Source organism: Azolla caroliniana, unplaced genomic scaffold, assembly GCF_043228905.1.
Source record: "Azolla caroliniana isolate FFs.n. ecotype wild unplaced genomic scaffold, voAzoCaro1.0.p SCAF_1, whole genome shotgun sequence".
NCBI lineage: Eukaryota > Viridiplantae > Streptophyta > Polypodiopsida > Salviniales > Salviniaceae > Azolla > Azolla caroliniana.
In genome coordinates, this window is record NW_028230436.1 from 28,807,325 (window position 1) to 28,859,997 (window position 52,673).

A 52,673-nucleotide genomic window follows, 5' to 3' on the forward strand; every position below is an offset into this window, starting at 1 on the left:
GAGGCCTAAATTTCCGATAAGGTAGGCTAAGAGAATGAACAACAAACGAGAGAGGTTATTCTCTTCTCATCTTTAGTTGATTGGTTCCCAATTTCATGAAAGAAGAATACCCCTTTACTTTTTTTCTTCTTCTTCTTTCGTAACAAGAAGGGCCCGCGACGTCGCTACCTGAGCCTATTTCCATTTCTATATTTCAATAGCAGAGAATTAAACCTATTATCAGCATTTACTTCTCTCTTTTCGAAGCGTAATTATTATTATTGTTTAAATAAATAAATAAAGCACAAAATGAGATTTTATATAACGGGAGCAGCACGCGTGCCCTGGCTGACGTCAGCAAAACCCAAGCGGGCGCCTCCCATTGGCCCAACGCTGGCCCTATGACGTCACAACCAACACCTTCTATCACCTCATGACGTCATTGTCGCAACCCCCCCCTTCTCTCCTTTTTCTTCATCATCTTCCATCTTCATTCTTGCTATTCGTTCTTTCCCTCTGATTCTTCTTCTGAGGAGAGCTGGATCTTGCAGAGAGAGCGATGGAGATGAAATATCGCAGGTCTGTCTGTCTGTCTTTACTTTCTTTACATTTCTATACGCATGCCAAAGACTCTTCAGCGTTCTGCGTAATTATCTCCTGGAGGTAGTTCTTTCCCTCATCGTTGTATTGATCACGATCCGTCAGCTTCTGGTACAACATCCCTGCATGCTGTAAAAGCTTCTCACCTTCTGTCTCATTTTCCCTGTAACAGCGATATAATTAGAGCACAATAAGTAGCCACAGTCTTATCATCAGAAAGGTCACGATTTCATCTCTGCTTATTATCGATGTTTTGTTCCAAAAGACAAGCCCAACATGTGCATAATAAGCTGCAACAGAACTTGAATCAGGTAGGTCTTATGTACTGATCGGAAAATTCTGAGCTGTAAGTCCGATCTCTCCGTCCTGCTGTCTGTCTCTGGTTTCAAGTTTCGTCTTCATTCCGTGGCAGCTCACATCATGACGTTTTACAAGTTCAAAGGACTCGATACAGGACGTATTACTTGTCACTTGGAATCTCATTCTGATTCCGAAATCCAAGCTCTCAATGGCAATACCACTAACTGCCGTCAAACAGGATTCAAGATCAAAGAGACCACCACGGCCGCCATCACTGATCATCGTGAACATGATAACCTTCGCTTGGACTCTCTTTCTGATAATTCAGGTTTTAAAATCTTTCGTTACTAGTTAGAACTGAAAGTATCTGTGATAGATCGGTCATGGATTAATATCCACGTAGTTCCTTATTGATTTTGAGATGTGGCCAGGACTGTTTGGTGTCGATGGATGTATAGCCACCGATACTATGACGACAAAAAGAATACGTTCACTCGGGAGGACTAGCTGTATTCCTCCTGCAATGTCCAGCACTAGCTGTCTTGATTCTTCTAGATCTGATCAGACATATCATAATCTGAAACTTTGCACGGCATCAGGTGCACGTTTAACCATCAGATACAAAAAACATCGGCCAGAGCCTACTCATGACCACAATCTCAAAACGCCTGCAGATTATTTCTGCATGAGCGCAGCTGACAACTCCACATTTAGCACAGCAGCAGCTATAATAAGTTGTCACAACACAGCTAACAGTCAGTTATCGAGTGAGTTTAACGAAAGCTCAATATACAATACCTGCACTGATCCTGTTGAAACCTCTGGTCATATCAATCCTGTTGCTGCGGTCTCTGAGGCCAAATCATCCTCACAGGATTTCGGAAATCTGTCAAAAAGCCAATGCGTTGCTATACTACCAGAGGCGTCTGCTTGCACTGACGATCCGCTGGCCAGCATGATGATGGATGGCGAAGCTGCGCCACACCTCATTAACATTGATCATGAGCAGGAATATTGTCAACATTTAATTAGTTGGCCATTGACTATTGCAGATGATGTGAGCAGTTGTAGTTCAGCCTGCGGCTCAAATAGAGATCTAATTCCACAGTTTAATGGTTTAGAAGCTTGCACAGACCTTCCACAACATCATGTACCCGCTGAATATAGTGGCAGCTGGAAGAACCTCTGTGACAATCTAGGAGAGTCTATAGAAGATAAAAACATAATTGATCCCCGTTCTTCTCCGTATATTTATGTTGATCCTGCTGGGAACTATGACATTAATTATATGGAGCAGATAAACTGTTTCCATGACCTGGTTGATCATGACATATTCAGCCACGACGCAGATGGGGATGTTCCAGGAGTTTCATTTCTACGCTCTGATGGGATGTTTATTGAGAAGCAGGCGGACATCTGGTCAATTTACAGGCCTGAATTGGATGCACAGATTGAGATGTTAAACCGGAACCTCCCAGATACTCTAGCACGTCTTCAAGAACTACCAGGCACCGCTTCTGCTGATGCCACTGTTGATGTATCTGCTGATGAAGCCACAGTTTCTAACTACTTTCATGAAGACCAATATCTGTGCTTGGAGGTTGATCAGACATACCCGGAGCAGAATATGCGAGATGTGCCCGACATGAGTTCCTTCGCTCAGAGTTCATGGACTGCTTTCTTTGAATTAGATCATCCAGCAGCACCTCCTTGCTGCCAATTAGAACAAACACATGACAATGGAGATCAACCACCATTGAAGAAGTTGCAGGAAGTTTTACAATATAGCACTAGGCAAGACTCCTTCAGTGATAATTTATCACTAGTCACGTGCTCCGCCAATATCCAGTCAGATAGTACTGCATCTGGCCGTGCTATAGCCATAACGAATAAATGCAAGAAGTTGAGAAAGAAAAGGAAACGAAGAATTAGTCCATTGCCTAGTAACATAGTACAATGCCTGTTGTCAAGTGGAGATCATCAATGTATTCATGTGAGCCAAGCGGTCACGACTGATCGTGATCCCCCAACCCCTGTTGATAATCATCAATATGGCGGCCAGCCACCTCTGGATGCAGCGCGGGTGCTCCTGCGCTCTAGTCCAAGAAAGATAAGGTGCGCCAGCAAGGGCTTGATGAGGACTAATACGAATACAAATCATTATAAGGAGCAGAATGGTGTGGGCATCAGCCATAGTATATTAAGCACGACATCGAATGATCCCGCTGACTCCAGCTGCTTCTGCTGCCTACAGACGGTTCAGCAGCTGCCAGTAGCTCATGTGGACGAGGCCCACACTCTATTAGACGGTATACCAATGTCTAGTAATTCCGACAGTGGACGCTCTATTCACGCAGATACTTCCTGTAGTAGGGCCAAGAGATCTTCTACCCAGCAACATGGCACTTACCGCAAAAATGTTCACGAGATGATTGCCGGCGATAATATTTACAGTCATGGAGATGCTTTAACGTCGGCAGGACAGCCAGCTGATAACCTGAAACATCGAAGAAGAAGCAGGAGCTCAGGATTGAAAAGAAAGAAGGCGATCAGCTGTACTAGTACAGTAGCTGATAATCGATGTGAGTCATATAACAACATTAAAATGGCACCACCCCGAGCTTCTTCATCTTCGTTGCTTCCAGAGGCCGCAGTGACTGCCATGCGCAATTGGTTTGAAGAGCACATGGATTTCCCATTTGCAGATAAGGACCAAAAGCGCGACCTGGTTTCGGTTACTGGATTGACACTTTCGCAGGTCTGCCCTACCTGTGGTATTCTCATAGAGGATCTATTAATCCGATATATGGTGTTTAGTTGTAAGTTCGGATCCACCATGAATTTCTAGTTAAGTTACTGCTTATTAATTTCCTTGTGACCTCCCGTTATAGGTGGAGAATTGGCTGTCGAACTACAGACACAGACTAAAGATCAAGAAAACGGATTTCCTGCAAGGAAGAGTGGTCGGTAGTTTTAATATGTATGCGAAACTGACAAATTGACAAGGATTTAAAGTAGTGCGACACAGAGTTAAATCTGCAGTAATATAGTCCCTGCCGTTTCATTCATCATGATCTCCACCACAATAAAGTCGATGGCTCAGTCCATACTTTTCACCGATGATCATTCTTTCATTCTCTTTGAACAGAAGTATTGAAGACAAAATGCAGCGTATTTTCTAGTTTACTAAAACCTGGTTGTACTTAACCTCCATTTTGTCCCCCCCCAAAAAAAAAAAAAAAAAACAAAACACACACACAATTCTTCTTCTTTTTTCATGATGATATATACATATAATGACAGCTGTTCTTCTTCTTCATTGGTCATATAATCATCTGAGAAATGTGAAGTGTGTGTGTTCTTCTTCTTTGTATTCTTGGTCATGTGAAGCTGCCACCCATTAATGTTCTCCGAGAGACAAAATATGGCATCTTTTAAATTGTGAGGGTATACACTCCATTTTCTGTTTGAAAAATAACGAAGAGAACGTTGACGCCCACATTATAAATAGATGGATATGCATATAAAGTTTGAACAATATACCCTTTGAGTTGGCCACCGAATCACTTCCAATATCACATATAATGCTGCTTCTTCAGATGTAACCCGACACATGCGTTGCCTCGTTCGAACTTCCAAATGTACTTGTATGCTGAGGGAAGATAGACGATTGGAAATTTGACCAGTATTCCAGCTGTAGGTTACACCGTGGTGGGTAAAAGAATGAAATTACAGGGAATCTCATCGATTAAAGCTAGATCAACCTGAGCTCTAGATTAAGAACGCGTTGAGTCCAGACTCCAGACTATAGAAATTATGCACTCTCTGAGTTTAGAAAGAAAAATCTTCAGACCTATCGGATATGCAGAAAACTAACTTATCTTATTGGGGCCGAAATGAAGATTCCACTAAAGTGTTATGGAAAAGTTGATAAAAAAGCACGTGCGAATTACTAATGAGTGTGAAACTTCATGGATTTAATAAAACGAAAAACGAATGGTAGATGATTCAGGAAGTTACTGTGGTTGTGAATGATGTGTTGGGTAAGCAAAAGGCTCCCAATGCTCATGATCAACAGAAGGGTATTAAGGGCACAAAGAACATTTCAAATTTCTTTACTAGAAGCTCAAGGACGAACGATTTGCCTTTGAATAACGAATCACTAACTACTAAGAGGAATCATTACATGTTAGAAAAAGAAGTAGAGTAAAGGAAAATTGCTAACTTACGAAGCTATGAAACGTGAGACCTCTTTCCCCCCTTTACAAAAAACAAACAAGGCAATTGAAATACACTTCCTATCCCCCATATGTTTCATCTACACTTTTGGTTCATTTAATCAATGATACATTGAACCGATGTGCTTTGGGAATGACATTCAAAACGTCTAAAAATATCAACAATATATTCATCCGAATGTCCCATCGAATATGGTGGGGGGTTGGCCGCTTGTTGCAATTTTGCTAGGTGCAAGGCTCAATCAAGTGGGGAAATATATGTTGGCTATCATGGCAGGCCGCAATTGGCAGATACGAGCATCAGGAGGGGATGACTTTGGTGATAAAAGCACAAGAGGTCATTTTCTCCTCTAGCGGCAATGTCCACTCCACTCCTCTTAATGACAAATCACAAGAGGTGTTGGAATTGGTCAACCCAATAACCCTTTGGATTCTATGGAGACAACGATGTAGGCGAGTCTTCTCCAACCAAACCGCGCATCCAACAAGGTTACTGCAAGAGATATGGAGTGAAATTGTAGCCACTCTGAAGAGACAACGAATAGCCTTCATCCAACAATGGTCGTCCTCTCCCTTTCTTGAGTCAGTGGGCATCCACATAAGATGGAACTATTGCGTCCCTTCAGGGATTTGTGCATAATCGTCTCATTTGTAAAAATTATAACGAATGGAAGGAGTTTTTTTTTTGGAAAAAAGAAAAGAAAAACATTGTCGAGGATTAGAGAAGACGTATTCATTTTGTCTTGCAAACATGATATATGAAGTTGTTGATAAGGAAATTGACTTTGCTACTCTTTGGAATCTAGTCATCATGGGTGTGGATTAGTCTTATGAGACTCGAGTCGTTGGCTTTGTGGCAAGTTTAAGGATTGACCATTGTGGAACACTTTCCTACGTTAGATTTCACTATTTCGTACAACTACTTATATTAGGAATTTGAAAGTTCGTGTTAATGTCATGTGGCATGCATAGATGCATGTATTTTTCTTGATATTTGTGTTAACATAATCACATTCTTTTCTATGGAAAATATATATTATGTCTTTGGTAGATAGGAACCGAATTGTCTCACGGCATTTTGAAAGGTAGAACATTTGTCAACATATATATGAATTAAATAATATCAATAGTTCGACCTCGACTTTACATCTTAATACATCATGTATATTGCAATAATAAGTGATTATTTATTTTGTGTGAAGAGGTTAGCCATCTTCGTAAGTAGCATTTGATAAACTCAAAAACTTACAAATGTTTCGTACAAACTCGTTTTCAGGCTTGATATCCTTGTTAAAATTTTAATTCTGTTGTTTGAGGAAAATATTTGATTTGTATACGACACGTAAAGTTTTTACAATATAATTGAGAATGATACCAATAGCCCCTTTGTCCGACATGGTATGAGTTGACGTTTGGCAAATTGCCCCAAAACAACTATGCGTAGCACCATTTTTGACAAATTTATGGAACATTCATTCTAGACGTAATCATAGACCTCACGCAAGCTTTTCAATTCCGTTTTCATTTCTCGGCTTCAATGTCTCCAAATCTTGTTATGAAAAAAATGTGGCTTTTCAATTCCATTTTCCTTTCTCGGCTTCGATGTCTCTGAATCTTGTTATGAAAAAAAACTAGGTGGTCTAGTTGGCCATACTTCTCTCGACTTCTTTGCACCAAGCTTTTTCTCTTTCTAAACTCACATCTACATGGCATCACACACACACATACTCTCCTTCAAAAAGGTGTTCGTGAAACCCCCAACACTTGCTTGCATATCTTCTCCTCATGTATAAACATACTCTCTCTCTCTACACAAAATATTTATATTCAATGTTATTCTCAAAGTGTTTTCATACTGACGCATTAATAGTGGTGGATGAGGTGTGCATACAAGAACCAAGCTTCAAAAGTTGGGGAAAGAATATCTATCGAGTGGGATGTCATCAAAATTTTTAATATCCAAAAGCTAGAGGCAGATAAAAATCTCTCTACGACGAGAGTGGGCTCCATAAAGAATCTCGTTCTCCTTTTTCTTCACTTCCTTTAAAATCACAAATATGTGGCATCCTCTCATCCTATGTGTATCTGTGCATATTTGTTACTAGTCATTATTTGTTTAGATCATCTTATATTATTTATACCTAGATATTATTGTGAGGTTACAATGGCCTATATATTGCATCATGTTGTGTGGATGACGAGATTATGATATTTTTGGACTTGCTCATCGATTCGTGGTTTGCATTAAAAAAATATAATCAAAAAGTGAAGATCAATGTGATCACCACATTCGGCGCTCATAGGTTTCGACTTTTTCATTCTCGTAAATCCACGAAACCAAGGCACTCAATGTTTCTCAATAGGACCCCAGACGATAACATGGGTTGACTGAGAGCCTCACATGTAACAAATACCGCAAAGCATGGGTTATGATCATGTGGGGAGTGAACATCCAACGGTCCACGTATGCACCATCGAGCGAGCGCTTCCAAGCGAGGAGGGGTGGTTTAAGGCAGTGGGTATGACGTGTAGTAGGCTCTCTCAAACGATCGAGTCAAGGGGGCGATCAAAGTATATCTCTATATACATACATATATTATGAGCGAAACGAAAAAACGAAAGGAAAGGGGAGGAGGAGTGCACAACACACACACAAAGAGAAATCAACAAGCAATATAAATAAACACATATGTAGTATAATAATAATGTTGGTTCAAAATAAATATCTGGACGAAGGGATGGGTGGTGGTGGATGGATTTCCAAAGGTTTTTAAAATTGAGATATGTACAAAAAAAGAAAAAGGAGACCCCAACACACCTCCGCTAAAAAAAACAAAAAAATCTAAGCCACATCCCCAACCTAACAACTTTCTCTCTCTCTCTCTCTCTCTAGTGCCCACACACACACACATACACGTGGACGGGTGGGGACCACCAACACAACAGACACAGGCACACAGATACAGAGAAGAGAGTGATGAGGAGGAGGATCGCTCATAGCCTTGCTTTTGATTCTCCCTCCTCTCCCAGCCTCCCATATCATGCCTACGTGGCATCCATCCATCCTACGTGGCATCCATCCCCCCATCCCCCCCCCCCTCTCTCTCTCTCTTTCTTTTCTTTCTATCTTTCTGAGGAACCCTAACCCTAACTCGTGCTTATCCATCTCTCTCTCTCTCTCTCCCCCGTTTCTTTCTTTCTGTAGAAACCTAACCCTAACCCTAACCCTAACTCGTGCTTATCCATCTCTCTCTCTCTCTCTCCCCCGTTTCTTTCTTTCTGTAGAAACCTAACCCTAACCCTAGCCCTAACCCTAACCCTAACTCGTGCTTCTCCATCGCCATACCCATCTCCATCGCTGTCTTCACTCCCTCCACCCCCATCCCCCATCCCTCTCTGCAACATTAAGCGTAACTCGTGATTCTCCATCCCCCTCTCTCTCAGCCTTTCTCTTCCTTCCTTCCTTTTCTCTGTCGTGTTAACCCCAATCCTCACGCCTTCCTTCATTCCATCCTTCTCTCTCAGCTCTTCTTCTTCTTCCTCCTCCTCCTTTTTCTCTGTGTCAAACCACCCTCACTCCTCTGTCAAATCTTGACTCTTGCCCCACACAAACGACCTTCCGTCCTCCTTCTAGTTTTCCTCTCTCTCCATCTCTCTCCTGTATATCTTGCACATGCCATGGCCACCTTGCTTTCTGATCTCCTACTACTATAATTAAAGATACAATCTATGGAGACTATGAACGCGCGTAGTGCTCAATCTAGTCGCAGTACGAGTAATTCGAGCAGTGATCAAGCTTCCAATTCTTCTGCGGGCTGGGAGAGATTCCTTCCTCCTCGACCTCTCAGAGTCCTTCTTGTTGAAGAGGACATCGCCACTCGCCAGATTGTCTGTGCTTTGCTTTCTAAATGTGGCTATGAAGGTAAACCGATTTTTCCTTTCCCTTCCTTTCCCTTCTCTTTGTATTTCTCTCTCTTTCTTTCTGCAGAACTCTAATTGGGGCTACGAACCTAACATTCTTGCTTTTGTTCCTTCTCTACCCTTATAGTTTCTGGATCTTTCTTTGTTTTTGCCGTTCTGCAAGCCGTTGCAAAACTCGTTTCTTTGTTCTCTTTCCTTTCACAGTATCTATGCATTAGAAAAGAGCATATTTTCAAGACTTTTTCCGATCTATCACCATATCCATCGTGTACATGGATCTCCTTATTTCTTTCCACATAAATTTTTATCGGTCAGGAAGAGAGCTTTTTCCCAGTGCTTCTCTATTTTTTCTTTTTATTCCGCCAATTTTTCCACATGTGAAAGGTCTAAATGTTTTTGTTACTGTAATAATGCAGTGCGACCATCTACTGACAGTGTGACGGCATGGAATCTTCTGGAGAATTCTCCCACCAAGTTTGATCTAATATTAGCTGATGCATTTCTGCCAGATACATCGGGAAATGATCTTCTCTCCAAAATCATGTCACATGAGTCTCACAAGAACATACCAGTCATAAGTAAGTGTTGAAGACAGTTGAGCAAATGTGGTTATTTTCGCGTTGAATTTCTTATTAACGCGAAATGCTATCCCTCAATATCTTATGTCCAAGACGTTTCCTATTTACAAGCCATTTCCGGCTCAAATGTGCTGTTTTTCAGTGATGTCTTCTCAAGACTCCTTAGACGTGGTCTTCAAATGCCTCCTAAGAGGAGCTAAGGATTTCCTTGTGAAGCCTCTCAGGAAAAATGAGCTCCGAAACCTTTGGCAACATGTTTGGAGGAAAAATCGCGAGGTGAGCTCTCATTTTTCTGTCATAAATAAGCATGTTAGTAAAATATCTGATTATTTTTTGTAATTAAGTTTTCATACATGCGTAAATGTTACATTTTCAGTCATGAATAGGTTGATGTGTAGGTAAATATCTCATTTTTTGGTCACAAATAAGTGTTGCATAATATTGGAAGAATTGTCACATTTTGGGGGAGAATAAGCTTGAAATTTGTGTATCAGTAAATATCTCCCTTTCCATCTTGAATAAGTTCATAATATTGACACATATTTCCAATAAATAAGTATCGACATATAGTTCCAACCATATACAAGTTTGTGCATAGGTAAATGAAGACAGTTTACCTCTCAGGCTATATTTTCTTTCAGAACTCCATCTGCCCTTTCTGATCTTCGTCGTTTAACTTTCAGTCTAGCAGAATTGAAAATGGAGAATCTGCTCGAGGTCATAAGAGAAAAGCAACAAGGATATCCATGTCGAGTTCAGGGGGTAATTCTAGTGATGGATTCTCCATTAGTGGTGGAACTGCCACTCAGGTACTCGCCTGATTGTCATGCTTTCGTCTTCCATATCTGTGGTTTCTATTTTTGTTTTCTTGAAACAATGTTGGGTTGCAATATGTTTAATAGAACTCAAATATACAATTTCATCTGGACTTGTGTGCTTGCTAGAGAAAGAAGCTTAATTTGGTTACATTTTCAACATGCTAAACCAGTTTTCGTTCATTACCAGTCATTAATAATCTGACAACCATTGAATAATTCCATAAAATTTAGAATGGCCTAAGTTTATTTGCACATGTAATTGTACATGCTGTACATACTCAAATCGACATTTCCAACATAGCTATTTGAATTGAGGCAGGTTGTAAATTCAGAGGCAGTTCAGTCACAAAAAGAGGAAAAGACTTCACACAGAGAAGTGATAATTGATCAAGATACTTTGAAATGCGAATTTGGTAAGTGAATACACGCTAGCTTTAATGTCATGTAAATTTGTTATATAATGATGACATTTTCACTTACATAATTCAGTCTCATATTATAATCAAGGTTCACGCACATTGGAGGAAAAAGAGGATTACTCGAGCAATTCGGATGATAAGGAGGATTCGGAAAGGTCAGCTAAAGCAATTGACTTAATTGGAACCATGACAGAACATCCCATTTTCGACAGAAGCCAGCCAAATTCTGAGAGTGAGAAGTCTGTACTAACAAGATCTCATCAATCTCTCCCCGTATTGGAGCTCACTTTAAGAACATGCTCAAAACAACAGACACAAACTGATCATAATGGACAAACAAGTGTACAACAATCATATTGCTCAGCTTTTTCAAAGTATGTTAGTCTATCCAAGTTTCCTCTCAAAGATATCTGAGATCAGGACAAAATTTCAGTATACTAGAAACTACGTAGTGTCCCGTGTCTAGTTAATTGGCTACCATGAAGAAGTTAGCATAGATGGGATGTACATGTACTCTCTAAATTTTCTATTGGCATTTGGTGAAAAATGATATATCCTGCTATGAAACTCTAGTATTAATTTTCCTTTTCCTTTTTCTACGTTTTTAATAGATATATTAGCAATGTAACCTCGCCACAACATCAATCCATTTTCAGAAGTGTAGTCAGTCTTCCGAGTGATCATAGCTCACACAGAGGTGGTATTGATGGAAGTTGTGGTGCATCAACATTACATTTTCCCCAAGCCATCCACTTCAGCCATGCTGGAAAACAAGGGGCTTCTGCTTTATCTTTAATCGCATCCTCAAGCGACGAGAATATGAGGCAGCCCCCCATCCACGAGAACTCCCTATCAAGTTTCAGAACCCCCTCGATGAATTCAACGACGATGAATGGGTCTAATCATCCCTCCAATAATAAGACTCCTTTGAATGGATCTGAGAATGGAGATTGTGGTCCTGGTGATGCTCAATCCATGGATCAACCTAGTGCTCACCCATGTCCTTCAGTAAACACTGATAATGTAGAATTGAATCAGCGAAACATTCATTTGCATCAATCAGCTACAGTCGTCGATGGTGCTTCTAATATAGAAAACAATGCATCAGTGCATGAGATGCCAAGTCATATGATGGCTAGTAGTGGAGGAAGCAATTTATGTGAGGATTATCGGACAGGAAAATCAGTTAATTATGGTGGGAGTGGTAATTGGGGGGGTAACTTTGGTGGAGGTAGTGAGGAGAATAGTATGGCTGATTGCTCCAGACCCACTACTAATACTATTGCTGAAGATTTAGAGCAGCTGAAAGCCAATGATTACCGGACAGCTTTTCGGCAAGCAGCTCTCAACAAGTTCCGGCAGAAACGAAAAGTCCGATGCTTTGAGAAGAAGGTCAGTCCAATTTATACATATTTAATTTGTGAAAGCTTTTGGACCTGATACCTTTGTATGTTTGTCACCAATATTTTGTAGCATTAAGAAATTGAAATACCAAATGTCCCTAGCTTCTAGTCTTGCATATATCATACCATAAAGTGTAGGAAAATGGAGTTGTTCAAAAGCTCTGAATTTCACCTTAGAAAACGAAAATCTTGATTGGTTAAATTTCTTAAATTTCTTAGTATTCATGGTTTGCATCTAGATATCTGGTAGCTTTTGAGAGAATCCATTGATAAAAAAATGAGAAATTTTATTTGTTAAAATTTCTTAAAATCCTTAATATTTGTGGTTTTGTTCATAACTTTAAAGAGAAGAAATCTGACAAACTGATCGAAAGTATGAAAACTTGTAAAGATATATTGTAATAAGACTTAAAGAAAAACTTGTGAAAGACTATATGTAATAGACAGTGGAAAAATTATGATAAACCAACCATATTGTAGTGCTCTGATTGGGTTAGCCACATTGCTGTGTTTTTCACGTAATTAAAAGTTCATGTCCTACGGTGTGAAAGCTCAAAAATAAATTAGGCTTGGGCAATTTTCAGGTTCGATACCAAACCAGAAAAAAGCTTGCTGAACAACGCCCCCGAGTTAAAGGTCAGTTTGTACGCCAAACTGCGTACAATGCAGTGACTCTATTACAACCTGATGCTTGAAGATGCACGACTTCAACAAGATACATATCGTCTATGGTGATACATCGCTTTTGGTCATGAAGGCTTTGTAAATTTGTATTTGTTGTATACATGAGGTTCATGTGTTCCAATGGGGATGCAGTTGGATAGGCTATATCTAAGGTTTTTTCAAGAGATAGAAAACTAAGGTTGGGCTTATAGTGATTTGGACCTGTTTTTTTAGTTCTAACAATGCTGTTACAGGGGCTAGTAATAACCCCATATAAAGGTTCCAATCTCCATCTCTGATGATGTAGGTTGGTGGTTAGAAAATAACACTGGAAATAGAACATTGTGATATAATTTTGGGCTTCAGTTAGAATTTGGGCTAATTCGTGATATTGATGTGAAACATTTAATGGCAAAACAGTGCATTGAACATAATACGTTAGCCAAATCATATATGCAATTCTTATTCTTATGTTTTGTAAGTGAAGTTCATGTGTTGAGGTCCGTCATTTGAATGCTTGTGGATTGTGCTTTGATATTGACTTTTTTACCCTCATAATGTAACAACATTAATCGTAGGTCAGCAAAGTATGTATGATGGTGCATCACTGTGAGAGGATGTTTTGGACAAAAGCTTTCAAATATTGTTTGAATCTCTCAGATTTGAGAATGCAACATGTGATCGTTGGAAATTTTCCCGTCTTACTGAGCAAGAGGCCAGCTTGACAGTGAGGATAAAGTCCCCTTAGAGTGTCATGAAACACTATGGTACAACTAAGGTTTGTGATGGTCCCAGCAAATTGAACATGATCTTTCTTTTTTCATGTTCAATAGCAATGGACTATGTCTTTAAGCAAGGACTCTAAATTGAGTTAGATACTCTGTAAGTTCTGTGGATCATGCAATCCATTAGCTAAATTAGAGAATGTTCACAGTCTCCATTTTGTTCTCTTAAACGAGGAGCAAAATTGACATCTTGTGGATCAATGAAATACATTCTCCATATCTTTGAAAAGGTTTTAGAAGCAAATAATTGTTACAGTTCACCAAATTGTGCTTATCTTAATGGGGCCAGCCAAGTGTAGGAGTGGGAGTGGATTCCCAGCCAGGGTCCAGAGGCTTATACATGACAAAGATTCAACCCACAAATTTTAAATTTTAACTTATTGCCCTACAATCATGACCTATTGTTCAATTCTGTTGAAAAGTTTGGAATATATTCACATCCTGCAAATAAATACAATGTCTCCTCTTCAAATTCCTTGGAAGGATACCAACAGACCTCAGGTACATTTTCCTCTTGTAAAGAGCTTCCACAATAATTTGAAGTGAGCATATGCAAAGTGGGAGGAGTTACTTGACGATCAAAGCAATACAAGCCAAGCTCCTCCTCATCATATAGCTTGCAAACATGTAACAAAGCCCTCCAGACAACAATATCTGGAGGCATAGGCATTGTTTGAAGCAAATAACAGGCCTCTTTCAAAGCTCCTGTTCTCCCAAGAAGATCAACAATGCACCCGTAATGCTCAAGGCTTGCATCAATGCCATGTTCGCCTTTCATTGATTTGAAGTAGCAAATAGCTTCTTCAACAAGACCCTCATGGCAACAAGCAATCATCATGTTTGTGAATACCAACTCATTTGGCTTTATCCCTTGAATTTGCATGTCTATAAAACACCTTCTTGCAGGATTGATACTTCCACATCTGGCATACCCGGCAATCAAAGCGCCCCATGATGAAATTTCTCTATAATGCTGTAAAACATCGAAGAGCACCTGCGCTTCTTCTAGATGCCCACATTTTGCGTACATGTCAACCAAAGCACTCGTAGAAATTCCAGTATCCGATTCGTCGCCTTGAAGTAGTAGACAATAATGAATCAATTTTCCTTGCCGTATTGCTCCAATATTGCCACATGTTCTCAAGATGGTAAGGAAAGATATATTGCTGGGCTTCAAACCCTTCGTTTGCATTTCCTCAAAGAGTTCAACGACGACCAAATCATTCCCACATTGAGCTTGTGCTATGAGCATTATACTCCATGAGACCATATCCCTATCATTCAAACTCTCAAAGATTTTTTGTGCATCTTCAATATGCCCACAATTTGCATACATGTCCATGAGAGCATTTCCGACCACTACTACGTCACATTCTGACCCACACCTTAGAATCTTGTCATGTGCTAGCCTACCTTTATTTATAACTTGGATATTTCTGCATGCTTTCAAGATGCATAAGAAAGTGATTTTGTTGGCTTTAATGTTTGCTTGTTTCATTTCGTCGAACAATTTTAAGGCATGATATGGAAGATTTTCTGCATATCCACCAATCATCGCTGTCCAAGCTGTCACATCTGCATTACTTAGTCTTTCAAATATTTTGTGGCCTTCGATTAAACTTCCATGTTTCACATATAAATCAATAAGGATGCTTCCAAGGACATCTTCAAACCTCTCTTTAACTATCTTATGATGTACCAGTCTTAAATTATGAATGGTTTCACAAGCTTTCAAAACGCACATGAATATAAATGCATCTGGATTTTCACCCTTCAATTCCATATGTTCGAATAGCTTGTAGATTGAACCCTCGTGTCTATGTCTCATATAACCATTAAATAGAGCACCCCATGCCATCTTATCACAATTTAGCAATTTATCAAACATGAACTGTGCTTCCGTAAAACATCCACACTGTGCATAGAGCCCCACAATGAGACTCCCAATGGCACCATCTGACTCTAGTTGATTTCTTATGATTTGATCATGTATTGTCCTCCCTTGTATTAATGCCCCGATGTTGCTACATCCTTGTAACAGATATACATAAGCAGCCTTGTTTGGATGAAATTTTTTATGTTGCATCTTTTCGTAGAGAAGAAGAGCAAAATCCTCAGCTCCGTGCTGAATATATCCCTTGATCAATACAACCCATGATATGTCATTTAGTTCAGGAAGCTGATCAAAAACCTTTTGTGCACATTCGAGGTTAGCACATTGAGAATACATATCAATCAATGAAGTGCCCACCACAAGATCTTCATGAAACCCTTTCTTTACAACTTGATCATGTATGATGAAACCCAACATTGTAGACTCGACTTTCACACTAGCTTTCAAGATGGAAGAATATATGGATTTGTCAGCTTTCAGTCCTTCTCCTTGCATCAACTCATACATTTTGAGTGCACGGAAACCATCACCTTCAGTGGCATAGCCAGATATTATTGTACCCCACGCAACTAGATCTTTCTTTGGAAGAATATCAAACAATTGTTGAGCCTCTTCCATGCATCCATGCTTTGAATACATGTCAAGAATAACGCTACCGAGCTCCTCATCGATAACACACCCAGTTTCTATTATATGTGCATGCATAATCTTCCCTTCGTGTACAAACCCACCATTAATGCAAGCCTTCAATGTAGCCATGAATGTGGCTTTGTTTGGCTGGATGCCACTTTGAAGCATGCCATCATGGAGATGAAGCGCAAATGCAGCATCATGATCCTCATTACATCGAGAGAATGAAGCTATGATGATGGTCCATGAGACCACATTAGGACGACATATTTTTATAAACATACGATATGCTTCCGTTAAGCTAGCACATTTGGCATACATATCAACAAGTGTATTAGCAAGCTTGGAATCACACTCCAGGCTACTTGATATTATCTGATAATGAACCATCCGTCCTTGATCAAGCTCCTTTAAGGCTCCACATGATTTCACGGCAGCCAAGAGGGTGACAACATCTGGTTGTAGTCCACGTTCTTGCATCTCCCAGTAGAGCTGGAGAGCTCTCTGTTCTGACCCGAGGCGGACATGGGCGTAAATGATGGAGTTCCAGGTGAGGATTGTGGGTCGAGGATGGTGGGAGAAGGCATAGTCGCATTCGTTTAAGCTGCCACACGAGGCGAAGAGGCGGATAAGATGGTCAGAGAAGCTGGGGATGGATGAATCCATTCCAGCGAACGTTAAGAGAGAAAGCACATCCCTCGCACACATCAGATCCCTCTTCTGTGCACATTCCTGGAGGTGCAGGTAGAGAGATTCCCTTGAGAAGAAGCCATTGGGACAGCCACTGGGCCATCTCATCTCAAACTTGTAAGTAAATCCTCCATTCCTGCACAGGTCACAAAATCTACACTTCCGCACCTAAAAAAAACACATAAAAGGATTCATTTTAAAAAACTGTGGATTCCCCAATTTCCATGAGGCCTCTTCTTCTTCTATATCTTGGGTGAGCATTGCTGTAATAATCCAGGGTGAATGTCAAAGCAAGTCTCACTCAAAACTTGGCAGTCGGGACTTTATGATGCCGCAAAACTTGGCATTCCAGAGGTATTGCTTGAGATATGGGAAACATTGTTGACAGTAGTTCATGGCCAGTATGATAACATGGCTGGTTCTCCAGAAAATATCCATAAAAGAAGGATGAAGCTTCTTCACTTATGGAGGAAGGTGCCTCTCTTTGTAATGACAAAGCAAAGACCTCAATGGAATTATCATCTTCCATGGATCTTTTCTTGATATAAAACCAACATGTTAATGTATCGTTTAAGGCTCAACAACCCTATATAAGCTGTTTTTGTATGTACAAGTTTAGGTGTACATACATTACGTTGTAAACCTACGGGCAGATAACTTTCACTTGTACTTTCTCGATGTTTTAATACTATTGAAGAAAATCTTTTAGGGAAGAAAAAAAAGTCTCACTCAAAGGGGACGCTCGATTCTTCCAGTGCCCAAGCAAGCCACCAACGATGCATATTTCTTAGGTCTTGACATTTGCAAGTCAACTTGGAGAACCAATATACCCTCTCAAGTGAAATTCTCCCAACTCATGTTGCATAACCATGGACCTCGTGTTAGAATCAGTCCCAAGACAACTTGATGAGCCCCACATCTCGCTTAAGAGGTACAATGACGATGACAACATTCCATGTGGGGTATTGGGTTCTCAATGTTTGAATTGGGACGAATCCTCGAGTGGGGATTTTCGTTCTCCCACTCAAGTTGGCACCAGTCTATGCATGTGTAGGAAGTGTTACCTAAATAGTCACAAGTTGCAACTCTTATCATCAATAGAGAGCAAGTCTATTGATTGAGAAGCCAAGTTTGATCATTTGTGCAATATTTAGGAATGATCACTTCCTTACCTTGGTGAATGAAATCTCATAGTGTAAACATCGTCACAAATGCAAAGGCCTATAAAAACCATATTCAACAAGACCTACTCAATATAGCAATTTGCCAACTTTCCAAATGCTTGTTAATAAAAGATAGCACCTAAACAACAGTCCTATTCTCCAATGTCTGAATACCTTGCTTTTAGCCAATTTTCAAAGAGTTTTATGGGTTGGTGATATTTCATATTTATGACTATGTAGAAAATGATCTCGCAAATCCAAGTCTATATGTGTAGGATTTGGCATAGATTAAGAGACAACGGAATTAATATAGGTAGATCATTATTCTGAAATGTTTATGCTCTAAATAGGTAAATTTTTTGGAAAACTACAGTTCCAAAACCATTGACCATTACCTTATTGAGCTCCAAAGTTTTATAATTCTAATGGTATGTTTTTAGATTTAGTAATCTGGGACTTATGTATGGATTCTATGGAACGCACATCTCTATGGCTTGAACCAACCATATCAATGAAACTTTCTGCATCCTATTATTAAATTTTATGTATGATATGTACTGATAATCAGGAAAGTTCTATTTTTAGAACAAAATCTACATATTAACATTTGATCTCTAGAGGATGAACAATCATATCAATGAAACTGTTGGCATTCTATATTATTTGTATTGTTATGATTATCGGTTGATAATCAGGAGCTGTGAGTCCTATTTTATGAACAAATTGACATTCTCCATATTAACATTTGATCTCTAGAGGATGAACAAATTGGCACAATGTCCACATAAGCATTGAATTTCTGAAAACGCTTACTTTTCCTGACATTTACTATAAATTTTAGTAAAGATGACAATAATTACATGCAATTTAATCTCAACCACAAAACTGGAAGGAAATCATATGTTCCCTGCATGGAAAAGATAGATTAATGCAGTGTGACCATGAAAAGAATTAATAGCTTTTGTGAGATATACGACTCGAAAATACAAAGTCAGATGTTGCCGTGAAGAAACCTGATAACAACCATAACTAATATCCCAGTCCCAAGCCCAATAAATAGCAATATAGCTGTTGGAGTAGACCAATGTTTAGTAACCTTATGCACAAGTTCAATGAAACTAACTTTGTTTTGAGGAAGGAAAACCTTAGTACTATTGGTATCTTCCGGTTGATCTCCAGATGGAGCATCATTCCCAGATTCTAAACCCTTATTTTGTGAAGTAACTCCATTGTTGTATTCTTTGTCACTCTCAACCAAAATGGTGGGAATATCATCTTGAGTAGAAGTCAATTCTCCATCTGACATGAGTGAGTCTTCGGCTTCATCTTCAACATACGCAGTGTAAGTGAGCCGCAACAGTACTTCACCGACAATGCGTCGTCGGAAAGGACCCCAAACCCCTCTCAACCTAACTACTTTATCCACAGGAATAGTGTCTTTCAGGGACATGAGGTCCACCTGCCAGCAAAATTCACACAATTGGCAACAAATCAAGGCTATTGTTTGAAATTATTTTTTACCCAAATGGTAATACACCTTTTCATGTAGTTAGTGGAAATGATTTATTACTAAATATCCCACTATTTTACAAAACTTTGGAGGTGTCTATACCTTCAATTTCAGAATTTAACAGCACTTTTCTAATATTGCGAGCATGTTGAGTCAACTTGTTCCTCAAAGTAACCATTCTGATGAGTTGTCATCAAGAATAGTTTTCGGAATGACTCTATTGAGTCTATCCGAAGTGCATTTTCAAAAACGAACCTATCAATTAGGCAAAATCTAATCTTCCTATATGGGTGCCATGTAACGAGGAACTATATCGCTTGTAATAGAGAAATTTGTCTGAGATTTAAGAGTAACAATATTTGAGTTATATGCTATAACACAAATCAGCTATACAACTAGCTGAAAAGATGCCTACATCGTGCCCATCAAGATTGAGCTAGCTCTGAAGATTCTTAACTCACTCTCTAAGCTCTGTGTTCGTGAATCGCAAGTGTCCAGTTTGTCCATCATTCAGTTAAAAAAAGAAAATCGATTAAGCAATGTTTCCTACATAAGAAATCAAACATGACGGCAGCTTGATAGCTTTGTGTACCGTCCATCGCATATATCATCGTGGAATAAAAAAGGTGAGCATTCAAATCCAATGAGAGCTCTACTGACATGAAAAACTTAAAAAAGCTCCATTAAAATTTAGTCCTAGATGAAAAAGCAATCTCACAGGAAATATCACTCTGAAATTTCAGTTATAGAGACACATGTGATGTTTGTGCAAAGAGGTTTCTACATCTTGACTAGGTTAGAGAATGTGGCCTTAAATTTTGGATCTTAACAGCAAAAATGAACTTATGATATCCTAGAATGGGCCAACTTTAGAAAGGGAAGTGCTACAGCATTTTGATTACTCAGTAATAAGCCAAAGGAAGCTAAAAATCCTCTGCTTTTCTAAATTATGAGTTTGGACCACAAAATGCTTTGAAGAATAATTGAAGAGATAGCCTTACCTCACCAGCCCCTACTGTCACTGCTGTAATTCCAAAGTAATCCCGTACTCGCACATCCAACCGCTGTGTTTTGCGATCAACCACGAGCAACTGAAAGTCCTGAGAGGGAAATAATCATCTTATAACTCACAGGAACATATTAGCGCACTTACACTCAGAACAGTGAGTGATAGTACAGATGAAAGAAAAATAAGAACTCCACACAATATGCTAGAAAAGGTATGATACTAGGAAGAAAAACAAACATTAAATAGCAAACTCAAATCTCAAGAAATGGAAATTTCCGTACTATGATAAAAAGGTAGAACTGAGTAAGAAATAAGCATACTTGATTCCAAATTGGACCACCAGGAGGTCCAATAACCGTGGTTTGACTATTCTTCTTGCTTCGTATGACCTGATCACCCAATGTTAGAATGACATATGGGTCGGTATTACCTGTTCATGAGATAGGAAAGATGTTGGCCATGTTTTATAGATGATACGAAACTGAAACCCCAAGAGAGTAACGCTACTTCTATCAGAAGAACTTTCTTAGAAAAACAAATGACAATGTTTACAACTTACATATAGGAACAAGGCAAGGAACTAATCTAGAGACTCCATGTACAAACTCCATTTTGGTTCTTTTTAGCTAAAGACTTAATTGCCTTTTTGTTCGTTTTGGCTGGTGTACAAGCTAAAGAGTTTGAAGCATTTCTAAGTAGTTTCGAAGGTTTGTAACAATAACAACTGCTATGAGCTTCTGCATTACTTTTTAATGCATTACAATGTTTGTTACTTTGCATATATTGTAGAGCCTACATTAAGTTTCTCGATGACATTATAATATAGGTTGCATTATCCTACTATTCTAAAGGTAAGACATATTTGGTCAAAAAAAAAAGTTTGATTCCATATCTTAAATTCCTTTGCTGAAGAGGCACAGATTTCTTAAAGGACTTACAAGAATATATTCTGATTAATTGTTTAAAACAGCAAACTCCTGGTAATTGTGGCTATTTCAGACTATAGTTCTGTTTTAGGAAATGGCATGCATGAATTATTTAGTGTAATCTTGACAGGTGCTTCACAAATATGAAAAACGTAATTAAAGTATTTTTAGTTTCGGAGGTAATTAAGTGTGCGTGATACTTGTATCATACTTAATGGACATGAACACCATGGTTTGTACATAGTAAGACCAGCTGGATTCATGTAAACCCTTTGAACACTTTTGCTCAGTAGCATGGCCAGCAGTTTTTGTTTTTCATTTCAGTTGGGGTTCTAGAGGAGTCACAAATGATAATTCAGAAGCTTTTCATTCATGTTCTATAGGACCCCTGGTTTTAGTCCAGAAACTTCACATAGCCCACACCTAAAATCTACTTGTTCATCCATAATCAAAGAGACAAAACTTACCATACGGATCGTATTTCAGCTTTCTCGCATGCACAAGAGTCACCGAAAGCTCTCCAGAGAAGTTTGTATTGCGGTCCATAGTTGCACCTTTAAAGTCATTTGGGACAGAAGCAACAACTCTGCCTTTCAAGAAGTCAATGACATTCTTGTTAGGCCGTACAAAGAGTTGGGGAAGATCCTCAGTGAGGAGCTGTGTCAAAAATCTAATCAAAAGAACATGAAAACTTGTGAGTTTTCATATATCTAGAACAAGTTCAAAAGATGTAATTCAGAGAGTTTAGATAGTTACACTGAAACGAAAGGGGTGGCTGTTCCCGTCGCAATTCCAAGCAAGAAATACATAACGAAACATTTCAGTTCAACACCAAAGGAAATGGTAAATTTTTAAACACTATTTATTGAGATGCCCTTATTTTTCCAAACACTGTCACAATACCCCCTTAGAATAGTAAATTTTGGTACTATTGAAGAATATGCTGGTAAATATTTAGAAATAGGTCTACTGGGTGTTTTCTCCGTAATTTGGAAACCATTGAAACAGTTTCCACCAAAACACTTACCCATAAGATTGAAGAGACGAAAAGGAGATAGATCAAGTTTGATCTTGGGTAATGACACAAAAGCCCATGTTGCAGTTCCGACCCAAGGCTCAGATGGTACAAGCCGCAACTTTACCCATATCTCCCCATCTACATCAAACTCTCGTACACCGACTGGAATGGTTACAGGGATAAATCCACCTTTCAACTTCAGAAGCAGAAGCATGTGTGCGCCACCAGTATATCTAAGGCCAATATGATACCTGCCAAAAACCCTCATTTTTTTCTCTCTTCTTTTAAAAACAAAGCAAAGTCCCAAAAGGGATGCTGCCAAATATTATAATTTGTTTCTAGCAAAAACAGTTTTTTGTCCTTAATGAAAACCGAATAGCTCCAGACTCAATAAAGAGATGGATTTGGCCTCTCTCAAAAGCATTGTTTCTCCATATACATTCACTTATGGATTCAGTTTTTTGCTCCCCAACACTTGCATAAATTGCAGCATATAATTTTTGCATTTATAGGGACATTATGCTAGTAAATGTAGTTTTTGTGTTCATTAGACACATTGCATGACATTGCACTTCCAATATCATTCCCTATATCTTTTTAATTCTTGATAATATACAATTTTTTCCACTTCTCAATTTTCAAGAGATTCTATCTTCCTATGACTTGGATGCAATCCAGAGGTTGCTTTTTGCCAAGAGCTAATGATTTACTTGCAATCAATTGTGTATATAAATAGGTAATTAAATTTTGACACTAAAATGGGAGATTTTGATGACAATGACAAGAATATACTGCCTATATGACTAAAAAACTCTATACTGCTTGCTGTACTCTTTTTCCTCCCAACACCTCAAATCATAACTCTGAAAATGTTTCTGCAATGTCGCCCTTAAAAAAAACTATGCTACTCCTTATATATCAATAAAGCTTCAAAATATATGTGATAGATATCATTGCAAACAAAAACATGAGATTACACTCACTGAAGATCGTCAGCACGGCGCGATGTTCTCCTCTCGACACTTCTGATGGAAAGAGGCTCATCGCCAAGATCGAACCTCTTGATTTCAACCCTTTTTACATAATCTGGCTTCTTCAAATTATCAATAAGGGGTTGCAAAAGATTAACAAGCCAACTCTCAAGCCCAAGCCTATAGATTTTCCATAGTTTCCCAAGAACCATATTTACCCACTCTACAGACTCTTTCTTCTTCAGATCCCCCTCTAAGAACACTGATATTCCTGTAGGAGCTTTAGCTTCGCTTGACCTGCTTTTTCTTCCCAGATCAATGGCACTAGAAAAGGGAACTTCAATCATGGACGACCGCCCAATTCTCTGACCAATTGCAATCCCAAAAATGAAGACAAATCCAAAAAGAGCTGCAAGAGCACCTTTGGATGCCAGCAAGGGAACTGTAGATGATGATGATTCCAAGTTTATCAATCCATTTCCTACTACGTCAGAGTAAATCTTGTTGAAAGCAGAGGAAGAAGACCGAGAAATAGCATTGGCGCTTGAACCCGGTTTAGGATGGCTTGATCCTGAGATGGGTTTGAGGTATTTCTTCCCAAACCTTTCTTCTTCTTCTTCTTTCCATTGTTTCCATGGCTGAGGACCTCTGTCGCTGAACAAGCTCCCATGAGAGCTGTATTTCGAAGGAGGGAGGAGTCTGACTCGTTCGTTCCTAGCAAGGTCGAAGAGGTCATGAGCAGAGGCTGGAGAGGGAGGTTCTTCTTCACTCTTCACAGAAAAAAGAACGATCTGATGCTTAACACAACGTGATCTGTGGGGTAGAAATCTATGTCTGAGCGGAAAGAATTCAGTGCTAGGGTTGGGGTTTTGTGCGAGTAAAGTGCGAGAGCCTCTAGTGTCCCATGAGGAGGAAGAAACCATTTACACAGTTTGAATGTGGAGAAAACCATCGCCTAATCACAAGGAGAGATGGCTATGGGACCTTCCTCTCCCGGGGCACCTCTGCACGTGTGTTTCCATGGAAGGTTCCTCCTGGGTCATTTGGTCCATCAGGATTCCTCCACGTGTAGGGACGCGTGCCATGAGGCACCTATCATCTTCTTCTTCTTCTTCTTCTTCATCGTCATCATCTTCATCTTCATCTTCATCATCATCACTATCATCATCACCATCACCATCACCATCACCATCACCATCAGAAGTGATCGAGTTAGCGGCTACCGTCTTTTCATACTACCGCCACATATAGATAGACATCGAGTTTACCTCGCCATGTACAAGCTCATTACAATCGATCTCATGTGGACCGTTCGGTTTGGTAATTGGGACAAGCTCTGTGATCAAACCCATGTGGACCATGAGGTTCTTAGGACAAGTTCGTCTTCATCAAGTTGTGTGGAGCATGAAATTCAGTTGGCTCTCTCTTCTCGTGAGGTTAGCCCATTTGTGACACAAGTGCCACCAAACACATAGTTCAAAATATAGAAGACAAAAGTCCTACTTGGTCATGTGTGAGGTTTTCATACTCGAGCTCATACAAGTAATGCAATTAATTGGATGTCGTAGACCTATGTCAACCATGAGGTCATTGGTTTTCTCTACTTTTGAGGATGATGAGGTTATTGGGATTTGTTGGTATTGATTGACTTACGCGGATGTTGTGCTAACATAATGAGTTGGTTCTAGGATTATTGATCATGGGGTGGATGACCTGCTTTTCATAGACTTGTGGGAATATGAAATTAATAGGATGAGTTGTTCTTGCCAACTTGTGGTTGGGTAGGTCAAACTCATGGATACTTTGGAGTCATTAAATCAATATGCAACATTGCTCGTCTTTTTTACAACATGGAAACCGTTAGGTTTCTAATTTGATCAATTGATACGCCACTTAATTTATGAGGGCTCATTCACCCATGTTGAGGCGGTCATGATCGAACTCACTAAGGAACAAAAAAGTGTACTAAGGGTTTTTGAGGATAATGTGGTTGTCAACTCAATACATTGATATGCTTGTACTCCAATGATTGAAGTCATGAAGACCTCGAAATGACTAGGATGAGGCATTGAGGCTTCAATCAATTATTTCCTCTCTTGAGGATTCAAGGTCTTTTGTCAAATCCTTGTCATCCACTATTGGTGTTTAGAGTTGGGAACATAGTTTAAGTGTTTTGTCATGAAGATGAGGTACGGTATTTATTCATTGAGTTATGAAGATAGTACATGTGATTTCAAGCTAAAAAACATGAAGACTATTTATAATGAATGTTTAAACTTGTTGCTTTAGACTCAAATCTTTGCATTTCTATAAATGGTTAGTTCAAAAGTCACTTATATAATGTATCAAGCCGAGATGTTTACACATTGTAATGTCTTCTTTCGCTGTCTTCTTTCGCTTGAACTGAGACCAAAAATCATTAAATGAAATGTTTTCTTTTTTATGTGCCAATTTCAACACATATTTACACAAAAATAAATTCTTCCCTTGTGTGAAACATGTTTTTTCTCGTTTGGGTACATTGATGCGAATCAAAGGCCACATCTTTTTAAAGTTGTGCATACCATGATTCCTGGCTTTATCAGATGGTGACCCCTTATTAATACAAGCTTTGCAAGTCTTCTTACCGGTGTTTCAATTGGTTGAAAATCATCAACCAAATGAGCAGAACAACATGGTCATGACAATATGGATTGATGCTGCAAGCATGCTACAAACAGAAGTTTAGTGGTCAGTCAACTGTACAGGAAAACATATATTTTGCCCCACTTGTTACCTTATCTCTATCGTTCCATCTAAATTTGCTACATAGCCTTCAGCATTCATGAGTCGTCGCAACCTACATTGTTTTGGATCCAAGCTGTAATTCTCCATCATCACGGTCATATTCTCACACACAACAAATTCATACACTTTGTGTCCAATTTCAATCCAAGCCTGCCCAGGTTTCTTCCATGCTATTGCACATTTTCTCATCTCCTGGATTTCATTGTACTCCTTCCACATTTGAGCATTAGCATATATACTTGACATGAGCATATAGGCAGAACCATCGGTAGGATCTAAATGCTTGATTTTAGTGAAACATTCCCTCCCAACTTCCACATTCCCGAATTTCCTACACGCTGTGAGAAGAGACATCCATCCAGTTGCATCCTTTTTAGGACCTGGAATTGAGCTTAGCACCTCATTTGCTTCATGTAATCGTCCAGATCGGCTTAGAAGATCCACAACACAAAAGAGATGGTCTGTAGTAGGTGCAATGGCATGCGTTTTTGTCATGGCTTCGAAATGCATGTACCCATCTTGGATATATCCTGTGTGACTACATGCTGTGAGGATTGATGTATAAGTTGAACCGGTCGGATGCAACCCCTCTTTTAACATGTTTTCCAGACACTGCATTGCCATTTTGTAATTTCCACGATCAGAATAGCCACCAATTAAGGCATTCCATGACACCGTATTCCTGTTGTGTAAAAGCTTAAGAGCTCGATGTGCTTCTTTAAAGCTGCCACATTTTGCATACATGTCGATGATAGTGCTTCCTACCACCACATTCATGTCTAGGGCACTTCTAACTACATGTTCATGTATGACCCTACCCTTCCTTGCTGCCCCAACACTACCACACGCTTTTAGAAGGAACAAGAAGGTGACCCTATCAGGTTCTAAACCTTCCTCACACATTTTCTCAAAACAATCAATGGCCAAGAATCCACGGCCATGTTCTGAAAACCCAGCAATTATGGCCGCCCATGACACCACATCTCTTTGGGGTAAGTGTTCAAAAACCTTCTGAGCCTCCTCCAAACTCCCACACTTGATATACATATCGATCAATGTGTTGCCCACTGCAACATCAGATTGATGGCCGCTACTAATTATTTGATCGTGCATTACCTTCCCGAGGCTAACGGCTCCAACACAACAACATGCTTTTAAGATGGAGAGATATGACACTCTATCTGGTTTGATGCCTTGTTCTTGCATTGTTTGGAAGAGTTCAAGTGCTCTATCTGCATACCCATGTTGAGCATATGCTGCAATGATGGTACTCCATGAGATTAAGTCGGGTTCTAATGAGTGCGAGAACACTTTGAAAGCATCATGTAGGCACTTGCATTTAGCATACATGTCAACCAATGAGTTAAGCACCACTACCTCCGCATCGAAAAAGGATCTAATCAATTGATCGTGCATCAACTTCCCCTGTTCCAAGTCTCCCATGCTAGCACAAGCTCTCAAAGCACAGGTGAAGACATATTGGTCGGGATCGGTACCATAGAGTGACATTCGTTGATATAAACAAAGGGCGGCAGAATACTCACCATGGATGACGTGCGAAGTCATTATGGCATGCCATGTGAAAACACTAGGGTCTTCAACCCTACAAAAGAGAATATTGGCTTCGAATAAGCTAGCCGAGGACCCGAGGAGGCGGATAAGAGGGTCTGTAAGAGCGCCCATAGAATCGAGACCCATCCATGCCATATGGGCGAGCACATTTCGGCCGTAGGCAACGTTCTTCTGCCTTGTACATGCCTCTAGGAGAGAATATATAGTCTCTCGGTTTAAGGACATGGCGTAACAGCACCTACGAAATGAAGCCCTGTGGGGTGAGATTTACATGTCGAGAGGAGATTAGGGTTCCCCATCTGATCGGCTATTGCTGCTAGGCTGCGTTAGGCACATGAGATGTACCCCGTGGCCGAAGTCGTGGTGATGACGGGCTACCTCCTGTGCAGAGACAGAGGGGAGGGGGGGACAACATAAGAAATAAAACCAGAAGACAACTTACAAACCCAAGTAATTAATTAATGAAGAAGCTAGAAACAGTTCTCTTAATGTCACCATAGTGTTCTTATTACTTACATACTTAGTTTGCTATGTGGCAATCGCCTTAAAGGAACAAACCCAAATGATCCCATGTTTTTGTTTATGCCATGAATGGCCGTTCAAACGTTCTCGGTCGTCTCTTTCCCGTAGAACCCTCCCTCCTCAGACCCACCACCTTGTCGTCCAAATTACTCTATGTGTGTATGTGTGTGTGCAGTTCTCACCTGTTTTATACGATAGATTCATCCCCCATCTTGAGGGGTACATATTGCATAACATGTCGGTCTGCAATTTGAGTTTAACCTTGGATAACATGTTGACTTTATTGCATTCGTATGCTTGCTTTCAATCCATGGCCACAAGTACATATATACATATTACATTGCAATGCTAGTTTAATGTCGCATAATATGTTGACTTTGTTGCATTCATATGCTCGATTTCAATCTCAGTAATTTGTGCAACATGGTTAGGTAGTGAAGTATACAACTAAACAGATAGCAATGGCTACTATGTTTTCATAGTCAACAAATATGAGGTATTATTTAGCTTATTTTTCTTTTCTTTCTTCCTTGCAATCTTCTTCTATTTGTCAAGCGGGTTTCATAAGGTCAATTCTCTTAATACACATGAATGAAATGTAGCAAAATTTGTCCACTTATATTTCTTCTATCAATCAAGTATGCGTCAATAAAGGTCAACTTGGTCAACTCCCTTTATATATTTTGTTCATTCTCTTTGACCAAGTTGACCAAGGGGGGCATATTAAGGTAATACATACTCCCTTCAGAACATTGCCGCTAATATATGTTGAGGTTCTTGTATAGGTTGTGTAGTACATGCAATTATCTTTCCAATTGTTTATGGTAAAGGGGGTTTTCTGTTGAACATTGATGCACTTATTATTGAGGGAAGAGTGGATGAATTGAAGTTCGTACAATCAATTGACTTCGATGTCACTTAAACACTTCGTCTCCAAATAGATCAACAAAAAAAGTGATATCAAAAAACAAAATAAATTTCCAAATAACAAATTATCTAACATAACAAAGCCCATTCTACACTCACTATCCTATCTAGAAGGACATCCCAACATATCAACATTTTGTCAACATCTTATTCGCATTTTGCATATTGATACTACATGCACAAACCATATTTGAATGTTGTGCTACTCTAATTGTCTTAAACAGACATAACAACATGTTAATGAATATCATAAAGAAGTTTGCATGCATGTACATATATTGATCATTAATGTTGTCGCAACCATATCTATGCACCCTCTCCTATAGGTAAGGATGCATCCAAGCAGAGAATACAATGGGTGAGCATCATGTTCTAGAGTTTTGAGATTTCTAAGAGTACACATCTTGTGATTTATAATCAATACCTAATATACATGTCGTTTACCTCAAACTTGGATAGTTTGCTCTCGTAAGACAATATTATTTCCTTTTTATCTTGTTTTTGTGCACACAAACCTCTCTCCCTCACATGCAAGTACTTGGAAATTAGCCTCTAACATAAACAATATTTACGTAAAAGACAAAAAAGCTCCTCTTATGAAGTAACAATGTAGTTATATTTTTGCCCTTCTAAGGGTAAATTTCATGGGTTTCGGTAATGCTTTCTAACTCTCCATACTAAGAAACCTCAAAATTCCAAGTCATGAAATCACCAATATTAATTATTGATCTATCACACGTAATAATAACTATTTAGAATTGGGGAAGGAGTAAGAAGAAAAGGAAAATATCAAGAAAAGGAATTGTATTATGAACAAGAAAGACAAGGTGTACAATTGTGTGTTGAAGGCCTTGGCGTGTACAAAGGAGTTCATGTGTTTGAATCCCCCAAAATCCTATGACATTGTGTAGTGTCATGAGAGGCAATAGTTACTACACAAAAGAAATTTATGGACACATCAAAATGTTATAGCTATGTTTTCATAACTATGACATCCTCCCCATGAAAACATTCACACACAAATAGATAAACACATACAATCATACATGCAAATCTCTATATAAACTAACACACACACACACACACACACTCACTCACTCTCTCTCTCTCTCTCTCTCTCTCTCTCACATGGTCCAAATGAAGTTCGCTATTCTCTTAATGGGTTGAGCTAGATTGTTATTGTGGGGTTTGCTCGAACTTTTTAGATGGATGAATTAATTAATGTCATTGAGTTCAACAAAGTGCCCATGTAGTGGCTCCAACACATGCATGATCAGAGGGATGAATTAATTAATGTCACTAAGTTCAACAAAGTGCCCATGTACTAGCTCTGGCACATGCATGAATCATTTAAGAAGAAATAGATAATTGTATCTCCCTAACATCGAGGATATCGTAAATGCACATGCATGAACAATTCAACAAGGAAAAAGATATTTCCATTAGAGACAAGAAACAATAAATGTTTGCAAAACTAATGTCATGTGATTCAACTATAGGAGGGAAGTGATATAGCCCAATCTAAATCATCGGGAAGCCCACGATGTCTACCCAATAACATTACGCATACGAGAATGACTTTCCCCGTAGTACTCCATTTTCCAGAGAAACTATAGGGAACATCCACGCATGTATCCTTTGATGAAGATAATTGTAAGGCACAACTATATCCGAATGAGAGTCCAACATTTCCATATGCGCTATGCACAATGATACAACGAGTTAGTATATTATTTATTTATCTCTCAACTATTGCAACAAAAACATTGTTAGAAGAAGTCTTTGAGTTAGAGGTTATAGCACAAAAAGGTTCTCTAGTGTGAAAAAGAAAGAGTTGTTTGAACTTTTCACCAATATTTGTTGGCAAGATAATTATATATTTGGATTAATGAATCATTTAAGGACTTGGAGTTCAGAAGTTTATGAATTTTGACTAAACTATTGAGGCATGGTGATAAAATTAAGAAAACTATAAATATTCAAAATAGAAGCATATGGTTAACTTGAGAGTGGGCATACCTGATAATCTCAAAGAGAATATTAAAGATGGAGAAGTTGAGAGGATCGTCTTGGATGGAGTTGCGCTCAGTCACGCAAATCCAAAAGGTTGCAATGACGAGGTAGAGAGAATCACGAGCTAGGAGCACACGAAATATTCTAATCATCTTCTCCGTCGATGTAGTTATCATCCCTTCTTGTGAATTAGCCATCACTTCCTTTGAGTTAATAATTCGTCCATTCACTTGTTCTTTACTCCTTTCTCGAGATAAATAAACTGGATATACAGCTATATACCTGTGAATTTGAAAGATCACTTTCAATACCCATCTTAAAATATCTAACGGAAATATTAACAAACACCCCTCATACTAAGGATAACATCAAAACAACACTCTTATATATTGATACTTTTTTTGTTCTACTCCAAAGGGAAAATGGTGGTCCTAATTGATGTTGTTTCCTAATAAAGTCACCATGGTTTACTTTCATTTCTTTTTTGTATAGAGCTTTGTGGGAGTATCTAATGTAAAATGTCCATAACATCTAGAATATCTACGTTTTAATATCCAAAGTTCAAACTACAAAATTTGACATTGTAATTTGTATTCATAGCATTTTATTTGTATAGCTTTTTCTTGCTTATAGTCATGACTCATGAGCATATGGACACCCTCGATGGAATTGCTCAAGTGGCCATTGCTTTATGCAAAAACTACTACTCTTCTATATCGAATCCGCAGTAGGCGGCTTAGTTCTTTCTTTTTCTGTCCGCTGTTTGTTAAGTAGCATGGGCCATTCTTGCTACTGATTTAGCCTTTGTTGCTGCGACCATGGCGGCTTATACATCTGGTTTGGCCGCTCAGTCTGACTTTTCGTTTGCTTCAGCTCCGAGGACTTTTTAAGCACCTGTTATTTTGCATCCTTTTGGCCTTTGCGTTACCAGATTTCATCTCGCAAGCTGGCCGATTTCTGCTTTAGTGGGATTTTGCCTTGACCCGCTCTATTTGTGTTGTTCCAGTTTCGTTATTTGTTGGCTTCCATTGGATTTGTTCGTTGATCGTTTAGTAACTTGACTATGGCCACCGTCCCTTCTTGGTCCTGGTCTTGGTCACCCAACTAGTGGGCAATGTCAAGGTTTGATCAAATGTCTTTTTTGTTCTTCTTAATGTGTGGCGGGAGGAGGAGATATTTGAAACATACAATCAACTGCCATTTAGATCGCTACAGAATGGAAAAGGAACTTTAGGTTTATCAATATATGAACATGCTTGCATACTTGCATATTAGGCGGATCAAGGTGCACACGATGGAGGATCTCTAAGGTATACTAGGTCCTGTGCTCTAGTTTTGCTAGATGAAGAGTTCTTCTACAGTATATGTTTTTATGTCATGTAATTCAATTAATCATGTAGTTATGATAGTCTGATCATAACATATGAATGAGCGATCTCGATCACCATTTACAATCTTGGAGTATGGGTTGGGCAGCGATCAGCGGTGAGTGTCATCTACAATACAAGTCTTTGGTATTATATCCACTGGGTGAGGAGGCAATGGGGGTAAAGGGCCAAATGTCCATAATTTCTAAACACTCAATTACAAGACTGTATAATATATATTGCAGTCTTTGTATTGAGTGGTAATATGCATATACGTACATACATACATGTATATATGCATTATATATTTACTATAGTCTATACACACACAAAGAGATTCTCCATGCAAGAAATCCACGGAGTCACATGCAAGTGTTTGTTTTTAGAGAGTGATTGAGGTAAGAAGCTCACATCATGACAAGCAGTAGAACGAGGGTGGGTGGAGAGAAGGCGGTGACATTGGCGACATTCAGGCCTGCATTGCGAGTGGTGATGGACGAGAAGAGGGCGTTCACGAACTTATCGCCATCGGACGTGAGCCCAGCGAACACGGGTCCATGCCAATCGAGCCCACAAATGGCTACCAATTGGATGGTGCTCAACAAAGCCACACTGAAGAGCAACCACAGCGTCTCAGACCTCGGGAAGAGGTGAGTGAAGCACCGGCGCGGGCTGGTGAGCAGATAGTGCAAAGCCGCCCGTCTGCGGAGCTTCTTCTTGGTCTTGATGTCCCCGGGGTTTATTTCGTCATCGGCGGGGGCACCCCCTTCCAACTTATAAAACACCCATACCACCCCTCTCATGGCAGGGGCAAAGAGAGTGTTCCCCATCAAGATCAACACACACATCCATAGCAGGAACGCGGATTCCTGCTGCATCGGCACCAGATTGTCGTCCAGCAGGGCGAAGCCCGCATTGGCGAATGCCGAGACCGTAGAGAAGAGCGCGAAGAACGCCCGGTTCACGTTCCTTTCTCGTAGGATCCGCCTCGCCCTCTCGCTGCTCAACACGGTCACCAAACAGACGAGGAAGCCCAGCGCTTGCATCGCGATGAAGTACATGCTCACCGCCCAGCTCAGTATGACCAACGCCTCTTGCTCGATCAGCCCTCTTACTGGAGGCTCCCCACCTTTGCTCATATTGTTCTGATTAGGTTGATGGGCGGCAGAAAGCGGATCTGCCGTGACATCTGGAGAATATGGTAGGTTATGGTTTGTTGGCTGCTCCTGCGGCTGCGGCTGGCCGGCGGCGGATTTGATGTGTTGAAACCATTTCAAGCTGGGTAGGAGTGGCATGGAAGCGGCTCTTCTCACCAGCTTCGCGGCTGGCGGGGGTAGCGGAGAATCAACCAACTCCTGCGGCTCCCTGGATTCCAGGTCTGCATGCGCTGCTGCTTCCATCATCATCAGAGGAACAGGAGATAAGCTGGCATCATGGTCACCTCCTCCAATTAAACTGGATCCAAAACGACCAGCGGCCCTTTGGGAAGGAGCCGAAGATTCGAGATGCTTCTTCCAGAGCGAGGTGAAGGAGAATGGAGTCGTGGGAGATTGGGAAGGCTTGGGGAGGGAGGAGAGGGAGAATCGGGAGATGGAGCGGGTGGAGACGGCGCCGCGGATGAAGAGCGGGATGGCGGACGTGAAGACCTGGCTGCCGAGGATCATGAGGAGGAGGATGAAGGCCTGGGCGGGTGCGGAGAAGCGATGCATTGGGATGGTGCCCAGCCCGGTGACGGTGAGCGCCGAGACGGAGGTGAAGAGGGTGTCGACGAACGGCAGGCGATCGTGGGGACCGATGGGCCCATCGCTCGTGGTCGGCGCCGGCGCCGGCGCCCACAGCCACAGCGCCACCGCACCCGCCCCAGAGAAGAACAGGAAGTACGTGACGTGGAGGCGGCGGAAGGACGTGGTGCTGCGCAGCAGCTGCCGCCGCCCCCGCCCCCCTGATGGCGCCACGTGGCAGGCCCTCCAGTCGGGGAGCGCCACGTGGCAGCGGCCTGCCAGCGACCCCAGCCACCGCCCGGTCATCCTGCCAATCATTCCTTTTGCTATAACTCCTCGTCTCCGCACACGGCTCATAAGAAAGAAGAAGCGATTGGCGCCTTAGTCTACTCTCTATATATTTTCATACCTACCTCCAATCCCAATGTCAAAACGGAAGCATCTCGATTATCCACCCACCATTTTCACCGGACTCTGCTGAATACCTACCTGTCTATATACATACATATGTCTACACAATTATCGGGCTTGGTTTTCATGTGTATGTAAGTCATTCATGCCCTAAAGCAAACATACGCGTGAGTCTCAACTCTCAAGGTCACATCCACCCTTTACCCTCGGATCTCGATGTGGACATCCCCCTCTCTCACTCTCAACATATAACTTCAAATTGGATAAGTGATCAATCGCAACTTTTACTAAATGAAATCCCCTCCTCATGCATGCATGATCATCAAATCTCCACCCAAAGTAGCTACACCCCTATTCTTAGGGATCAAACTAATGATAAAATAAAAATAATAAAAATAATAAAAAGAGATTAAGGAGAATAATATATTAGGAGTGCTTAATCACATTGACTACCCACGAGCAATGGACCCGAGACACGAGACAGACATAAAATACCATTAGTGTCTTGTACCATTGAATATTATCCTATATGATACCTTGCTTACCCTCATCGAGTCACCATATAAAGTCTCGATGGTGTCTTGAGATGTCATCGAAAAGGGGGGTTACAACTAGTCCCCTTTATGTAGCTTGGCAACTAACTCTCCCAGACCATGTGTTCCCACATGTTATAGGTCCACTGTCCATATGGGTTTGTCCTAGTTCCTAGGTAATTGGTTTCCCAACTATATTCTCCTTAACACCATTAAAATTAGCTATAGAATTTGTATGCAAGGTTCTGTCAATAGAACAAAGACCATGCTTAATAGTGTTTATTTTATCGAAGTTTCCTCACCTCATGAATGACAAAAATAAATTGTATATCTTGCTAGGTTATGGACGTGTTAAATCTCTTCGTTGTTTTGCTTGGGCATGTTATTAGATATGTTAGTTGACATTTGCTTGAGGAACAAATCCAATCAAGATTTGGAGATGTAAATTTACTAGTCATCTAAACTTTTATATTCACACTCTTCCCTAATATTGACCAAAGGTTCCCAAATGGATACAACAACATTGTGATTGAGCGATTGTTATTATTTGTTGGTCCACTACGGGAAGATCAACGATGATAGAGTTGAGGTACACAAAGTGATACAAGTACATTGTTGAATCTTTTGTCAATGTGACACATACATGTATCATTTTATTTTGTCCTTTGCTTCTACTTTTTAGATATCTTCCTTGTGACCTGTTCACCAATTTTTTAATATGGATTAGTTTACAAATCTTGTTCATAGATGAATTTGTCAAACCCTCTTTGCCAAGGAAATGACCGTCCAATAATGATGTGGAATAAGACAAATTACAATTGTGATGAATGTCCTCTCATCCCATCATATTGTCATATCAAGGATGCTAAATATGTTTTTTTTATAGGTGATGGGAATCTTTAATGAAAATAAACACTTGTTTTTTCCTTGTTTTAATGCTTTCTATATTAGCCTCTCAAAACAAATACACTTTGTTGCCATGCTAAACATCAAGATGGTTTACAATCCACTAGGGAACAAAGAGTTGACCATTAAAGTAAGCTTAACATAACGGGTGGTGTTTAAGATAAACGTACTTAAAAAAGACAAATAAATGTCAACGTGATTCCGCTTAACAAAATGGGTGGTGTTTACGATAAACGTATTTAAAAAGGATAAATAAATATCAATGTTATTCCACATCCATCGGCATAGACAAGGTGCTTGAAGAACACACTTGAAGATCTATGAATAAATTATTAGAGGGGATCCAAGAGTGCCCTTCAATCTTGCAGGATCCTTTATTGAGGATTAGAATAGCATATAAAAACAAAAACACACTTATCACCCGTTCTTAGGGATCTAGAACTATTGGCCCATTTAACTTGCTACGACGGTTACATAAACAAACCCATTCAAAGGGGGTTTTGAGGATGTAAAATGGGTCAACAAAGAGAGTAGGCATTTAGCGACGATGACAATTCCACCCGCAAGGGTAGAAGTAATGAAAATAAGCACATAGTCAGAAATCAAATATTTCACCAATCGCAAAGTTGTCCAATGGATTGTGCTCATGTGTTAGCCACCGTGTGAGATCCAAACAAGAGAAGACATCTCTAAATCTCTCCCTATGTGGAATACAGAAGGTTAACTCCTCCAAAACCAGAATGTCACAAACGCATGCCTATAGTAAATTAACCTCATTCCCAAGCCACTACCAATGAATTACAAATACCACTTAGACTTTTAGTAGGCGACACCCAGTCTCAACTTGGGGGATCAAGGATTTGCAATCCTTTGTCTTACCACTTGATTATATCCCCCCCCCCCCCCCCCCCCGTACTGAACCACCAATAGTTGATCTTGATCTAGTCGAAGGCTAAGGTTATATCGATAGAGGAACTTCTTTCCTAATAGGACCAATCATGGAATATAGCATATTCAACAATTCTTTTGTAGGAATGGTCTCCCATGCAGAAAAACCAAACACACAAAAAAGCCTATAAATTGAATCCTTTTATATTTCCTATATTGATAGTGAAAGAATTGAAATAACCAACGAGAGGGAGAGACAAAGGAACGATGTGTCTCCTTCCGCCATAAGTGCGATGTCTGTCCGTCTCTCTAAATGACCCTTTTCCCGTAGATCTAAGTTTGACGTCTGCAGAGAAACGTCGAGTCACGTTGTCGTGAAGAAAACCGTCCCCTGGCGCAATCGGTGAATAGCACACAGGAACCAGCCCTTCACGTGTGCGCGCTCTTAATGTATATAATAGAGAATTAGGTACAGAGAGAGATCCGGGGTAGTTAGATTCGGTAGGTAGGAAGTAAATGAGGGAGACGGCTCCCCTCTTGACGCTATAAAGGAGAGGGAGACGCAGGGAGAGGATCGCGCATTGAGGAGGACGAAGTGCTGTCGGACCGGAACCGAACGCTTCTCCTCTGTCTGTTCTCTGTTGCTCTTCTCTGCAGGTTTCAGGAGGCTCGCGCTGCTTCGAGGAACGCCCGTGTGCTTCCGGCAGCACCTCCATCCTATCCCCATTTCGTGCGCAGACGAACAGGCATCGACATCTGTTCGCCGGCCTGTTCGGTTGTAGCCGCTCACGTGTTCTGCTGTGTACTTGTTATTCATTAATATACAAACACTTGTCTCTCCTTGTCTCTATGTCCATTCGCGTCTTTGTGTTGACGGGCCACGCCCCTGTGTTTCTTTGCTCATACGTGACCGAGCGTCTCTCTCCTTCTCTTTCCCCTTCTATCACCTGCTCTTTGGTTCAAGACCCCGGTGGTCCCGCCTTGTTTCTCCACGCACGCGCATAATAACGCGACATCTTTGGTGAACCCGACGTGAAACAGGCGGTAGAGGAGCAGAAGATGAGGGGGTCGGATCTTGCAGAGGCCATGGCTTCGGCCGTGGACCGGATAGTGAGCGCGCGCGAGGGCACCGACGCCCTTGACAGGGCTATTGAGGCGATCGTTGGTACGATCGACCGGTTCAGTGGAAAGGATGCCACGAGTTATTTGGCGTCCTACCGGGGCGGAGATGTTGATGAGGGATATTCCGGAAGAGAGGCGTCTTGCCGGATTCCCTCGAGTGGCGATGCCGGGCATCCATGCGGAGGTGCTCGAGGTCCGGGCGGAGAGCCGGACCTGGGAAGAGTTCGAAGGACCGCTCCTGGAGAAATACGGGCTGGATGACGCGCTTCGACTTTCGAAGCGGAGCTTCATGGAGTGGGTGGAGTCCCCCAACAAAGGAAGAAATGCGTCGGTACTCCTCCGAGAGTTTGAGGAACGCTTTGTGCGCCTTTCGGCACTCGATCGGACTGTTTTGGACACAAATCGGTTGACACATGGGATCGGGGGCAAGTTGGCTCCTTACTGGAAACCGAAGACGGGCTGACGACCGACTGGGCCGCGGTAAAGAGAGTCTGCGGCCGTTTTGACAAACGGTGGGAGTGGGTTGATACAGAGGCGACCGGGGCGGGACCTGTCGCAGCAAGGAAGCTCGAACCGATACCGCAGGCACGAAGGGAAGAGACCTGGGAGTGGCTCGAAACCGGTTCGTCTTCGACTGGCGTAATCAGAGGCTCGTCCGGGGGAACAATTCTGGAGGAGTTGACACAAGCGGTAAAGGATCTCCAGATCGCCCAGGCTCGGAGGGAAGGCGGCGATTAGGCTCGTGACCGACGGCCTTCGGCAAGGAGTAGGTGCATGTGGTGCGACGAGGTCGGCCACATCCGGAAAGACTGCGGGGACTTTATGGAGGCTTTGAGAAGCCGGGTAGTGTACCTGTGGGAAGGTCGGGTGCACGCTAGTGATACCCGAAGGGCCCTGAACCGAAACGACGGGAGAGGAGGAATGAAAAGGCTGATGGAAGAGGCGGCAGCCCGGCACGCGGAGACCGTCCACTACTCAGCGTCAGCCGATATTCGGGTCGGGGGCAGCGGGGCCCGGAAGGAGAGCAAAGTCGAATTCTGGCCGACGGTGCTGGAAGGCCTCGTCGGTGCCCGACTGAAGAGAGACGAGGCGGACCGCGCGGAGAAGCGGGTCCAGGGGGTAACTGGGTGGAGTGACCCAGTCGAAGAAAAGACGGGTTTCGTCGAAGCAGCTTGGCAGAACTACGAGGCTCTGGTTGAAGACAAACGGGTAGGTAAAAACGGAGGGGCCGGACCCTCACAGAGATACGAAACCCGATTCGGGCCGAAACGGAACGAGGCCGGCGAGTCTAGTGCCCGTGATAACCACAAGAAGGGCGGATACCGGTTGGGCACGGAGATAGAAAAGACCACGGACCTACGAAAGGTCCTGGAAGAACGAATCCTCGACAACAAGGTGGAACTGTCGTTGCGAGAGGTGCTCGGGATAGCCAAGAAGGAGTTCCACGACTCCATCGTGGACTTGGTGAAGAGGAAGAGGCTGTCGACGGAGGTAGAACCGGACAGGCCAGTGGAAGTGCGGACGACGCACATAGAGGACATGGCGATGGAAGACGAGTGGGCGGAGAGCCACTATTCGAGGCCACACTAGGCCCGAGCGACCACGGAAACCCCGGTGAAAATCGGAGATGTTCAGGAACCGGTGGTGGCACTGGTGGACCACAGTTCGGAAATAAACCTGATGTCCATGGACATCTACAAAAAGGGGAAATGGCTGATCAAAACTAAGCACGGGTGGAAGATATGGGCGGCGACGCGAGCCACCGAGGAACTACACGGGCCTGCCCAAACGTGCGAGTCAAGATCGGCGACGTCGAAATAGACCATCACTTCTTTGTGCAGGAAACGTCCTCGCACCCGGTCATTCTGGGGGAACCATACATTACGGCGGCGCGAATGGAGACCAAGGTGCTGGACAACGGGTCGGCTTACGCGAGGGTCAAGAGCCAGGACGAGCGTCATTCGGTCCAGTTCCTGATGGTACGACCCAACCACGAGCGAAACCGCGAGTCCCTCGGTGGCGAGAACCGAGAGGATTTTTAGAGAGGGTTGCCAAGGTGTACTCGAACCAGTGGTTTACTGTACCGAAGAAGAACGTGACGTTGCGCTTCATTCAAGACTTGCAGCCGGTCAACAGAGTGACCATTCGGAACGCGGGAATCGGACCATTGATAGACGAGTTCGCGGAGGCCTTCGCCGGAAGGTCGATCTACTCGGTCGGTGATCTGTACTCGGGGTACGATGAGTTCCAACTAGTTGTAGAGAGCAGAGACATTACGACGATGCGGAGTCCTCTCGGCCTAGTGCGGATGTGCACCCTGCCGCAAGGAGGGACGAACTCGGTGGCCCACATGGTAAATGTGATGAACAAGGTGCTGAGGGATTGTATCCCGGACATCACCATGCCATTCTTGGACGACATCCCGATCAAGGGATGTCCAGTGGAGAAAAAGGACGAAACGATCGGACCGGACGGATGCCGGAAATTCGTGACGACACACATTGACGACTGCGAGAGGGTGCTGCAGAGGCTGGAGGACGCGAGGCTCACCTTCTCCGGGGAGAAATCGGCCTTCGGGCAATCGGAGATCATGGTCGTCGGGCATCTATGCGGGGCGTATGGCCGAAAACCGTCTCCGGCCAAGGTAGAAGCCATCTCCGCTATGAAGCCCGACTATAACTCGGTCACGGAGGTACGGAGGTTCTTGGGAGCATGCACGTTCTACCACATATGGATCCCGCATTACGCCCACGTTGCCGAGCTGCTATACGGGTTGCTGAAAAAGGGGCAAAAATTCGAGTGGCGAGTCGAGCATACGGAGTCAGTACGAAAAATGAAGGAGGCTCTTGCTGCAGCTCCGGCGCTCCGGAAGGCTGTCTACAAGAAAGACACCCCCATCTACATAACGGTAGATACAAGTCCGACTGGGATCGGTTGGGTCGTCAACCAAGAAGATGAGGACGGTATTCGGTTCCCAATCCGGTTCAGCGCGAAGGTCCTCAGCGAGCGACAACGAGGATACGCCGAGGTTAAACGCGAACTCTGGGGTATCGTTTCGGTAGTAAAGGCCGATAAAGACTATCTGATCGGGACAGAGGTAATTATCGAGACGGACTGCCTGCCGATCCTCGGCATGGTTTTCGGATGCGTGACCCCGGACCTGGCAATGCTCAGGTGGATAGCGTACATCAAGTCCCTGGATCCGGAAATACGACACATTTCCGGGAAGGACAATGCCATGGCCGACATGCTTTCGAGGGCGAGATTCGACGACGAGGGCGACATGGTTTCGGAGGACGAGGAAGTCGGCGTAGACTTCTTCGAGGCGGCTTACGTAACAACGGAGGGGGAAAGCACTCCGGCGCTTAACGATTTCAACCAGAGCAAGTACGACGGGGAGTGGTTGCAGATTGGGGGATTCTTAAGGACAATGACGCTAGACGCGTCATGGACAAAGGACGAGGCCAACCGGATCTGGAAGAAAGCGTACCGATTCTTTCTCCGGGACGGATACTTGTGGAAGCACCCGAAGAAGAGGAACGGCATCCCACTCCGAGTAGTGGCAATGGGGGAGGAACAAGAGGAGTTGTTGAAGGCCTACCACGACAGCCCCTGGGCTGGGCACTGTGGGACGTGGGCCACGTTCGAGAAGCTAAGGGGGAAGTACTGGTGGCCGGGACTATACCGGGACGTGCATCGGTTCGTGACACCTTGTGAGAGCTGTCAGATGCACTCCGTAATCCGACATCGGGACGAGCTTCACCCCACTTACCCTCCGGCCACCCACTTCAAATGGATGGTAGATTTGGTGACGATGCCGATGGGCGTAGGGCAGATGCGATATCTGGTGCTGGCCTGGGAGGACCTGACGAACCAGGTGGAAGGCCGAGCCCTGCAGAACAAAACGACCGCGGCCGTGTGTCGGTTCCTGATCGAGGACGTGATATGCCGGTACGGGTGCATCGGAAAGATCGTGGCTGACCGCGGGGAGTTGGACGCCGAAGAGGCCGAGGAGTTGTTCAACCGGTTAGGGGTCAAGCTCTCGCTCACCATAACCTACAATCCGGAGGCAAACGGGAAGGTAGAGCGCGGGCACGGGCCAATCGTCAAAGCGCTAGTCCAGGCATGCGGAGACCAGGTCGGGAATTGGCCACGACTGTTACCTTACGCCTTGTGGGCGGACCGGACAACACACAGTTCGGTAACCGGGTTCATGCCGTCAGAGCTCATGTTCGGACAGAAGCCGATCATGCCGATGGAACGGACGATCTCCTTTTGGGCGATAGTAGACTGGAGTGATGAAATGAGTCGGGAAGAACTGCTAACGGCGCGTATACGGCAGCTCGAGCGGAGGCCAGAGGTCGTGGAACGAGCGGCGGAGAGACTTCGGACGGCGAGGATGAAGAACAAAGCCCGGTTCGACCGAACGCACCAGCTCAGACCAAAGAGAATCGAGGAAGGCGACTGGGTGCTAGTCTACGACAGCAACCTCGACAACCAGCACCGAGCAACACGGAAGTTTGCAAAGCGGTGGTTCGGGCCTTACGTGGTAACGGGCGCCAACGACAACGGGATGTATCACCTGGCGGAACTCGACGGTACGAGGATGGCGATACCATTGGCGGGAAAGCGGATCAAAGCGTTGAAGAAGCGCCACGACGGCGAACCGGATCTAAGAGGCCTGGACAACGACGATGATCAGTCCGAGGCGGAGGACGAACCAATGGACGAGGAACCGGAACCCGGGCCGTTTTTCTCCAACCAGAACCCAATTTTGGCGCATACCGGTGGATGCGCGGTTAGGTGGGGGCGGATGTCGTGAAGAAAACCGTCCCCTGGCGCAATCGGTGAATAGCACACAGGAACCGGCCCTTCACGTGTGCACGCTCTTAATGTATATAATAGAGAATTAGGTACAGAGAGAGATCCGGGGTAGTTAGATTCGGTAGGTAGGAAGTAAATGAGGGAGATGGCTCCCCTCTTGACGCTATAAAGGAGAGGGAGACGCAGGGAGAGGATCGCGCATTGAGGAGGACGAAGGGAAGAAGCCCGGGAGGCTTGAACCGGCGCCGCAAGTACGAAGGGAAGAAGCCCGGGAATGGCTCGAAACCGGTCCGGCTTCGACTGGCATGGTCTATGGCTCGTCCGGAGGAGCAGCTCTGGAGGAGTTGACGCGGGCGATAAAGGATCTCTAGATCGCCCAGACTCGAAGGGAAGGCGGCGAACCGGCTCGCGACCGACGGCCGGCAGTAGGGAACAGGTGCATGTGGTGCGACGAGGTCGGCCACATCCGGAAGGACTGCGGCGATTTCGCATAAGCGTTGAGGAGCCGGGTGGTGTACCTGTGGGAAGGCCGGGTGCACGCCGGCGACACCAGAAGGGCCCTAAACCGAAACGACGGACGAGGATGTATGAAGAGACTGATGGAAGAGGCAGCGGCCCGACACGTGGAGGCCATCCACTACTCGGTGTCGGCCGGCATTCGGGTCGGGGGCAGCGAGGTCCGAAAGGAGGGCAAAGACGGATTCTGGTCGGCAATGCTGGAAGGTCTTGCCGGCGCACGACCAAGGAAAGACGAAACGGACCGTGCTGAGAGACGAGTCCGGGAAATAACCGGGTGGAGCGATCCGGTCGAGGAGAAGACGGGCTTCGTAGAAGTCGCCTGCCGGAACTACGAGGCTCTGGTAGAAGACAAGCGAGTGGGGAAAGCCGGAGCGGTCGGGCCCTCACAACGGTACGAGACCTGATTCGGGCAACGACGGAACAATGCCGGCGGGTCCAGCTCGCAAGACAACCCCAGGAAGGGCGGATACCGACTGGGGACGGAGATAGAAAGGACTACGGACCTACGAAAGGTCCTAGAAGAACGGATCCTCGACAGCAAAGTGGAGCTGTCATTGCGAGAGGTGTTAGGGATCGCCAAGAAGGAGTTCCACGACTCCATTGTAGACTTGGTGAAACGGAAGAGGCTGTCGACGGAGACGGATCCGGAAAGACCGGTAGAGGTGCGGACGACGCACATCGACGACTCGGCGTTGGCAGATGAGTGGGCGGAGAGCCACTATTCGAGGCCACACTGGGCCCGAGCGACCACGGAGACCCCGGTAAAGATCGGAGAGGTTCAGGAACCGGTGGTGGCGTTGGTGGACCATGGTTCGGAAATAAACCTGATGTCCATGGACTTCTATAAGAAGGGAAAGTGGCCGATCAACACCAAGCACGGGTGGAAGATACGGGCGGCGACGCGCGCCACCGAGGAACTACACGGGGCTTGCCCGAACGTGCGAGTCAAGATCGGCGACGTCGAGATCGACCAACACTTCTTCGTACAGGAGACGTCCTCGCACCCGGTCATATTAGGTGAACCATACATCACGGCGGCGCGGATGGAGACCAAAGAGCTGGACAACGGGTCGGCCTACGCGAGGGTCAAAAGCCAGGACGGGCGCCATTCGGTTCAGTTTCTGATGATGCGGCCGAACCACGAGAGGAACCGCGAATCCCTCGGTGGCGAGAACCAGGAGGATTTTTAGAGAGGGCTGCCAAGGCGTGGGGCCGAGACAGTCCGGACACTCGGGAAAGACCCCACAGCTGTACGATAGAACCGAAACCGAAGAAACCTTGTACGATAGGTAGAAAATTCTGCTTCTCCGGCAATGGAGGGTGCATGATAGTCGGCATCGATGGGCGAGAAAAGACAAGGGCGGAAGTGCGACTTCGAGAGTGTGGAGTTCTCGGCCCGGACGAGGAAATCAGCGGAGCCGCGGAGGCGGTCTCCTTCGACGACACCTTGGGGATGCTGAGGAAGGTAGCCGGAGAAGACCTTAACGAAGACCGGACGATACCGGTATGTTCCGAAGAGATGTACGAAGTCATCGCGGACTTCGGTCAGGGGCTTGAGTCGGATCGGATGGCCCGAGTTAGCACGAAGTACAAGACTGTGGACCGGAAGGTAAGGCCGGTCGCGGCACCCTTACCGGAGGGCAGCGAGTCCCGGATCAGAGGGGTTGCGTCGGACCCCAGTTTACGAGATCCGGCCTGCATAGGACACACCTTCACCGACGGGACGCTCCGGGAGCTCAAAATCGGTGGGGGCGGGTTCCTACTGCCGGCGGAGGAAGACCGGTTTCGGAGGATGCTCGGAAGGCACGGGAAAGCCTTCGCATTCTCACCGGAAGAGATCGGGTGCGTAGACCCGACGATCGTGGAGCCGATGGTGATATTCACGGTACCGCATGTACCGTGGAATCTCAAGCCGATTCCGGTACCAAGAGCTCACATCCCGGAGTTGATGGAGCTACTGAGGCAGAAAATCGATATGGGCATTCTCGAACCGTTGAGTGCCCCATACTCGAACCGATGGTTTACCGTACCAAAGAAAAACGGAACGTTGCGCTTCATTCAAGACCTGCAGCCGGTCAACAGAGTGACCATTCGGAACGCAGGAATCGGACCGACCATAGACGAGTTCGCGGAGGCCTTCGCCGGAAGGTCGATTTACTCGGTCGGTGATCTGTACTCGGGGTACGACCAGTTCCAGCTAGCCGTGGAGAGCAGAGATATTACGACGATGCGAACTCCCCTCGGCCTAGTGCGAATGTGTACCCTGCCACAAGGAGGGACCAACTCGGTGGCCCACATGGTGAATGCAATGAACAAGGTACTGAGGGATTGCATCCCGGACATCACCATGCCGTTTCTAGACGACATCCCTATCAAAGGGTGCCCGGTGGAGGAGAAGGACGAGACAGTCGGGCCGGACGGATGCCGGCGATTCGTGGCGACACACATCGACGACTGCGAGAAGGTGCTACAGAGGCTAGAGGATGCGAGGCTCACCTTCTCCGGGGAGAAATCGGCCTTCGGGCAATCGGAAATCCTGGTGGTCGGACACCTATGTGGACCTTATGGCCGGAAGCCGTCTCCGGCAAAGGTAGAAGCCATCTCCGCGATGAAGACCGATTGTAGCTCGGTTACGGAAGTTCGGAGGTTCCTGGGGGCATGCGCGTTCTACCACATATGGATCCCTCATTATGCCCACGTTGCGGAGCCGCTATACGAGTTGCTAAAGAAAGGGCGAAAATTCGAGTGGCGAGGCGAGCACACGGAGTCAGTCCGGAAGCTGAAGGAAGCTCTTGCGGCAGCACCGGCGCTCCGGAAGGCTGTCTACGAGAAGGGTACCCCGGTATACATAATGGTGGATACGAGTCCGACCGGGATCGGATGGGTCGTCAACCAAGAAGACGGGGACGGCACCCAGTTCCCGATCCGATTCGGCGCTAAGGTCCTCAGTGAACGACAGCGAGGGTACGCCCAGCTTAAACGCGAACTCTGGGGTATCGTTTCGGCAGTAAAGGCCGACAAAGATTACCTGATCGGGACAGAAGTGGTTATCGAGACGAATTTCCTGCCGATTCTCGGCATGGTTTCCGGATGCGCGACACCGGACCTGGCGATGCTCCGGTGGATAGCGTACATCAAGTCCCTGGACCCGGAAATACGGCACATTTCCGGAAAGGACAACGCCATGGCCGACATGCTTTCGAGGGCAAGGTTTGATGACGAGGGCGGCATGGTTTCGGAGGACGAAGAAGTCGGCGTGGACTTCTTCGAGGCAGCATACGTAACGGCCGATGGGACGAGCACTCCGGCACTTAACGACTTCGACGAGAGCAAGTACGACATCGAGTGGCTCCAGATCGGTGGGTTTTTGAGGACGATGACGCCGTATGCGTCATGGACGAGGGACGAGGCAAACCGGATTCGGAAGAAAGCATACTGATTCTTTCTCCGGGACGTATACTTATGGAAGCACCCGAAGAAGAGGAACGGCGTCCCGCTCCGGGTGGTAGCGATGAAGGAAGAACAGGAGGAGCTGTTGATGGCCTACCACGACAGCCCTTGGGCTGGACACCGTGGAACGTGGGCCACGTTCGAGAAGATAAAGGGGAAGTACTGGTGGCCGGGACTGTACCGGGACGTGCATCGGTTCGTGACAACTTGCGAGAGCTGTCAGATGCACTCCATAGTCCGACATCGGGACGAGCTTCACCCTACGTACCCTCCGACCATCCACTTCAAATGGATGGTAGATCTGGTGACGATGCCAATGGGAGTAGGACAGATGCGATATCTGGTCCTGGCTCGGGAAGATCTGACCAACCAGGTAGAAGGCCGAGCCCTTCAGAACAAAACGACCGCGGCCGTATGTCGGTTCCTGATTGAGGACGTGATATGCCGGTACGGGTGCGTCGGGAAGATCGTGGCTGATCGCGGGGAGTTGGACGCCGAAGAGGCCGAGGAGCTGTTCGACCGGCTAGGAGTCAAGCTCTCGCTTACCACTGCATACAATCCGGAGGCGAATGGGAAGGTAGAGCGCGGACACGGACCGATCGTCAAGGCGTTGGTTCGGGCATGCGGAGGTCAAGTCGGGAACTGGCCGCAGCTGTTGCCTTACGCGTTGTGGGCGGACCGAACTACGCACAGCTCGGTAACCGGATTCATGCCGGCAGAGCTGATGTTTGGGCAGAAGCCGATCATGCCGATGGAACGCACGATCTCCTCTTGGGCCACCGTGGACTGGAGAGACGAGATGAGCCGGGAGGAACTGTTGGCGGCGCGCATACGATAGCTCGAGCGAAGACCGGAGGACGTGGAGCAGGCCGCGGGAAAGCTTCGAGTGGCAAGGACGAGGAACAAAGCCCGGTTCGACCGAACGCACCGCCTCCGACCGAAGAGGATCAAGGAAGGCGACTTGGTGCTAGTCTACGACAGCAGCCTCGACAACCAGCACCGAGCGACACGGAAGTTCGCAAGAAGGTGGTTCGGGCCTTACGTGGTACAAAGCGCCAACGACAACGGGACGTACCATCTGGCGGAACTCGACGGCACAAGAATAGCGATACCGGTAGCTGGGAAGCGGATCAAAGCGTTCAAGAAGCGTCACGACAATGAGCCGGATCCGGTTAACCTGGACCGGGACGACGAACGATCCGAAACCGAGGAAGAACCGACGGGCGGGGAATGAAGGTTGGACCGGTTTTCTCCGTCCCAACACAATTTGGCGCATGCCGGTGGATGCGCGGTTAGGTGGGGGCGGATGTCGTGAAGAAAACCCTCCACGAGCGGAATCCGTGCACCTGAGCATAGAAACCGACTCTTCATGCACGTGCGCCTTAAGTTGTACGTAGGAGATCCTAGGTAGATTCGGTAGGTAGGGAGTAAAGGGGGAAACGGCTCCTTCCTTGCCTATAAAAGGAGGGAGACGAGGAGGGTAGAGGGATCGCGGAGAGTCGAGGACGAAGTGCTGTCGGTTTGCGTGCGAAGGCTTCTCTCTCTCTCTCTCTGGTTCGCAAACACCATAGCTTCCTTCTGTGCAGGTTTCGGGAGGCTCGCGCTGCTCTGAGGAATGCCCGAGTGCTTCCGGCAGCACCTCCAACCTGTTCCTGTCTTTCTATGCGTTTACGAACAGGTATCGGCATCTGTTCGCCGGCCTGTTCGGTTGTAACCGACTTCGTGTTTTGTTGTCTTCGTGTTCTTGTGGTTTGTCTTTGTTAATACATACATACATTCGTGTCTTTCTGTGTCGTTGTCCCACTTGCGTCTTTGCGTCGAAGGGTCGTGTCCCTGTGGATCTACGCTCGCACGTAGAGGGTTCTTCCCCTTTCTCTCTCGCTCTTTGGTACAGGACCCCCGAGGTTCCGCCTCATTCCACGCATCCGCGAGGAATACCTCGACACCGTGTGCTTCCGGCAGCACCTCCATCCTATCCCCATTTCGCCGGCCTGTTCGGTTGTAGCCGCTCGCGTGTTCTGCTGTGTACTTGTTATTCATTAATATACAAACACTTGTCTCTCCCTGTCTCTGTGTCCATTCGCGTCTTTGTGTTGACGGGCCACGCCCCTGTGTTTCTTTGCTCATACGTGACCGGGCGTCTCTCTCCTTCTCTTTCCCCTTCTATCACCTGCTCTTCGGTTCAAGACCCCAGTGGTCCCACCTCGTTTCTCCACGCACGCGCGTAATAACGCGACGACGTGTAGTTTGACGGTCCTTTTTCCCGACTCGTTTTGGGATAGCAAAGACAGACGAAAACAATGTCAATTTTAAGAAGTTGTAATTGCGTCATTTAAGTGCGAAATAAGAATTTGGCTTATCAGTTTTATGGCTATGCCACAAAGACAACACCATGTTTGGTGAGCATGATGAGTTGCCTTTGTTATTTGTCATGTGTGCCTTTTGAACCACTTAGTGAAGTGAAGCCCATCGACAACTGATGGACAGGCAAAGAGAGACCATTGGAACTTTGCCACTCGAGAGGCGTATGTACATATAACTTGTCCTTATAGCTTCATTTACACAACACCTATAGCTACATACATAAATAGATATACAAATAAAGGTATGTGATTCTAATCATAAATACTCGTACATTCTTCTATACCAACTTTTTTTTGTCATCATGTAGTGTGGAGTTTTCATTCTTGCACATTATGAGATTATCTATAAACATCTAGCCATTTAGTATAGGGTCACTCTTGTGGCATATTGGTGTCCCCTTCGGATTAGTTTCTTCAACTTGATAGTAGTATGTTTTAATGAGCTCTTTGTTAAGAGCTTGGAAATGTTGGCTTCCTAATCTTGTGCATAAACGTCCAGTATGGGAGGACGAGTGGAAAAGGCAACCAAATTGTTGGAACCCCTTGATTCAAGATGATTATGGTAATATGTTGGGAAGATGGACAATATTAAATTGGGCGGCGATTGATGATGCATTTGCGGCTAATGTTGGTACATGGTTGAACTTTAATCAATTTTCTAGGGATGTTAAGGAACAAGCTTTGAAATCAATAAGAGGTGGTAAGTTAATGTTAAAAGAAATAAGTAACGTTTGTAACAAGCTCTTGCCTTCTTCTTTTAATTCAAACCATGTATAGTACGGGGCATTCTCTTCTTTTAATGTCTTGATTGGAGCAAGAGCTTATACATCTAATCTATCCTTCTTGGCATATGAAATGACATCTGAGGGAATATTGCAATGGGTCCTTATGGAGGATGACCTTCTCAATTTAGTGGAGAGGAAGCCATTGGGATATTTGGCTTTGTGGTAGTAAACCCTTATTGGAGTTAGAATGGGATCCATCAGAATGGTGGTAGAGAGATGTTAATGGTAAGATGGTTTCTTTCTTTGATTACACTGTAAAATTAGGTAGGGAATTCCAATGAAGGAGGAATCCAGTTATGCCAGTTATAGCTAAAGTATGGTCAAGTAATAACATTCCTATGCATGCAGTATTGCCATATTGGTAATGGTTGTAGGCTCTGCAGATTCCTTGCAAAATCATTACATTTAGATGGTTATGTGTCAATTATGCACTTCCAATCTTGGAATGGATGAGGGAAGCAAAACTTGCTCTTTTTGTGGGTTTCATATGGAATCAATGCAACATGCATTATGGAATTGTATGGCTCCAAGTTTTGTTTGGAAACGTTTGTTGTGCCTCATTGATGTTGCGTATGAACATACTGTGATTAAATGGGGAAATGTCTTTTGGATGGATGTAAATGTGGATAAGCATAATTATGAAAGGTAAAAAATATTATTTACCGCACTTGCCAAGACGCTTTCAGTCCAAGAACAAGTCTCTTGGAATGCACCGATTGTAGGATATGCTAAGAATGGGGAAATTTGAGGAAGTGCTCAATCATTTCTATCAAATGAAGGATCCATGGCTAGCCATTGTCTTACGCAAGACAGGTTGGGAAGAATTGTTGCTTCCTTTCCATCTATTTTGATATGCCTTTTTAAAACTAATGGAAAGATATGTTATTTGGAAAATAAATAAATTTATTTACCTTTCAAACTAGGGGAAGACAAGTTAAGGACGTACCATATTCAGGCTCAAATTGGTTGAATGTAGGTGCTAGAGTATGGGCTACGATATCATCGATGATTTTGTGGAATATATGGATAATTAGATGCAAAAATGTGTTTCAACAAATAAAGCACAATCATGTTCATTGTGTGAAGGAAAGTTGGCCGATGCTTATTTCAATTTTAAAAGGTCAATATGACTCATTCACTGTTAATGAAGATACCATTTTTCTTAAATAACGGTCTTCTAAAGGCAAGTGGAAGGATTTGTTCGTCTTTGTAGAGATAAATGATAGAATGGTTGGCAATATCTACCCCCTCGATGGTTGTTTTCTCCATAGGTGGAGTTTGTTTTAGCTTATGACATAGTGGGGGATATAACCTTTTTTCTCTACTATATTCACCTTCACTAGATCGTATGCTCTATACATGCTTATTGGATTTGTAATGGAAACTAAGGTGTAGTTATTACATATTATTATATATATACATGTCTGTGTGTGTGTGTTAATGAGAATGATTAAAATAGTTGGACCCTGTTAGATGCCCAATTATTGAGAAACCTTAATTAGTTTATTGAGGTGGTGAATATTTCCATCTTTCTTTCATAGCAACGTGTTAAATATTAGTGGGGTTGTTCTTCTGTAATATAAAAGAAGATACTTAAATATATATTTTATTTATTTTTACGACGATTGTGTAATTAAACATAGTTAAATGTATATATAAAATCAAGCATGTTGCTAACTCACTCATGATGTAGCTCATGAATGTAGAATGATTAGGTGCAATATGGAGCAACATGAATAAAAAAGATTTGTCGCTTGGATAAGGCAACCATTGTCATCATGGAAAGATTGAAAATGTCAGAGTATATGGAGTGTAAATGTCTATTTCATCAAAACAATAATAGACATGTTCTTATCAATGGACCAATACCCATTAAAGAGGTTATTCAATGTTGAGGAAGTTGACAAAATTGTCTTTTGTTCCCACTTTTCTATAATGGGGAGCATCAAGTGCAAATGTCATATCTTTTGTGCTTCAACAAGCCACATTTTTTATTGTTGATATGACCTTGCATGTTTTAAACTAGCAATGCCTTGTTAATCGCGCACAATGAACAAACTATAGAGATTGCATTTACATGTGTAATATTCCATTCCGTAGTTAGCCATCTTATACCTGAGAATGGTAGAACATTTATGAATATAGAGCCCACAAAAGCTAGTCATAGTATATTGTTATATTCCCACGTCCATTGTCACCTACTAATGCACTTGCACACCCCATGATGTTGTTACAACCTAGGACTTCGTGCTGACATTATTATGCAACCTTAGCTAGCTCAATGTTATGCTCGACTCCATTGTCAACCTTTCATTCATTACTAGCTTATTGGGGATCAAAACTCTCAACCTCACTATCACCCACATGATTATGAGCCTAGGAGGCTCAACCCTCCCCATGTTCACTATAACTAGCTCAATGTTATGCTAGCTCGATTGTCAACATTGC

General features: G+C 43.7%; 6 protein-coding genes across 7 annotated transcripts; 2 read left to right on the top strand and 4 right to left on the bottom strand.

Annotated features, from left to right (window-relative positions):
• Window positions 1-999: 999 nt before the first annotated feature.
• On the top strand, window positions 1,000-3,985 carry LOC147869489 (uncharacterized). The gene is made up of 3 exons (XM_087325167.1): window positions 1,000-1,207; window positions 1,311-3,637; window positions 3,771-3,985. The coding sequence occupies exons 1-3, from the start codon at window positions 1,000-1,002 to the stop codon at window positions 3,879-3,881; spliced, it is 2,646 nt and encodes an 881-aa protein (XP_087181293.1). The 3' UTR covers window positions 3,882-3,985.
• A 4,657-nt stretch (window positions 3,986-8,642) lies between these two features.
• On the top strand, window positions 8,643-13,405 carry LOC147869490 (two-component response regulator-like APRR5). The gene is made up of 8 exons (XM_087330043.1): window positions 8,643-9,039; window positions 9,455-9,616; window positions 9,759-9,892; window positions 10,300-10,425; window positions 10,754-10,847; window positions 10,942-11,227; window positions 11,465-12,245; window positions 12,841-13,405. The coding sequence occupies exons 1-8, from the start codon at window positions 8,847-8,849 to the stop codon at window positions 12,949-12,951; spliced, it is 1,887 nt and encodes a 628-aa protein (XP_087186169.1). The 5' UTR covers window positions 8,643-8,846; the 3' UTR covers window positions 12,952-13,405.
• Window positions 13,406-13,996: 591 nt separating this feature from the next.
• On the bottom strand, window positions 13,997-17,076 carry LOC147869491 (pentatricopeptide repeat-containing protein At3g09040, mitochondrial-like). Its single transcript, XM_087330055.1, has one exon. The coding sequence runs from the start codon at window positions 17,024-17,026 to the stop codon at window positions 14,096-14,098; it is 2,931 nt and encodes a 976-aa protein (XP_087186181.1). The 5' UTR covers window positions 17,027-17,076; the 3' UTR covers window positions 13,997-14,095.
• A 1,934-nt stretch (window positions 17,077-19,010) lies between these two features.
• LOC147869492 (synaptotagmin-2-like) lies at window positions 19,011-24,636 on the bottom strand. The gene is made up of 7 exons (XM_087330066.1): window positions 23,528-24,636; window positions 22,554-22,795; window positions 22,283-22,301; window positions 21,994-22,196; window positions 20,921-21,030; window positions 20,593-20,691; window positions 19,011-19,540 (listed from the first exon to the last, which is right to left on the bottom strand). Exons 1-7 carry the CDS (start codon window positions 24,436-24,438, stop codon window positions 19,073-19,075), a joined length of 2,052 nt encoding a protein of 683 aa, XP_087186192.1. The 5' UTR covers window positions 24,439-24,636; the 3' UTR covers window positions 19,011-19,072.
• A 1,295-nt stretch (window positions 24,637-25,931) lies between these two features.
• On the bottom strand, window positions 25,932-28,234 carry LOC147869493 (putative pentatricopeptide repeat-containing protein At3g15130). Its single transcript, XM_087330072.1, has one exon. It carries the CDS (start codon window positions 28,097-28,099, stop codon window positions 26,288-26,290), a length of 1,812 nt encoding a protein of 603 aa, XP_087186198.1. The 5' UTR covers window positions 28,100-28,234; the 3' UTR covers window positions 25,932-26,287.
• A 2,427-nt stretch (window positions 28,235-30,661) lies between these two features.
• On the bottom strand, window positions 30,662-34,745 carry LOC147869494 (cation transporter HKT1;3-like). 2 transcript variants are annotated; one of them, XM_087330081.1, is made up of 4 exons: window positions 34,540-34,745; window positions 33,115-34,509; window positions 31,343-31,618; window positions 30,662-31,023 (listed from the first exon to the last, which is right to left on the bottom strand). In XM_087330081.1, the coding sequence occupies exons 1-4, from the start codon at window positions 34,740-34,742 to the stop codon at window positions 30,813-30,815; spliced, it is 2,085 nt and encodes a 694-aa protein (XP_087186207.1). In that variant the 5' UTR covers window positions 34,743-34,745; the 3' UTR covers window positions 30,662-30,812. The 2 variants fall into 2 exon arrangements, with proteins under 2 accessions (XP_087186207.1, XP_087186203.1); XM_087330077.1 differs by having other exon boundaries at window positions 33,115-34,745.
• Window positions 34,746-52,673: the final 17,928 nt, after the last annotated feature.

What these genes read in the sequence shown, in the direction of transcription:
- LOC147869493 (XM_087330072.1), bottom strand. Translation starts at nt 28,099, where the DNA reads ATGTCCTTAAACCGAGAGACTATATATTCTCTCCTAGAGGCATGTACA.
- LOC147869494 (XM_087330077.1), bottom strand. Translation starts at nt 34,742, where the DNA reads ATGATTGGCAGGATGACCGGGCGGTGGCTGGGGTCGCTGGCAGGCCGC. An exon ending in GTTCTACTGCTTGTCATGAT is followed by an intron (nt 31,619 to 33,114) that starts GTGAGCTTCTTA and finishes TCAAATTCACAG; the next exon opens with GTATATAGCTGTATATCCAG. An exon ending in ATTCTCTTTGAGATTATCAG is followed by an intron (nt 31,024 to 31,342) that starts GTATGCCCACTC and finishes CATTGTGCATAG; the next exon opens with CGCATATGGAAATGTTGGAC.
- LOC147869489 (XM_087325167.1), top strand. Translation starts at nt 1,000, where the DNA reads ATGACGTTTTACAAGTTCAAAGGACTCGATACAGGACGTATTACTTGT. An exon ending in CTCTCTTTCTGATAATTCAG is followed by an intron (nt 1,208 to 1,310) that starts GTTTTAAAATCT and finishes AGATGTGGCCAG; the next exon opens with GACTGTTTGGTGTCGATGGA. An exon ending in CTGGATTGACACTTTCGCAG is followed by an intron (nt 3,638 to 3,770) that starts GTCTGCCCTACC and finishes CTCCCGTTATAG; the next exon opens with GTGGAGAATTGGCTGTCGAA.
- LOC147869491 (XM_087330055.1), bottom strand. Translation starts at nt 17,026, where the DNA reads ATGAGATGGCCCAGTGGCTGTCCCAATGGCTTCTTCTCAAGGGAATCT.
- LOC147869492 (XM_087330066.1), bottom strand. Translation starts at nt 24,438, where the DNA reads ATGGTTTCTTCCTCCTCATGGGACACTAGAGGCTCTCGCACTTTACTC. An exon ending in CGCCGTGCTGACGATCTTCA is followed by an intron (nt 22,796 to 23,527) that starts GTGAGTGTAATC and finishes GGTTTTTGGCAG; the next exon opens with GTATCATATTGGCCTTAGAT. An exon ending in GCTGAAATACGATCCGTATG is followed by an intron (nt 21,031 to 21,993) that starts GTAAGTTTTGTC and finishes TCTCATGAACAG; the next exon opens with GTAATACCGACCCATATGTC.
- LOC147869490 (XM_087330043.1), top strand. Translation starts at nt 8,847, where the DNA reads ATGGAGACTATGAACGCGCGTAGTGCTCAATCTAGTCGCAGTACGAGT. An exon ending in TTTGGAGGAAAAATCGCGAG is followed by an intron (nt 9,893 to 10,299) that starts GTGAGCTCTCAT and finishes TTTAACTTTCAG; the next exon opens with TCTAGCAGAATTGAAAATGG. An exon ending in GTGGTGGAACTGCCACTCAG is followed by an intron (nt 10,426 to 10,753) that starts GTACTCGCCTGA and finishes GAATTGAGGCAG; the next exon opens with GTTGTAAATTCAGAGGCAGT.